A 72,089-nucleotide genomic window follows, 5' to 3' on the forward strand; every position below is an offset into this window, starting at 1 on the left:
TAGTTGTGCACCAAGAAAACTTGGAGAGAAAGCTAGTTTAAAATAAGTCTAGATACTTTCCATATGTATGTATTTGATTGTAATTCTAATTCCTTGTATGTATTATAAATAATGGTATGATAAACCCTTTGTAAGATCTTGTTTTCTTTTCGGGTTTGGACGCCGTCCAAATATTTGGGACGCTGTCCCAGCTTGAAGACCTGGACGCCGTCCAACATTTTGGGACGCCGTCCAGAATGGCTGGCAGGCATGTCTTTTTGCTTTTAAATATTTTAGATGGGTATTTTGGTAATTTCACTTCTTGGACGAATTTTAAAGCCCTAGATCAGTTTTGGGAGTCTCATTACTCCATTCACAACCACCAAACATCATCTACTTTAATTCTAGAGAGAGAGTGCTCTTAAGTGTGAGAAAGCTCAAATAGGAGAGGAAGAAGCTTGTTTCGGGTTCTAGCTCGAGCATTGAAGTTGTTCATCTCCTCGTAAGCTTCGTTTTGATTGTGGTGGTAAGCCCTAAAATTGATTCCTCTAGTAAATATGTTTAAGGGTTAGGGTTTGGGTTAATGTTGTACATAAAACCCATGTATGAGTGATTTGGGGGTTTTGGGTAAGTTTGGGTCATGAAGACCCAAATGGTGACTAACTTAGGGTTTTGAAATGTTGAAATGTGTAAATGGGTCTTAAAGGCCTAATAGATCACTAGTACACCTATAGTTAGTGTTAGTGGGAGTCATTTGGGTTGTGGGTGACCTAAATGGGTATGTTGACCTTGAAATGGGTCAAATGGGTCTTTGATGACCTAGGTTGTCTTGCATGTATGAAAACGAGTTAACTTTGTGGTTAAAAGTGTGTTAAGACCTTAATTGGCTAAAGTTAGAGTTTTTGGGGAAGTTAACCCATTATTAGGGTTAAAGGTGCAAAATGGGTCGGGATTGCACTTAGGGTCAAAAGACTCTAGATTGTTAAGTGAGTTGCTTGACCGACTTGAGTTGTGAATTGATTATATGCTAAAATGTAATAGGTACGTTACATTGACGTTGCAAGTTCGGTTATCTTACACGAAGACTTTGAGGTGAGTGGAATAATTATATGCGTAGGTATATAATGTATCTATTTGTTGTAGCGTGAAATGTGTAGTGTCGAGGTGTTAAGACACCATGTTTCACGTGAAGAGTGTAGCATCGAGGTGTTAAGATGCCACTCGGGTGTAGCATCGAGGTGTTAAGATGCCACCTAGGAGTGTAGTGTCGAGGTGTTAAGACACCACTCCGTAAAATAATGAGTGTTGCATCGAGGTGTTAAGATGCCACTCGGGGTGATGTGCCGAGGTGTTAAGGTGCCACCCTAGGGGTTATTGGTGCGAGGTGTTAAGTGCCCTAACGGATGTTACGAACACCGATGGCGTTTTCGCGAGCGCCGTTCCCTTGTACTATTGGTTAACCATGGTTATTTGTGTTGTAAGCATATTATATTATTCGAGTTATATTTATATGCGGATATTATGCTAGCTTGGGGGTATTGGTGAATTATAGCTTGTTATTGCGACGATAAGCTAATGTTGTTTGCTAGCATGTTTGCGGTTGTGTAAGTGTATGCAAGTAGGTATAATTATATATGTATTCGTATAATTATTGTATTCACTAAGCTTTGCTTATCCTCTCGTTGTTTACTTTTTTATAGGCTCGGGCGTTGACAAGGGTAAGAGCGTTCAATTGGATTAGTGATCTCCCACTTGTTTTGTTAGGGGATGCTTTTGGGTGTTAGCTTTTGGAGTTCGACCGAGATTGGGTAGTTTAACCCCAAACACCATGCTCTAATGTCGTTTGGAACTTAAACTTATATTTGGTGACTTTTATTTTTGAACGAAACTCGTAAAATGGGCGATGTGGGCCCGATGATGTAAAACTTGATTTGATGATGAAAATCTCTTAGTTTCACTTATATTGACTTGTGGTAAAAAGCTTTCGTTTGAAAGTGTCGGGAAGCGGGTTTTCCGCTCGTGTGAGTTGGACCCGTGATCAGTAGCTGGAAGACCATTGGGACGCCGTCCCAATTTCTTGGACGCCGTCCCAGTTGTTTGAGCTGGACGCCGTCCCAAACGTTGGACGCCGTCCCACCTTTCTGAGCTGGACGCCGTCCAGGATTCTGGACGCCGTCCAGATGCACTGCCCTAAAATATATTTTTTTGGTACGCGTTTTGAGTTTATGAAGTCGGGTTGTTACAAGTGGTATCAGAGCATGGTCTAAGGGATTTAGGTGACTTGAGATAGGCGCCTAGACTTAGACTTTTTGTGTGCGCGTTTATGCGGGACTTGTAGGACTTTGGGTCGGATCGGGATGGTTAGTGCATAGGTTTATGTGAACTAATCATGCACTATTTGTTGTGTTGTGTTTAGCAATCATCAAGCAAGATGGACGTTGTACTAGTGAGTTAACGCGACGTGCTCGCGTAGTAATGACTAGCTACCATCACTACGAGTTCAAATCGTGTCAAACAAGTAATGTACGACGATTGTTGAGCGAGATGGAGTAGTGTGGCGTATATGTATGTATATATGTAATCTGTCCTTCCGTTTTGTGGTTTAACCTAATTTTTTTTATAGAATGAAGACGAGAAACGGTCCTGAACATGATAATGGAAGTACAAGCGAGGACGCCGAGTTTTCGGCCAAGGTTGAGGCCGTCTTTAAGAAGTTAAAAGCAGATTTTCTTGCGGACGTTCGAAAGGTCTTTCAAGATTCGGTTGATGAGCAAATAACCGATCTAATTAATGAACGAATGAAGGCCACTATCGAAGAGGCCCTTGACGCTAGGAATATCTATCCTCGCGGTGAAGGAGGCGAAGGAAGGCAGGACTTCCACTACAAGAACTTCAAGGATGCTCAACCCCCGATGTTTAATGGGGTGCGGGATCCTTTAAAAAGTACATGTTGGATCTCCGATATTGAGGGAGCTTTCCGTACCGCGGAATGTCCTCCCGAAAAGAAGACGAGGTATGGTTCTAGCATGTTACGCGAAGAAGCTAAGTTGTGGTGGGATGATAAAATCAACTTGTATGGTGAAGAACAATGTATGGGCTTGACATGGGAGGAGTTCAAGAAAGAATTTTTCAGAGAATACCGAACTTCATCTGATCTCGATAGAATTCAGGACGAGTTGCACCATTTGCAACAAGGTTCCATGGATTTGGTTACCCTCAAGTCTACATTCTTGGCAAAGACTCGTTTTTGCCCAGAATATGTGGGTGATGATCATAAGCTCATGAAGGATTTCTACCGTACTTTGAATGATGAGTACAAGGGGAAGATTAGTCGGGGTATGGCTAAGTCTTTTGATGAATTGTTCGAGTTGGCTCGGGGTTTTGAGCCGGAGGTTCCAAGAAAGAGTGATTTCATGTTTTCCAAAAGAAAATTTGAAGGTTTTAGTTACTCTAACGCCTCAAGCAAGAAGAGCAAGAGCAAGAGGGGGGCCGAAAGTGTCAATAGTGCAAAGAAGGGCACTACCGGCGGGTTTTCTTATACGTGCTACAATTGTGGGCAACCGGGTCATATGGCTCGTGAGTGTCCGAAACCACGTTCCGGAAACAAAGTCACTTGTTTTAATTGCGGCAAAGAAAGGCATAAGAAGCCGGAGTGTCCCGACTTGCGAAACAACAATGTGAAACGGTTAGAGAAGGCGGTGGGTACGGCTAGGGGTCGCAACTATTTGATGACCAATGATGAAGCCAAACAATCGCACGAAGTTGTCTCAGGTACTTACATGGTTAATTCTAATCCGGCAAGGATTCTTTTCGATAGCGGTGCAAATTTGTCGTTTGTGTCTCCTAAATTTGTGCCTAAACTTAATAGACCGTTAGCTAAGTTAAGTCGTCCGATAGAAGTCGAAATAGCGGACGGCAAGACGGTGCTAGTGGTTGATGTGTGTTAAAATTGTGATGTTGTTTTTGGTGCCGAAACCTTTAAAATTGATCTTATTCCAATGACCTTGGGCGACTTTGATATTGTCATTGGTATGGATTGGCTCGATCGTTATAGAGCCGATATTGCATGCCATGATAAGTTTATTCGTGTGAAGACCCTAAGTGGGGGAGAGTTAATTATTCATGGTGATAAGCGAAGGAGACCGGTGCCGATATGCACTTTTGCACGGGCACGTCGTTTTGTTGTTACCGGTGGCATGGATTTCCTTGCTCATGTTGTTGATACTCGCAATGAGCCACCACCTATTCGTGAAATTCCGGTTGTTAGTGAATTCGAAGACATTTTTCCAGACGAATTACCGGGTGTTCCGGCGGAAAGACAAGTTGAATTTCGCATTGAGTTGGTTCCGGGGGCTACCCCCATTGCTAAAACTCCTTACCGTTTAGCACCAATGGAAATGCAAGAGTTGTTAAATCAAATTCAAGAATTGCTCGAGAAGGGTTTTATTCGACCGAGTGCTTCACCGTGGGGCGCTCCGGTGTTATTTGTGAAGAAGAAAGATGGTAGTATGCGTATGTGCATTGATTACCGTGAGTTGAATAAAGTGACGATCAAGAATCGTTATCCATTACCTAGGATTGACGATTTATTTGATCAACTTCAAGGTGCAACGTATTTCTCTAAGATCGACCTACGGTCCGGCTATCACCAAATGCGGGTCCGTGAGGAAGACATAGAGAAAACGGCTTTTCGAACGCGTTACGGGCATTATGAGTTTGTAGTTATGCCCTTTGGTCTTACGAATGCACCGGCGGCATTCATGGATCTTATGAACCGAGTGTGCCAACCTATGTTGGACAAGTCGGTAATAGTGTTCATTGACGACATACTAGTCTACTCGAAAAGTATGAACGAGCATGAACGTCATTTGCGTGAAGTATTGAAGACGCTACGAAAGGAGAAGTTGTATGCAAAGTTCTCCAAATGTGAATTTTGGCTAAGGGAAGTTCAATTCCTTGGTCATATTGTGAATGAAAACGGTATTCAAGTAGATCCGTGGAAGATCGAGACGGTGAAGAGTTGGGGACGACCGACTACGCCTACGGAAATCCGAAGTTTTCTCAGATTGGCCGGTTATTATCGTCGATTTATCCAAGACTTTTCTAAGATTGCTTCTCCATTGACGAAGTTGACGAGAAAGAATGCTAGGTTTAATTGGGAGAACGGGCAAGAGATTGCTTTTCAATTGTTAAAAGAGAAGTTGTGTCAAGCTCCGGTGTTAGTGTTGCCGGAAGGGGTAGAAGATATGGTGGTTTATTGTGATGCTTCCTTAAATGGTCTAGGGTGTGTTCTAATGCAAAGAGGTAAAGTCATCGCTTATGCCTCTCGACAATTAAAGGAACATGAAACGAGGTATCCGACTCATGATCTTGAGTTGGCGGCGGTAGTGCATGCATTGAAAATTTGGTGCCATTACTTGTATGGTGTCAAGTGTACGATTTATTCGGATCATAAGAGTTTGAAACATCTCTTTAATCAACGAGATTTGAATTATCGCCAACGTAGGTGGATGGATGTGGTGAAAGACTACGATTGTGAAATACTTTATCATCCGGGTAAGGCGAATGTGGTCGCGGATGCGTTGAGTCGAAAGAGTCAACATCCGGCGATAAAAGTGGGGTCGTTACGTTTGATTATTACCAACGATTTTCTTGAAAAGCTTGGTGAGATCCAAATAGAGGCTTATGTTCACAACAAGCATACGGAGCGAATCGTGGGCCAATCGGAGTTTATTACTATGGGTCCGCGTGGTTTGTTGTCTTTCCAAGGAAGGGTGTGGGTGCCTAAGATGGGTGATTACCGACGAGTGCTACTTGATGAAGCACATAAGTCAAAATACTCCATTCATCCGGGCGCGACGAAAATGTATCTTGACTTGAAGAAAATTATTGGTGGCCGGGCATGAAGCGTGATGTTGTGAAGTATGTTGAGCAATGTGTTACGTGTTTACAAGTAAAAGCCGAACACCAAAAGCCGTATGGTAAGTTGCAACCGTTAGAAATCTCGAAATGGAAATGGGAGCACATTACCATGGATTTCATTACAAAGTTACCTAAAACGGCGAGAACCCAATTCGATTCGATTTGGGTTATAGTTGACCGATTGACAAAAAGCGCTTTGTTTCTTCCCATTAAAGAAGCGATATCGTCGGAGACTTTGGCTAAGTTGTTTATCAAGGAAGTGGTCTCGCGACATGGGGTTCCTATATCTATTATTTCGGATCGAGATACCCGTTTTACATCTCGGTTTTGGAAAAAGTTTCATGAAGATATGGGCACGCAATTGAAGTTGAGCACGGCGTATCATCCTCAAACGGACGGTCAAACCGAACGTACGAATCAAACTTTGGAAGATATGTTACGGGCGTGCATCATTGACTTTGGTGGTAGTTGGGATGAGCATTTGCCTTTGGTGGAATTCTCGTACAATAATAGTTATCATACTAGTATCGGGATGCCACCTTACGAAATGCTTTATGGGCGTAGGTGTCGAACTCCCGTTTGTTGGGGAGAAGTGGGTCAAAGAGAGATCGGGAGTAACGATTTGGTTTTAGAGACTAATAGCAAGATCAATTTGATTCGGGAACATTTGAAGAAGGCTCAAGATAGACAAAAGTCGTATGCCGATAAACGTAGACGAACGATCGAATTTCAAGAAGGTGATATGGTGATGCTTAAGGTTTCGCCTTGGAAGGGTATTATTCGATTTCGAAAACGGGGAAAATTAGCTCCTCGGTTTATTGGGCCATTTAAAGTTTTAGCTCGTGTTGGCGAAGTTGCTTATCGTTTGGAATTACCCGAAGAACTTGCGGGGATCCATAATACATTTCATGTTTCCCATCTCCGTAAGTGTCTTGCGGATGATTCTTCGTGGGTGTCGTTAGACGAGATTGAGCTAAATAATAAGTTAGAGTATGTTGAGGAGCCGGTTGCTATACTTGATGAAAAGGTTAAGAAATTGAGAAATAAGGAGGTGAGGACTTTTAAAGTCCAATGGCGTCGAAGTATAGGCTCCGAGTTTACTTGGGAGCCCGAAGAGTTTGTTTAGGTTTATCTTCCTGCTTGTCATGCGGCGTGGATTGCGAGGTCGCAATCCGGTTCAAGTGGGGGAGAGTTGTAAGATCCTGTTTTCTTTTCGGGTTTGGACGCCGTCCAAATATTTGGGACGCCGTCCCAGCTTGAACGCCGTCCAACATTTTGGGACGCCGTCCAGAATGGCTGGCAGGCATGTCTTTTTGCTTTTAAATATTTTAGATGAGTATTTTGGTAATTTCACTTCTTGGACGAATTTTAAAGCCCTAGATCAGTTTTGGGAGTCTCATTACTCCATTCACAACCACCAAACATCATCTACTTTAATTCTAGAGAGAGAGTGCTCTTAAGTGTGAGAAAGCTCAAATAGGAGAGGAAGAAGCTTGTTTTGGGTTCTAGCTCGAGCATTGAAGTTGTTCATCTCCTCGTTAGCTTCGTTTTGATTGTGGTGGTAAGCCCTAAAATTGATTCCTCTAGTAAATATGTTTAAGGGTTAGGGTTTGGATTAATGTTGTACATAAAACCCATGTATGAGTGATTTGGGGGTTTTGGGTAAGTTTGGGTCATGAAGACCCAAATGGTGACTAACTTAGGGTTTTGAAATGTTGAAATGTGTAAATGGGTCTTAAAGGCCTAATAGATCACTAGTACACCTATAGTTAGTGTTAGTGGGAGTCATTTGGGTTGTGGGTGACCTAAATGGGTATGTTGACCTTGAAATGGGTCAAATGGGTCTTTGATGACCTAGGTTGTCTTGCATGTATGAAAACGAGTTAACTTTGTGGTTAAAAGTGTGTTAAGACCTTAATTGGCTAAAGTTAGGGTTTTTGGGGAAGTTAACCCATTATTAGGGTTAAAGGTGCAAAATGGGTCGGGATTGCACTTAGGGTCAAAAGACTCTAGATTGTTAAGTGAGTTGCTTGACCGACTTGAGTTGTGAATTGATTATATGCTAAAATGTAATAGGTACGTTACATTGACGTTGCAAGTTCGGTTATCTTACACGAAGACTTTGAGGTGAGTGGAATAATTATATGCGTAGGTATATAATGTATCTATTTGTTGTAGCGTGATATGTGTAGTGTCGAGGTGTTAAAACACCATGTTTCACGTGAAGAGTGTAGCATCGAGGTGTTAAGATGTCACTCGGGTGTAGCATCGAGGTGTTAAGATGCCACCTAGGAGTGTAGTGTCGAGGTGTTAAGACACCACTCCGTAAAATAATGAGTGTTGCATCGAGGTGTTAAGATGCCACTCGGGGTGATGTGCCGAGGTGTTAAGGTGCCACCCTAGGGGTTAGTGGTGCGAGGTGTTAAGTGCCCTAACGGATGTTACGAACACCGATGGCGTTTTCGCGAGCGCCGTTCCCTTGTATTATTGGTTAACCATGGTTATTTGTGTTGTAAGCATATTATATTATTCGAGTTATATTTATATGCGGATATTATGCTAGCTTGGGGGTATTGGTGAATTATAGCTTGTTATTGCGACGATAAGCTAATGTTGTTTGCTAGCATGTTTGCGGTTGTGTAAGTGTATGCAAGTAGGTATAATTATATATGTATTTGTATAATTATTGCATTCACTAAGCTTTGCTTACCCTCTCGTTGTTTACTTTTTTATAGGCTCGGGCGTTGACAAGGGTAAGAGCGTTCAATTGGATTAGTGATCTCCCGCTTGTTTTGTTAGGGGATGCTTTTGGGTGTTAGCTTTTGGAGTTCGACCGAGATTGGGTAGTTTAACCCCAAACACCATGCTCTAATGTCGTTTGGAACTTAAACTTATATTTGGTCGAAACTTTTATTTTCGAACGAAACTCGTAAAATGGGCGATGTGGGCCCGATGATGTAAAACTTGATTTGATGATGAAAATCTCTTAGTTTCACTTATATTGACTTGTGGTAAAAAGGTTTTCGTTTGAAAGTGTCGGGAAGCGGGTTTTCCGCTCGTGTGAGTTGGACCCGTGATCAGTAGCTGGAAGACCATTGGGACGCCATCCCAATTGCTTGGACGCCGTCCGAGTTGTTTGAGCTGGACGCCGTCCCAAACGTTGGACGCCGTCCCACCTTTCTGAGCTGGACGCCGTCCAGATGCACTGCCCTAAATTTTTTTTTTTTTGGTACGCGTTTTGAGTTTATGAAGTCGGGTTGTTACACCCTTGAAGGGTACAAATTTTATTAAATCCTCATTATATATATATATACATATTTACGCGCGTATACATAAATTATTATAAAACGCGCGTCAATAATTTTACGTATCAAATTTACAATTAAACTTAATTAAATTTGTCACGCGATCATTTTCTCAATTAAAATGAATTACATAATCTTACGTGTCATTTTATTAACATATTTACTATAATAATAAAAATAATCATTTTCAAATAATTTATTTTCATTAAATATGTATATAAGGAAATGTCAATTAAATAATTATAAATTATAATATCCCTTGCTTTTTTAGTGTGTATTTTGTAGTTTTGTAATAAAGAAATAGTCGGTGTATTACTTCATTACTGAAATTCTACATGTAACAGCGTAGTTGGATTTATAGAGGTTAATTTCCATATTTTATCTTATAATATATATATATATATATATATATATATATATATATATATATATATATATATATATATATATATATATATATATATATATATATATAGTGGTAGGATCAAGAGGGAAGTAACCATTCGGGGGGAAGCGGGGGGAAGCAAAAACTTTTTTTTTCTTTTCGTTTTCTGAAAAAACTTTGTTCACGAACATTATAGATAAGATGAAAATATGAACATTTAGTAGAGACAATTTGTGATAAATATTTTTATATTGGCGGAAAAACGCTCGAAGAAGTAATATATAACAATTATCATGTTTTTCGAGCGTAGTTTGAGTTTTTAGCTATTGGGGTTTAGATATTAGGGTTTAAATATTAGAGTTTATAGGGTTTAGATATTAGGGTTTATAAATTTAGGGTTTAGATTTAGGGTTTAGATTTAGGATTTAGATTGAGTTTTTAACACAAACGGTTTAGAGTTTAGGGTTTAGGGTTTAGGGTTTGGTGTTTTACTTCACAAAAACCCTAAACCCTAAACCCTAAACTCTAAATCGGGCTAAATTTTACTTCACAAAACATGAAGAAAAAAAACGTTCATATTCTTCACGAACAATATTATCTTGAATGTTATTTTTGTCGATCGTTTTCCCGCCTAAATAATAACATTCACCACGAAGTGTCTCTTCTAAATGTTCATATTTTCGTGTGATCTTAATGCCGGAAATTTTTTTTCAAAAAAAAAAACAAAAAATAAAATTTTTGCTTCCCCCCGCTTCCCCCCGATTGGTTACTTCCACATTGATCCTGTCCCTATATATATATATATATATATATATATATATATATATATATATATATATATATATATATATATATATATATATATATATATATATATATATATATATATATATATATATATATATATATATATATATATATATATATATATTGGTAGGATCAAGGGGGAAGTAACCAATCGGGGGGAGCGGAGGGAAGCAAAATTCTTTTTTTTTTCGTTTTTTTGAAAAAACTTTGTCCACGAATATTACATATTGGATGAGAATATGAACATTTAATAAAGACACTTTGTGATAAAGGTTTTTATTTTGGCGAGATAACGCTCGAAGGATTAATATATAACAATTATCGTGTTTTTTGAGCGTATTTTGAGGTTTTAGATATTAGGGTTTAGATATTAGGGTTTAGAAATTTAGGGTTTAGGGTTTAGATTTAGGATTTAGATTTAGCTTTTAACACTAACGGTTTAGAGTTTAGAGTTTAGGGTTTATGGTTTAGGGTTTGGGGTTTTGGGTTTACCGACTAAACCCAAAAAACTAAACCCTAAAACTAAACCCTAAACTCTAAATCGGGCTAAATTTTGATAAAAAGTACTTCACAAAACATAATAAAAAACGTTAACATTCATCAGGATCAATATTATCTTGAATGTTATTTTTGTCGATCGTTTTTCCCGCCTAAATAATAACATTCATCATGAAGTGTCTTTTTTAAATGTTCATATTTTCGTGTGATCTTGATGCTTGAAAAAAAAAATTTGCTTTCCCCCGCTTCTCCCCAATTGGTTACTTCCCCATTGATCACACACACACACACACACACACACACACACACACACACACACACACACACACACACACACACACACACACATATATATATATATATATATATATATATATATATATATATATATATATTTATGCTAGTTTTTTAACCCGTGTGATAAACGGTCATTATTTTTTTTTTTTAATATTACTTGTAATTAGTTTAAAACTAAGAAGAGTTGTTAAATTTTAAGGGTTTATGTACAAGCGCAGTGAATTTGAAAAATGATAAATACCTCGGAGCAATAAATCATCAAATTTTATTAATATAAGTAAATAAATATAAAAACTATAACTGTTGCTAGACTCATAAAAAACTTCACTATAGTTGTACTTAATTAATACCTTTCAATATCCATTAACGGATCATAGGTGAGTCATCGATATATTATACCCGATGCGGGTAAAATTCAAATTGTGAATCTACCCATTTGAGCAATTCGGTGGTGTACCTGTTAACCCGCGTACTTATATTTTATATTTTTATTACAATTTTTGTATATAAATATTATGTTTTATTTATCATAATTATAATCTCGTAATACATTTTTATATATTTCGCGTGTCGTTGGTATTTGCGGGTATGAGAATAAGCAAAACAATTAACCTGTTAGCAGGTAGACGTGACCAAGGTTCAATAAAAAGATAATATGTGTTGGTCATTGATATAAGGGATTCGTGTCACGTGTGTGCCATCCATGTACACACTTAATAACAACTTATACTTGATTCTTATAATTACATACTTATTTGACAATCTCTTCCAAAAACCATGAGCGTTTTATCTTGTTAATTAAAATTTAATTTATTTTACATGTCATTTTTTTATCATATTCAGTTACATGATTACATACCTTCTTTTAATTTAATTTTCATATATACTTTTATTCATGTACAAACTTTAAAAAATATATTCAATTTGTTAACTCGTGTTTAAGTTTCGTGAAATCAAAGGTTATAACCTAGTAATAATAAAAAAAACTATAATAAAAAATAATACTAATTAATTAAATATTTAATTAATCAATTAATAATATTAATAATAATATAAATAATCTATATCTATGTATATCTATATTTATATCTAAAAAGAAAACTATTAAGATGTAATTAATTATAAAAAATCCTTAGGTGGCAAAATTCCGTTCCTTATATGATTTTCTAACTTTTAATCTTAGCCCTTTATTGAGATGATTAGTTAATAATGATCGCTCTTTAAGAAAAAGTTACAATTTCACTTTTACCACATTAACATATAATTAATTTATTTTGTTATAATCTCAATCTTTAAAGGAATTGGGTATACAGAGTTGTATAATAATAATAATAATAATAATAATAATAATAATAATAATAATAATAATAAAATATACCTAATTTTACGTACGTCACTTTTCATTAAATATAACCAAAAAAATCTGACAATTTAAAATTTAAATTTAATTGCATGCTATACACTTGTAATTAATAACGATAATAAAGATAAATAAGATACATGTCGTTTGTTTCCTTATTAAATTTACATCATTCTTTAATCTTTAATCTTTAATTAATATTAATAATAAAAATAATAATAGTAATAATAATAATAATATACTAATAATAATAATAATAATAATAATAATAATAATAATAATAATAATAATACCAAAACTATAATTTATAGTTTCCTTAATTAGGTTTAATAATAATTTAATTTTCATATTAATATGGTGATGTCACGTAAGCAAAATTTATATGGTTATGACACGTAAGGAGAAAACAAATTGTTTTATATAATGTTGCCTACGCTCTATATCAATAAACAATTAAGATTGGAAATCTAAAAAGCAGGGTTAAAAAGATGAGATGACACGAAAACGCTCTCGAGGAGGACGAATGGAAAACAATCTAAAGGAAGAAAAAACAACAAGCGAACAAATTCAACAAGCAAAAGGAGTATGATATTGGGAGGATTATGCAAACAATCTTGCCAACTTTTTACTTCTCAAACTTCCCGGAGGATTGGGACTTGAACATGATATGGAAGTTATTCATTAAGTTTGGGCAGGTGATGGATGTTTTCGTTCCTCAAAAGAAAACAAAATCAGGAAGAAGATTTAGTTTCGTCCTTTTCAAAGGAGAAGAAGCATTGATAACTGGAAAACTCCAAAACATATTAGTTGATAATATGATATTCCAGATTAACAAAGCAAGATTTGAAATGAAAAACACAAGGGTCCAGAAGTTCAAAGAAAGTTCAAGGAATATATACCGATGGAGCAAAATTTTCCTCCACTAACCAGGGGGTACAACACTCAAAATAACAAAGGTTGGAATAATAATAAATGGCATGGAGATAGTTGTGACTACGTGGATGCAGTTTCAGGAAAAGCAAAGTTGGAACCACAATTAGTCATTGACGCTAGTAACATCGACCAAGAGTATATAAACAGATATATGACTGAGGATGTTTTAAACATTGAGGTGTTGAGAAATTTTAAATCAATTTGTTTAGTTGAGGGATTGGCAATTGCCAAATTAATTACCTCGGAGGGATGTCAATCTTATTACAATGGGAATAAAAAGCAGAAACCGTGAATGCATGCTCAACAAGATCGTCGTAGATGCTTAATTGGATGGATGAAATATATGCATGGAATGAGAAGTTAGGTTCTTTTGGGAGACTAACATGGATAAACCTAGACGGTATTTCTATTCCATTGAAGGTTGTCACTTCAATAAATAAGCTGATAAGTAAATGGGGCAAGATCCTAGATTCAGATTACTCGTCATTAGCCAGATACAGGTTTCTCATTCATACTTGTGAAATAAGCAAGATAAAAAAAACCATCCCAATGGTGATCGATGAAAATAGATGGGAAATCATGATTATAGAAGAACAACTAAATCCATCAAACCTTTGGGCTCAAGAAGAGGAAGACATCAGTCTGGCTAGTGAGGATTTCGATTCCGGCAACCAGTGGCCGAAAAAATTCGCCGGAGTTGATAATGAAGATGATTTGAATTCTAATCCTTTCTCGGAATTCGGAAAACTTGACTCAACTGACACAGAGATTGAAGCATCCGTTGCCGTCGTTGATGATACTTGGGAGGATACGCAAAATGTTTCGTTATCCCCAGAAAAGATATGGTTTGGGCTATGGAAAATATCGATTACAATAATGACGTTTTAATTGGGGATCGTGTTGTTTCAGAAGGGCCTAATATAGCCGAAGAAAATAGTATTGAACATCCCATTTTAAATGATGGTAAGGGGGAGTCAAAAAGACAAATGTGGATCCTGGGGATAATCAATCGGATGGTGAATCATTTATGGGGCCTGGAACATGGAATTCAAGCCCAAATAAGTTACAAAAAATAGACCCAACGAAAAAGGCTTGCAGCCCACCAAAACCTAAACAGGTGAGATCCAAAAAAACAAACTCTATGTATGGTGCACAAGAACCTAAAAACTCCAGGCAATCTAATGAAAAAACACCTGTGAAGAAACACAATGATGGGGGAAATCTAATGGTTGGGGCTAAAATAAGTTTTCACAAATTGAAAAAATCGGCGAAAATAGAAGGTCGAAAAAGGGCAAGATACCATATGCGAGCAGCCAGAATTCGAAAAGGAATGGGCCAAAATAATTGAAGTCTGAAGAGTCGAGGTCAAAGAAAATCAAAGAAATTGGTGAAGAGATTGGTTTCAAGTTCCGCAATCATGAAAATGGTAATTCCAAAAGGAGTAAGCGTAGTCCTTAATTAGGATTGACCGGAAGATTGGTGTTGAATATTTTAATGATAATATTGTCAGTAAATTCCAACGGGATGAATTCGACGGAGAAAAGAGAGTGGATACGTGGTCTAAGATTATCTAATTCAATTGATATGGTGGGAATTCAAGAATTGAAAATGGAATAGGTGAATCAAAGTATAATTTATAACACTTGGAGTTGCTCGGAATTCGAATTTATTTACAAAACTGGCTATTGGACAATCTGGTGGGATTATAACTATATGGAACCCCGCTACGTTAAAAGTTGAAGGTAACGTTTATGGCTCACATTTTATTATGGTTGTCATGTGGAAAGAGTGTCCGGAAAAGGTCTACATATTAAATTTATACGCCCCTCAAAATACTCCCCAAAAAAGGCAATTGTGAAAGGAAATTTTGAACCTAAAACAACAGTTCGATGGGCATTGGGTGTGTTTGGGGGATTTTTATTCAGCTCGTTGTAAAGAAGAAATGAAGGGGTCCAGATTTTGTGCAACAGATGCGGCCAATTTTAACTTTTTCATTAGTGTCTCATCGTTGATGGATCTCCCATTGGGTGGATGACGTTTTTACTTGGATGACCAAAGACGATCGAAAACTTAGTAAGCTCGACCGAATTTTTATATTGTCACGACCCCCGCCTCGATTTTTCGAGACGTGTTGTGATCATAGCGTCCCAGTTTATAGTTAAAGACGGCAGCGGAAAATACATATTTATATTTACATCACGGTCTCTGTTTTAGTTTTTGGTACATCGCGCTTATGAAAATTCAACAGAAGTACAATATAGATACATCAAACAAACATTAACTAGCATAATAACACTAGTTAAAAGCAAAAGACTTCTAGACTCCACGATGTCCGACCTGATATGCTCCTGAATGCTTAAGTACCTGAGAAATAAACTTAAAAACGTCAATAAAAATATTGGTGAGTTTATAGGTTTAGTTATAACAATAATGTTAATGGACCTCAAGATTTCAGTACAAAACAATTAAAATATATTCTAGTTCATGAGCTTTCGATATCGAACATTAACGAAACAAGTACCCAAAAATAAGTGTCACTTAAGGTCTAAGTGCAAGAATTGAAGGTTATGCATTCGATAGCCTAGAAGACCTATCCTGATGTGAGGAGTCACCTCAAATAGATCTATTCATATTATTCGCGTTCACCAAACCGGTAATTAACGATATCAAAATCGGACTTTCTAAATTGACCTTTGTTACTCTAACATAGAATATGGTTAATGTACTTGAGTCCAATATGTAAAATAGTAAACAAGTAATTTCTCATCCCAAAGTATAGAAAATTTAGTTAGAACGGGACTATAAACTCACTAGTGATGATGTAAGCTCTGAACGTGCGGTTTAAGCGGTTTGCGGTGACCCGGGATCTGGACCTAGATAATAAGTCATGGTCAGAGGCCATACTATACTAAATATAGTACGAAGTATTTCATTAAGTTTATAAACTAGTTTTATGAGTTTTAAGTATTCGTTTCGGTTTCTTGATTTCTTAGTTTACTTAAACCTTATAGTTTTCATTTTTAAATATTCTGATTTGAAATACCAACTTCCCACGAACATAAATCATTGACTTTTTACTTAAATCAGTGTATTCCACTTCTCAAAGTCAATTTTATGAGTTCTCTAAACAACCTTATAAGTTTGGTACCTTAACTCTAAGTAAAAGTTAGTTAAAATGACCATTTTTCATGAATGTGCAAAACAGTCTTGTTTTATACTATAAACTCTTAGCCAAGTTTAAAATTAGTAAAACTCATTTATATTCTTTAATATTTTTATAGACTACTCTTATAATATTAATGAACACACATGCAAAAGGAATTACTTCCAGGTTGCTTGAAAAATACGTTTTAATGATGATCTTTTTGACTCAAATCTGATTACAACAAAATCTTGTGTCAACTTGTTGGGACTATTTCTCAATGATTACTTAATGGTTTTCGGTGATTTAACTTGCCATGTTTTCCTTATTATGTCTAGTTTTCAATAATAAGCCTATATTTCCAGATCTTTCTTCTAATTTGATTTATGCATGATCTTTTAAATCTTGGTCAGATTGCTTCAAATCTGGACCTTGAGTCACAAAATAAAAATGAAAAATGACTTTTTCTGTTAGATAATTCATGAAAACTTTACTGGAAGTCATGGACATATATATGAACATCATACTAAAAGATGTGTTCTTGAGACAAAGCATAACTTGGTTTTTAAGTCATGAACTTCAAGTAGAAATTTTGAACAGATTTAAGGAAAAGTGTGTTCTTGAGTTTTAACCATTTTCTCTTGATTTTATGTGTATAGATCTATAAGTTATGATGTTTATGAGTCTCATTATATATTAATCTTCATGTTTTAAGAGTCTCATCTTGCTAAGATCAATACTAAGTCTTATGAACAATCATCGTGTTTTACAACACTATGTTCTTTCATTAAGATCTAGTTGATAAGATTCCTTGTTATAACTTAATGGAATAACAAAAACAAAACTTGTAAATGATAGATCTCAGCCCTTTTTATGGCTGGATAATGAAAAAGCTTTAGAACAATCCTTGTGAGTTAGTAACACACTATGTTCTTATCATTACATCCTTACTTTAACATAGACAGGACTAGAAATCATGATGTAAACTATGTGTAATTGAAGTAGTTCTTGCTATTTTTGAAGATTGTTCTTGTTGAAAGAGATGAAGAAGATGAAGATTATATGAATATCAATGAAGGTGTAATGAAGAAGTATTAGAGAGAAGTTAGAAATAAAAAAAATATGTGAGTATATGGTGTGTGATATAGGGGACGGCCAAGGGGGGAAAAGGGAGGGACAAAAAGTCCATTTCTCATGCAAACATTAAATGGTGATTGGATGGAAATGCATGCAATTATTTGTAGTTTAATTAAGGGTTAATCACATGCAAAGTTGGTTAATGGGTTAGTGGTGCTAGTCATCTTGTACTTAATGGTTAGGTGTGGTGTTTATGGATAAATGTGTGTGTACTAGTTTTTGATTAAGGTTAATGAGTGTATGTATTTAGTTACTTGCAATTTAATAAATAAAGTCTAGTATTTTTACTTAACAAGATGTTGTAAAGGTTTATTTATATAGTTTTACATATATAGAAATTTTATAGACAAGTTTTGATTATTTTATCATAGTCACGGTATGGATTCGAGTTTAAGTGAAAGTTAATATTCATGAATACCTATGAATATCTAAAAGTCTTATTAAAATTAAAAGGCTCAATGAAAACATGTTAATTATCATATAGAGATTGAAATCCCTTCATATTAGGTTATGAAAACCTAGTCGAAAAAGTCAGGGTCGTGACGTTACCTACCCGTTAAGAAAACTTCGTCCCGAAATTTAAGAGATACTTGGCTTATGCGTTGTGATGTCAGTGAACAAATGAGGGTATTTCTGCTTCATGTGATCCTATCATTCCCAAGTAAATTCTGGACCTCTACGCGCATTCTAGCAGATTTTAACAATTGGTATTCTACTATGCTTCAGTCTCTTTTCCTCACGATCCGTAATCTCTACTGGTTCCTCAATAAAATGTAACTTATCGTCGATGATGTTCTTCTAGAGGAATTATTAAATTCTCAAAAGATAAACACTTCTTTAAATTAGAGACGTGAAAAGCGTTGTGAATGCCGCTGAGCTCTTGTGGTAATCTCAATCTATAGGCAACTAGACTAATTCTTTCAATAACCTTAAAAGTTCCTACATATCTTGGGCTTAGCTTTCCTCGCTTCCCAATTCTAATCACACCCTTCCATGGAGATACTTTGAGCATGAGTCTGTGACCCACTTAAAATTCTAAAGGCTTTCTCTGAATATCAGCATAGCTTTTCTGCCTACTTCTTGCAGTCTTCAATCTTTCCAGGATCTGGAAGATCATTTTGGTTGTTTCATGGATAATCTCTGGGCCTGTTAATTGTGTATCACCAGTCTCACTCCAACATAATGGAGATCTACACTTTCTTCCATACAGGGCCTCAAATGGTGCAGCCTTAATACTCGCATGATAGCTGATGTTATACGACAATTCTGCCAATGGTGAATACTTATCCCAACCATTACCAAAATCAATTACACATGCTCGGAGCATGTCTTTCAGAGTCTAAATAGTTCTCTCACTTTGCCCATCATTTTGCAGATGATAGGCCATACTCATGTTTAATCGAGTACCTAAAGCTTGTTGCAAAGATTGCCAAAACCTAGACGTGAATCTGCTATCTCTGCCAGAGATAATAGAAACTGGAACTCCATGTCTAGAGACAATTTCCTTGATGTACAATCTTTCCAACTTCTCCATTTTATCGGTTTCTATCATTGGTAAGAAATGCGCAGATTTCGTAACACGATCAAATACGACCCAAATAGTGTCATAACCATTTGCAGTCTTTGGTAGTTTTGTGATAAAGTCCGTGGTAATCTTCTCCTACTTCCATTCGGGAATCTCAGGTTGCTGCAATAATCCCGAGGGTTTCTGATTCTCAGCCTTGACTTTCGAACACGTCAGGCATTTTCCCACATAGGTAGCTATTTCAGTCTTCATGTTTGGCCACCAATAAAATTCATTTAGGTCATGATACATCTTCCCTGACCGTAGATGAATTGAATACCTCGTCTTGTGTGCTTCATCCAACACAAGCTCTCTTAGTCCACCAAACTTTGGTACCCAAATTCTTTCATCGAAGTATCGAGTAGCATTACTCTTTAATTCAAACCTTTTGTCTTTCTCACTGACTCCTTCCTGTTTCACATTCCCTTCCTTCATAGCCTCTACTTGTGCATCTAGAATATGTGATACAAGGTTTGTTCGGACAATCATATTTAATGACCTGACTCTAAGAGGCTTAACTCTTTCTTTGCAACTTAACGCATCAGCTACAACGTTTGCTTTCCCTGGATGATATCTGATCTCGCAGTCATAGTCATTTAGAAGTTTTAACCAACGTCTCTGTCTCATGTTTAACTGCTTCTGATCAAAATTATGCTGAAGACTCTTGTGTTCCGTATATATTGTGCACTTAGTTCCGTACAAATAATATCTCCACATCTTTAGTGCAAATACTACAGCTCCAATCTCCAAATCATGAGTTGTAAAATTCTGCTCATGATTCTTTAGTTAACGAGAGGCGTAAGCAATGACCTTCTGTCGTTACATTAATACACAACCCATTCCTTATCGTGACGCATTGCAATAAACCATAAAATCACCATTTCCTTCCGGAAGTGATAATATTGGTGCAGTGGTAACTTCTGTTTTAACAATTGGAATGCTGACTCCTGATCTGTAGACCATTCAAACTTCTTTCCCTTGTACGTTAAAACAGTCAATGGTGGTGCTATCCTAGAGAAATCTTGAATAAATCTTCTATAATATCCAACAAGACCTAGAAATTGACGGATCTGAGTTGGGTTCTTTGGTACTTCCCAACCTTTAATGGACTCAATCTTTGTAGGATCAACATGGATACCTTCTCTATTAACCACATGACCCAAAAATTGTACCGAATCAAGCCAGAAACCAAACTTCGAAAATTTAGCATATAACTGCTCTTTTTCTAGTAGTTGCAGAATTAATCTCAAATGCTGTTCGTGCTCATCCCTGCTCTTAGAGTAAATCAAAATATCATCAATGAACACAATAACAAACTTGTCCAAATATGGTTTGCACAACCGATTCATCAGATCCATGAATACTACTGGTGCATTGGTTAAACGAAATGGCATTACTAAGAACTCATAATGACCATATCGTGTTCTGAATGCAGTCTTGGGTACATCATTTTCCTTAACCCTCAACTGATGATACCCTGATCTCAGATCAATCTTTGAATATATGCTTGATCCTTGCAAATGATAAAATAAATCGTCGATCCTTGGTAACGGGTATCGGTTCTTGATTGTAAGCTTGTTCAGTTCTCGGTAGTCAATAAACAGTCTTAGAGATCCATCCTTCTTCTTGACAAATAATATTGGAGCACCCCATGGCGAAACACTAAGTCCAATGAATCCTTTATACAGTAGTTCTTGCAGTTGGTTCTATAATTCTTGCAATTCTGAAGGGGCTAATCGATAAGGTGACTTGGCAACTGGCTCCGCTCCCGGAATCAAGTCGATCTGGAACTCTATCTGTCTATGCGGATGTAGACCTGGCAAATCACTTGGAAATACTTGTAGAAAATCTCGGACAACGGGAACATCTTCTAATCGAATTTCTTCGATTTTAAGTTCTTTCACATGTGCGAGAATAGCTGGATATCCCTTCATTATATATTTTCGGGCTTTCATGCAAAAAAATAATATTGAGGTTTGTCTTGCTTTTATCTCCTTGGACCACCAACATCTCATCGTTCTCGAGAGGTATACGAACAGGTTTCTCAGTGCAAGCGATATCTGCTCGGTTCTTAGATAACCAATCCATGCCAATAATGACATCGAAACTTCCTAACTCAACCGGCATTAGGTCGACTTCAAGCAGATTATTAGCTAAGTTCAAGATACAACCACGTATGATCTTATCTACCTTAAGTAAATTACCGTTAGCTAATTCTATGGCATATCTAGTGTCTAAGGCGGTTAATGGCTTATTAATCATATCACAAAAATTCATAGATATAAAACTCTTATCTGCCCCGGTATCAAGCAAAATAGACGCTAAATGATTATCGAGGAGAAAAGTACTTGTAACTAATTCCGGGTCCTCTCAGGCTTCCTTTGTTGAAATCTGAAAAGCTTGTCCCTTTGATGTCTCACCCTTCCTGGCCTTAGGACAGTCCTTCTTGAAATGTCCTGCCTGTCCGCATCCAAACAAATATTCTGATTATTTTTATTAACTGCTGGTAATTGACCTCTGCAATCTTTAGAAAGATGTCCTTGTTTCTTGCACCGCTCATAAACCATGGTACAAGCACCAAAATGATGTTTCGTGCACCTGCTACAGTAGGGTTTGTTTCCTGCATACCAACTATTCGAAATCTCAACCTTGGTTGTTCCTTGCTTCTTGGAATTACCTTCCTAGTTTCCATTCCATTTTCATTTCTCGGTTGTAATATTCACATCCATTTTCACATTAATCGGTTGGCAACGTACAACTTGAGCCATCAGGTCATGTGCCATGCTCATAGCACTGGATTGTCTTAGGTTGTGCTGATAAAACATTTCTTTAAATGTCCTCAGAGAGACCCCAGATATATTTCTCAATTCGCTTATACTTTGGAGTGACCATGTTCGGACACATCAAAGCTAACTCAAGAAAACGATTAGTGTACTTCGTAATATCAGTTCCTTCTAACTTTAAGTTCCACAATTTAGTTTCAAGTCTTTAAATTTCACTCCTTGGGCAATATTCGTCTATCATCATCTTCTTGAATTCTTCCCAGGGAGTAGCGAATGCAACATCAATACCTACTGATTTAGCAAAGGAATTCCACCATGTCAAAGCTCCGTCCTGGAGAGTACATGGGGCAAACTTCACTTGATCTCTATCAGCACAGCCACAAATTCGAAATACGACTTGCAATTTTTTAAACCATCGCATTATTCCTACCGGTCCTTCAGTTCCAGAAAAAGTTTGAGGTTTGCAGCCCATGAATGTTTTATAATTACATCCCTAATGAGCGTTTTCTACATTGGATTCTTCAGCATTCCTAGCATTAGTTGCTATTCTATTAGCCTCAGCATTTACAAATGCTTCTGCATGTCTTCGGGTAATCATCTCTTCTACTTGAGTATTGTCGATATTCGCATTTCTCTTTAGAGACATTTTCTGTCTAGCAAAACACAAGAAAGACAATTCAAACACTTGAGATAATATTAGTATAAGTAATAAATGCACATTATTCACATTATGAAAATGAACTAGATAATCATAATACATAATATATCACTTTTAAATATTACAAAATTGGGGTATTTACCTACCCGTTAGTTCAATACATACATAATGTTCCTAACGATTTACACATCCTAATACTTTTCCTACTAATATCCGAAAAGTGAATTATCTTAAGAGTGTAAATTGGAAAATAACACTCCTATTAGCTAGCGGTCGATCAAAGGCTTAATGTTACTAAGCATTGAAAGAACGTAGGACATCTGGAGCTCAAGATATGTCACTTGAATCGTAAGCTCGCGGTTCATGGTGGACAAATCATCAACACGGTACTGAAGTAACTCAATCTCCTCCTGTTGAGTAGCCCGCTCTCCCTCAATCCTATTGAATCGCGAATAATTCGTATCCTAGTTCTCTATTATAAACAAATGGTTAACGGACTCTTGAAGTTGCTCCATTCGGCACTCGTGCCTAAAAAGTCTAGCGAATAAAGTAAAGATCGTCTCCTGCTGAGTTTGACCAATCAAACCATCCCTACCGTTAATGGTCGGTGGTACATGAGTCTTAATATACGAGGTACCCTCCTGATCGTTCCATCGGTCCAAAAGTTCACGAACCCAAATCCAACGTCTCCAAAAAGGCTGATATGCCTCGAACTCGTCCGCGCTAGGGTCAGAACTGGAACTGTCGGTAATAATGATCATGGGTACAGGAACGGAGTTCGATCCTACTGAATCAAATGATGCCATCTGTAAGACATACATGCAACACACAAGTTAGTACTTAGAATTTCCGACAAGTAGAAATAATAAGTATAACTCGAAAAATAGAAACCGGAAAAATGACTCGGTTAGACGCCAGACTCACTAATGCATCCTACTAATCGAGTCAGATACACTAATGCTATCGTGGTTCCCTATAACCTGGGCACCACTCTGATACCAAGTCTGTCACCACCCCCGCCTCGATTTCTCGAGATGTGTCGTGATCATAACGTCCCAGTTTATAGTTAACGACGACAGCGGAAAATACATATTTATTTTTACATCACGGTCTATGTTTTAGTTTTTGGTACATCGTGAAAGGACCTGTTCATATACATTATAAACGATTCACATTTGTTGATTACATTGCGAGGTATTTGACCTCTATATGATACATTTTACAAACATTGCATTCGTTTTTAAAAGACAATCTTTCTATACATCGAAAATTGACAGGCATGCATACCATTTCATAATATCCACTATCTAACTATAAATTGATTTAATAATAATCTTTGATGAACTCAATGACTCGAATGCAACGTTCTTCGAAATATGCTATGAAAGACTCCAAGTAATATCTTTAAAATGAGCAAATGCACAGCGGAAGATTTCTTTAACACCTGAGAATAAACATGCTTTAAAGTGTCAACCAAAAGGTTGGTGAGTTCATTAGTTTATCATAATCATTTATTTCCATCATTTTAATAGACCACAAGAATTTCATTTCCAGTTCTCATAAATATACGTCCCATGCACAGAGACAAAAATAATCATTCATATGGTGAACACCTGGTAACCGACATTAACTAGATACATATAAGAATATCCCCTATCATTCCGGGATCCTCCTTCGGACATGATATAAATTTCGAAGTACTAAAGCATCTGGTACTTTGGATGGGGTTTGTTAGGCCCAATAGATCTATCTTTAGGATTCGCGTCAATTAGGGTGTCTATTCCCTAATTCTTAGATTACCAGACTTTAATAAAAAAGGGGCATATTCGATTTCGATAATTCAACCATAGAATGTAGTTTCAATTACTTGTGTCTATTTCGTCAAATATTTATAAAAGTGCATGTATTCTCAGTCCCAAAAATATAAAGGGTAAAAAGGCAAATGAGACTCACCATACTGTATTTCGTAGTAAAAATACATATAACGTCATTGAACAAGTGCAAGGTTGGCCTCGGATTCACGAACCTAAATTAATTATATATATTTATATGTTGGTCAATATTTGTCTAACAAATTAAGTCAAGTCATAGTGTACCACAATCCTAATGCTCGAGTCTAATATGTAGAAGTCAACAAAAGTCAATTTAACTCAACATGATTTCCAAAAATTGTACATGATTATTATATAATTTAAATATCATCGTTTTATATTTAAATATTTTTAAAAGCTTTATTAGAATAATTCATTTATTAATAAGTAAAATTTTATATTAACATTTATATAATAAAATATACTTTCATATATATTAAGTAATAAAATTTATAAAGTTTATTTAATATCATAAAGATAATATGATGGGTGTAATTTTATTACACGTAGTAAAATATGTTTGTATCACATATTTATTTGATAAAATAATATCTATAATAATAGTAAGTAAAAGTTGTATTATTTTGTAATAATAATTATTATTATTCTATTAAAAAAAATATCAATATTTATATTTATTAAAAATGATATTATGATAAAATGATAATTCTAGTTATGATAACTTTAATATTTAAGATACTTTAAAATAACCATTTTATTTAAAATGATAATAATAATAATATTTTATAGTAACGATGACATTTTTATTAAAATGATAATTTTTGTTAAAATAATAGTTTTAATACTAACGATACTTTTAATAATAATAATAATAATGATAAAAAATAACAAGAACGATAATTTTATCTAAGTCAATATCTTATAATATTTTAATTTTATAATGATACTCATATTCATTATTTCCTAATCAATTTATTAATAGTTTTTAAATCGTCTTTTATATCGCGTTCATTTTAATGATAATAATAGTAATCATAATAGTTGAGTGTTATTAATATAATATTAATGATAATAAATATTATGATAATGGTAATACTAATAACTATTTTAATGATAATAATAATAATAATACTAATTATAATTTTAACGATAATAACGATGGTAATAATAATAAAAATAACAATTTTTAATGATAATACCTTTATTGATAATGATAATAATAATAATAGTAATAATAATGATAATAATAATAATAATAATAATAATAATAATAATAATAATAACAATAATAATAATAATAATAATTAGATAAAAACTAGAACGACGATCATAACGACGATAATAATAATAATCATTTTTAATAATAATACAAAATTCGATTGACAATAACTTCTAATCCGTTCAGCGAATCCATTCGATATCTAAATGAAAAGTTTATAGTTTTTCGTTAGCTTTCCAAGGACATGCATATCTTATATCTTATCTCAACCGCAGGTGTAACTAATTCAAGATTCAACATAACCTATCTAAGAGCAATATCAAAAGTACAAGCATGCACAATCCTATTTTCTCGAGCACTAGTCAGGGATACACTATTAATAAATAAAAGTTAAGTTATGAGTGCTCACGTATTAATATTGAGATTCAATATTGCAGGAAAGGTACGTAGATGCAGCAGAGATAATAAACACTAGATTGACCTCAGGAACATACCCATGAACATTTCCCATCACCTCCATAGCTATAACCCATAATTTCCTTAGCCCTATCCCGCTCTCAAAACGTGTTCTGAATTAATTCGCGTATACCCTTGTCGTAGTATTTTATGTAATATACTACTAATACTATTTTTAATACTACTAATAATAATATTTTAGATTAATAATAATAATCTTTATTAATATTAATAATAATAATAAATAAAATAAATAATTACATACGGAGTAATATAGGTAATATAGAGAAAGATGAAGAAATTTAAGTGTGCACAGAGTGAACGAGTTCGTTTGCTTTATATATATGTGGCCACCAACTACACCCCATGCAAGTGCATGGGGTTTGTGTGTTAAAACCATGCAAGTGCATGGATAACTTTTTTAGCTCATATGCAAATTATTAAGGCTGCCGACACTCCTTTCCTTATGATACATATATTACGTAGTATAGATTTATTTATATATTAATTAATATATAATATATATTTAATCTTTAGAATTAATTAAATATTATATTATATTTACGTGCGTAGTAAAAATATAATTTTTACAAAAATGACTCGTACATTGTCACTCGACTCATGTACCACTTTCGGTTTTTCGAGCGCACTTTCATGTGTTGAGAAAACTAGCCTTTTACATTTTGTGACCCGTACCTTTATTAATAATTAGACTTAAATTAATGCAAAACTAACCCACTCAATGTGTAACTTAATCTTTTGAATGTTTTGGTCATTTACTTTTATAACTCATACTCCCGTTAGTTATCAAAGTATATTTAATAACATTAACTTAAATCAAAACGTCTTTTGACTAAATTAAAATATATTTATATACATAATATATAGGTTTGAAATATTTAACTAATAATAAAATATTTAGCTTTTCAAAACTAATTATATTTCAAAGTTTAAATCGTTTAAGTAACAAATATCATTATATCGCCTAACGTTTACGATCGAGAACCTTAATCTGATATAATTCTTATATGCGTCAACGTTTAGTTTACTTTCCTTAAACCTTCTAAATAAAATATCTTAATATCGATCGATTCAAACAACAAGTGTTACTATCGTTTACATAACTAATTTGTAATCATATATATATTTAATATTCATAACACGTTGTAAATACACGTTGCAAGTTATTTATATATCTACAACCAATATTCTAGCTTACGTTATTTAAACAAAGACATTTTAATATACAAGTTATATTATATTGAAAAACGTTTTCGCACGTTTGAAAAATAGATCAATCAAGTATTATGAAATTCAATTCTTCACTAACTTTTGTCTAACTTTCGATAAGCGACACTCTTGTTTTTATTTATAAATCATTTTACAAATTATTTCGAATAACGTTAAAAGTAAAGGTTTCCTAATTCAAAGTGGACCTCATAACAGAGACTTGTAATCATAATTCAATGTATCTGATAATTCAATCATTTGATATTATCTTTTAATTCCGTCAATAACTATATTGAACAAATATCGAAACCAACACGTTTATGTAAAGTATTATATATATTTAATACTTTGTTAACGTTTTCCAAGTCATATAATAATTTCATACTTTATTTTCATATCAACCATCTGTTAATTGTTTTACTAATATCACTCAATTTAATATTCGCACATATGTATATAATCGTATATATCTATTTACACATAGTTGTTCGTGAATCTTTAGGCATGGTCAAAAGGTAATTGATTACATGAATATAGTTTTCAAAATTTTCGAGACTCAACATTACAGAATTTGCTTATCGTGTCGGGAACATATAAAGATTACAGTTTAAATTTGATCGGAAATTCCCGGGTCATCACACATCGCGCCTATGAAAATACAACAGAAGTACAGTATAGATACATCAAACAAACATTAACTAGCATAACAACACTAGTTAAAAGCAAAAGGCTTCTAGACTCCGCGATGTCCGACCTGATATGATCCTAAATGCTTAAGTACCTGAGAAATATACTTAAAACATCAATATAAATATTGGTGACTTTATAGGTTTAGTTATATCAATAATGTTAATGGACCTCAAGATTTCAGTACAAAACAGTTAAAATATATTCTAGTTCATGAGCTTTCTATATCGAACATTAACGAAACAAGTACCCGAAAATAAGCGTCACTTAAGTTCTAAGTACAGGAATCGAAGGTTATGCATCCGATAGACTAGAAGGCCTATCCTGATGTGAGGAGTCACCCTCAAATAGATCTATTCACATTATTCGCGTTCACCAAACTGGTAATTAACGATATCAAAATCGAGCTTTCTAAATTGACATTTGTTACTCTAACATAGAATATGGTAAATGTACTTGAGTCCAATATGTAAAATAGTAAACAAGTAATTTCTCATCCTAAAGTATAGAAATTTTAGTTAAAACGAGAATATAAACTCACTAGTGATGATGTAAGCTCGGAACGTGCGATTTAAACGGTTTGCGGTGATCCGGGCTCGGGACCTAGATAATAAGTCATGGTCAGAGGCCATACTATACTAAATATAGTATTTCATTATGTTTATAAACTAAGTTTATTAGTTATAAGTATTCATTTCAGTTTCTTGATTTCTTAGTTTACTTAAACCTTATAGTTTTTATTTTTAAATATTCTGATTTGAAATACCAACTTCCCACAAGCATAAATCATTGAGTTTTTAGTTAAATCAGTTGATTCCACTTCTCAAAGTCATTTTTATAGTTCTCTAAACAACCTTATAAGTTTGGTAGCTTATCTCTAAGTAAAAGTTAGTTAAAATGACCATTTTTCATGAATGTGCAAAACAATCATGTTTTACACTATAAATTCTTAGCCAAGTTTAAAATTAGCAATACTCATTTATATTCTTTAATATTTTTACAGAGGGCTCTTATAATATTAATAAATACACATACAAAAGGAATTACTTCTAGGTTGCTTGAAAAATATGTTTTAATGATGATCTTTTTGAATCAAATCTGATTACAACAAAATCTTGTGTCAACTTGTTGGGATTATTTCTCAATGATAACTTAATAGTTTTTGGTGATTAAACATGCCACGTTTTCTTTATTATTTCTAGTTTTCAAATTATAAGTCTATATATCCAGATCTATCTTGTAATTTGATTTATGTATCAATCTATAAGTTATGATGTTTATGAGTCTTGTTATATATTAACTTTATGTTTTAAGAGTCTCATCTTGCTAAGATCAATACTAAGTCTTATGAACAATCATGGTGTTTTACAACACTATGTCCATTCATTAAGATCTAGTTGATGAGATCCCTTGTTATAACTTAATGGAATTACAAAAACAAAACTTATAAATGATAGATCTCAGCCCTTTTTATGGTTGGATGATGAAAAAGCTTTTGAACAATCCTTATGAGTTACTAACACACTATGTTCTTATCATTACATCCTTGCTTTAATATAAACAGGACTAGAAATCATGATGCAAACTATGTGTAATTGAAGTAGTTCTTACTATTTTTGAAGATTGTTCTTGTTGAAAGAGATGAAGATGATATGAATATGGATAAAGGTGTAATGAAGAAGTATTAGAGAGAAGTTAGAAATAAATAAAATATTGTGAGTGTATGTGAGTGTGATATAGGAGACGGCCAAGGAGAAAAAGGGAGGGACAAAAAGTTCATTTCTCATGAAAACATTAAATGGTGACGGGATGGAAATGCATGCATTTAGTTGTAGTTTAATTAAGCGTTAATCACATGCATAGTTGGTTAATGGGTTAATGGTGCTAGTCATCATGTACTTAATGGTTAGGTGTGGTGTTTATGGATAAATGTGTGTGTACTAGTTTTTGATTAAGGTTAATGAGTGCATGTATTTAGTTACTTGCAATTTAACAAATAAAGTCTAGTATTTTTACTTAACAAGATGTTTATAAAGGTTTATTTATATAGTTTTACATATATATAAATTTTATAGACAAGTTTTGATTATTTTATCGTAGTCACGGTATGGATTCGAGTTTAAGTGAAAGTAAATATTCATGAATACCTATGAATATCTAAAAGTCTTATTAAAATTAAAAGACTTAACGAAAACAAGTTAATTATCATATAGAGATTGAAATCCCTTCATATTAGGTTATGAAAACTGTAGCGACCCGACAAAATCGTCATTGACGGCGCCGTCTACTTAGGTCCCGTTACGTGGTCATAAGTCTTTAAAATAACGTTTGACCAAAATATGTCGCATTCATTTCAAATGTAAAGATTGTTTCAAAGTTTACAAGAATAGTTCAACCATTAGTTACGTTACAAAGTTATAAGTACAAATGAAACCTATGCGATACAGTTTAAAATAAAGTCAAAAGACGCTCCATGTATGCATATATACTCGACATCCAATGCAAGTATCAAAATAATGAGCGGAAGCATGTATCACATATCGTTCAAAGACCTGAGAAAAACATAGAAATCTGTCAACGAAAACGTTTGTGAAATCACAGGTTTAAGTAAGTAAGTAAGTAAGTAAGTACAAATGAACCACAAGATTTATAACGTTGAAATAATAGTAAACCATTCTAAAATTTTGTTATCACGAGCACCCAATTATCAAGGCTTAACTTTCCATCCATAGAACCCCATCACAATAGTGTTAGAACATACACTGTTTCTCGAAAATATATTTCATCCAATAACGGTAGCGAACCGTCCGAATGAGGGTTTGTCAAACCCGTATGGCCATACAACATAAGTTCTCGCTTACACCCGGCAAGTGTAACTAATGATAATTGAATTGAGGATTTTGTTCTAATTCGTATGTAGAATGTTTGTTTTCGTACTTGTGTTCACTTTGTAAAATGAAACATTTATGTTTTCTCATCCCAAATGTAAGTTTAAAAGAGTCAAGGTGGGACTATGATCTCACCTTGAGTGCACGAGTAATAAAGTACTTCACAAGTAAACGTGTGCAAGGACAATTGCTAGTCTTGACCTAAACAAGTAGGTTGTATCAATAACGGTAAACACGATGGGTCAAAGTTGTTCAATTAGTCCTATGACTCGTTATGACTCGATTACATATAGCATGTGAATCACGTTGTGAAGTTTCATGCATGATTCAAATGTAAAAGCATGTTAGGATGTTTGCATAAGTATTTGGTTAAGTTTAAACAAAAGTCAACTTTGGTCAAGTCAAAGTCAACGAAAAAGCCAACACGTTTGGGTCGGGTCCCGAACTATTTTTCTGAGGTTTTTTAATCATATATAAGTATGTTAGAACAAGTTACATATTAATCGGAGGTGCGTAGCATAGTTAGAATTAAACGAAAAATGACCAAACGAAACAGTCCTTGGTAGTTCATTTGGACGGCGTCCAGATTGGCTGGACGGCGTCCAGATGTTTGGACGGCGTCCCAACTAGTACCCAGGTCCTGTTTGTTGGAATTACACAAGTGCACGAACCAAACTTCAAACAATCACAATTTATGATCCGCAAACAATCAAAACATGTATCTTATATCATCGAAAAGGTATTTTGATGAGGAACGCAACTAAGCACATTTCATCAATCAATTCAACATTTATAACAACCAAAATCGCATTAAATGTTCACCATTTATTTGCATCCAAGTTCATAAATGCATATTGATGATTCGGGAATTGAATGCTCACATATAATACGCCGTTTCGTAGTACAATACAACTAAACACTTACAAACAATATTTTCAAGCATTTAATGCATCAAAAGTTCATAATTAAGTCTACCAAACCCTAACCAAAATCACAAAATCAATAATCATGTTAGTGAAGCTTTCTTGATCAACCTACACATCAAAGTGAAGCTAGTGATGCTAGTAACACATTTAATACATGTACTTTTAACATCTAACAACATTTAAGCAACTAAATCTCAAGATCAAACACACACTCTTCAAGTTCATGCTAGTTAGACTAAAACAAAGAGATCGAGCATACAAATCATATATTCATGTTAGACTCGAACCATAGACACTAACTAACACTCTTATAAGTAAAAAAAAAACATCAAGAACACAAAATCTAGTGTTTTTAGAAAGTTACCCAACTTCAATAAAGTTGGTATGGATTTGAAGAGGAAGATGCAAGGATTCCAAATATGTAGTTTATTTTAGTTGATGCTTGCTAGATTCCAAATGGATGATGATTTAGTGAAATGGGTGTTTGAGAGTAAAAATGGAAGTAGTAGAGAAAGATGGGAGGTGACGAATGAAATGAATGGTGGTGGTGGATGTTGACTAGTCCAACTAGTCACATCTTTGATCAAATGATGAAATTAGTCCCTCGAGTTCGGATGCGGGTGCGTGAGTTAACCAAACGAATTATTTTGAAATACACGAGAGTAAACGGGAGATGTTATAATCCAATAACGAAAAATATTAAGAACGTTAACCAACGGAGGATACGAATCTAGATACGAAAGATATCAACAAAATAAAAAGACGGGCGTTAAAATAATTTAACGGAAAAATGCGGAATGTTACATTACCCACTCCTTAAAAGAAATTTCCACCCAAAATTTAGTTGGAAGTAATAGTCGATGTCTCTTCCTCGAGACCTTGCGTTGTCAATTCTACGAATAAGTGAAAATACGTCCTTGGGCATTCCCACGAATTTTGACAGTCGGGATATTACGTTGTCTTAAGGTTTGGTTTTATGATCCGTAATTTCAACCAGTTCTCTTATGAAGTGGAGTTTGTCATCAATAGTAAGTTCATCGAGAGGGATGACGAGTTCGGGTTCGGCTAAACACTTCTTCAAATTTGATACATGGAAAGTAGGATAAACGGAGCTCAGTTGAGGCGGAAGATCTAAATGGTATGTAGCGGGTCCAATACTCCCCAAGATTTCAAAAGGATCAATATTGCTGATTTAACTTCCTTCGTTTTCCCAAAACGGATTACACCTTTCCAAGGTGCGACTTTTAGCATTTCGTGGTTACCCACTTGAGATTCGAGAGGCTTACGTCTAACATCGGTACAGCTCTTTTGGCGACTGCGGGCCGTCTTGAGCCCTTCTCGGACTTGAACGATCTTAACGGTTATTTCTTGAATGAGTTCGGATCCGGTGATTTGCTTATCACATACTTCGGTCTAACGAATTGGAGAACGACAATTTCAGCCATATAAAGTTTCGAAGAGGTGCAGCGTTAATACGCGTGTGATAACTATCGTTGTAAGAGAATTCGGTTAAAGGCATGGACTTTTCCAAAGTAATTTGTAGTTGATAATATAAACTTGCATTATGGTTTCCAAGGTTCGAATCGTACATTTGCTTTGTTCGTCGGTTTGTGGGGGATACGCGGCACCCATGTTTAAACGTGGTCTCGAGGCTTTTTGTAAGTCTAGAAGTGAAACGAGCATTGTGATCCGAGATAGTCGACAATGGTACACCGTGTTGGAATAGAATTCTTTAAGATATGTTTGAACAAGTTAGTTAGGGCTCGAAAACGTTTGTTGGAACAAGTTTCTTATCGGCTACGGAAGATGTTCGTCAGGGCTACTCACCCGCGTGGCGAATACTAGTAATACGTGAAGAGTCTCTCTCTCCATTGAGAATTTTGATAAAAGATTTCCTTATACGGAAGTACGAGCAAAAAAGATGGGAGTGAAATAAGAATTTAGAATAGGATGAGTTTTCACCTTGATGTACTCATATCACACAGCTTGTGGCCAAATGTTGAGACTTGGGGGGAACGAGATAGTACAAGTAGTTGTATAGTTCGGAATTGAGTAGTAGTTGGCCGTATATCAGAAGCATAAGGACGATAAGTCAAAGAAGAAAGGGGTATCCTTGGGTTGTGTTTTATTTTGGGTTCCAGTAATATCAGACGGTAATAGTGAAATAACAGAGTTATGTAGCGTGGTACGTGGTGGTATGAAGGTTGATGGGATCCATAGTTAAGTACTTCAATTCGTCAAGCAAAATAACGAATTTCAGTTTCCTTGAATTTCGAGTCTGGAGAGGATGCCTTTCAGGCGTTCACGTAGAAATATTTTCATATTTGAATTCCATTCTGCTACTCGAATTTGGATAGTAAGGTTGGTGTAAATAATCACGTTCAAGGTTCGGACATGGAGAGGTTTAAATTTTCCCTTAGTGAGTTAACGAGGTTAAAGGTCGAGTAATACGGGGAAAGTTGGGAACGAATCTTCGGTAATAATCGGCGAGATCTAAAACTTTACGAATACAAGTCAGAATCGTGAGTGTTTTCCGATTAAGCGTGACTTTGATTTTTGCGATATCTACTTTAATACCTTGACCACAAACAACATGGTTTAGAATTTGGACTTCGTTTAACCAAAATTCTCACTTGGAGAATTCGGCATAGAGTTGCTCTTTTCTCAAGAGTTTGAGCGTAGGACGGAGACGTTGTTCGTTTTCTTCTTCGCTTGAATTGAATAGGTTAAGTCTTCACCTTTGAATAAGATGACGGATTTGTCTAGATAAGTTTACATACGCGATTCATAAGATCCATGAATACGGACAGAGCCTTAGCTATTGAACGACACTAAAGAAATTCATATCTATCGCAACGAGTTCAGAAAGCGGTTTTGGAGACATCTTCTCCCTTAACCCTTAATTGATGATAACTGGAGTGGAGGTCGATTTGGAATACACACAAGATCCTTGTAATGGGTCAAGAGGTCATTGATACGGGGGAAAAGATATCAGTTCTCAACCAAAAATTATTTAGTTCACGATAATCAATAAATATTTATGGGGAAACATTTTCTTTCTAACAAATAGGTTTTGAGCTCCCTAGTTCTATAGGTATCAAGTCAATTTCAAACTCTTTACCCAAAAAAGTTTAACGTACACCCTTCGATAAAATTTGTCGGCACGCAATAGTTTTCCGTTGATCACTTAAATGGCATAAGTAGTATCTAGGGGTGGGGGAGTGGTGGAGGGTAAAAAGCATGAGTTAAAGTCTTGGTTATAAAATATTTATCAGCACCCGAATCGAATAAACAAGAAACATGAGAGTTATTGAGAAGAAACGTACCCGTGACTAGTTCATTGTCATCTCAGGCATCCTAAGTGTTAAGGTTGAAAGCTCATTCATATACATTGGGGTTTGCTTTCTTCTTTGGACATGCATTCTTAAAATGACCCAGTTGGCCACATTCGAAACAAGCACCCCTTCTGCGTGCACTGGGCACCTTTTTAGCGAAGGGGGCGACACTTTTACAAACATGGGCCACATGGCCACTTCTATGACACTTGATGCAAAATGGCTTGCCACATTCACCATAATGATGTTTGTGGCACTTGTTACAAAAAGGTAGGTTTCCGGCATACCCTTTCTTACTGGCAGGTGTGAAAGGCTCCTTGGTGAAGTTGTTGTTGTTGTGGTTGCATGATTGAGAAGCTTCCCATTTTCTTTTGTTGCCACCCGATTGATTCTCGACCGTTGGTGCCGGTGCTTCAATTTCATCCACCATTTCTATAAATTGGCGGGCCATCGTTAAAGCCTCTTGTAGGTTAGCAGGTTTGGATGACATTACCCTGTGCCGAATGCTCTTAGAGAGGCCATCCATGTAAAGTTTAACTCTTAGGGACTCGGGAGTCATGAGGTTTGGACACATTAAGGCTAGTTCGGTAAAACGTTGATTGTAAGCTTCGAGGTCATTCCAGACCGTTTTTAAGTTTCTTAGTCCCTGTTCGAGCCTTCGAGTCTCTTCGCGTGGGAAGTATTCGGTGATCATTCTTTCTCTTAATTCGGTCCAAGAGAGTGTGTGGGCCTCATCGGTACCCACAGATTGTACATACATTGTCCACCATCGGGTGAGAGCAACTGGTCCCCCGGTTCCATCGAAAGTGGGAGGTTTGCACCCCATGAAGTTCTTGTAGGAGCACCCCTCATTTGAATTACCGGCTCCATGATTGTTGTTGTTGTTGGAGGAGTTCCCGGCCATGGCCGCATCCACGGCGATGGCTATCATTCGTTGAAGAGCTTGTTCGAGAGTCTCAGGAAGTGTATTGTGTTGACCTCGGTGTGCCATTGTTCCTTGAAAACGCAAGAATATCGTTGATTAGTATTCTCAATAATACTAAATGTGATGTGGAATAAGGATAAAGAGAAAAATTTTCCTTGACTCGCCCTAAATTCTTTATGTCATTATGTCGGAATGTTCATATGAGTCACCGTAATATAATCCCGGCAATTATATTACCCTAATTCATATGTGCATTCGACATTATTTCACAAAGTCAAGGTAGCGTGTCAATCAAATTAAACAACGTGAGATCAAGATGGAATAAGAGTTAGATATGAATGAACGAGTTCGAGTATAAATGCACAAGTAGTCAAGTAAGTCCTACTTCAAGTCTATATGCCGGTTGTATTCTAGACTCACTAATGTACCCTATGACTCGGGGTTGACACCAATAAACTCTAAATCCCTACAACCAACGCTCTGATACCATCTGTAGTGACCCGACAAAATTGTCATTGACGGCGCCGTCTACTTAGGTCCCGTTACGTGGTCATAAGTCTTTAAAATAATGTTTGACCAAAATATGTCGCATTCATTTCAAATGTAAAGATTGTTTCAAAGTTTACAAGAATTGTTCAACCATTAGTTACGTTACAAAGTTATAAGTACAAATGAAACATATGCGACACATTTTAAAATAAAGTCAAAAGACGCTCCATGTATGCATATATACTCGACATCCAATGCAAGTATCAAAATAATGAGCGGAAGCATGTATCACATATCGTTCAAAGACCTGAGAAAAACATAGAAATCTGTTAACGAAAACGTTGGTGAAATCACAGGTTTAAGTAAGTAAGTAAGTAAGTAAGTACAAATGAACCACAAGATTTATAACATTGAAATAATAGTAAACCATTCTAAAATTTATTATCACGAGCACCCAATTATCAAGGCTTAACTTTCCATCTATAGAACTCCATCACAATAGTGTTAGAACATACACTGTTTCTCGAAAATATATTTCATCCAATAACGGTAGCGAACCGTCCGAATGAGGGTTTGTCAAACCCGTATGGCCATACAACATAAGTTCTCGCTTACACCCGGCAAGTGTAACTAATGATAATCGAATTGAGGATTTTGTTCTAACTCGTATGTAGAATGTTTGTTTTCATACTTGTGTTCACTTTTTAATATGAAACATTTATGTTTTCTCATCCCAAATGTAAGTTTAAAAGAGTAAAGGTGGGACTATGATCTCACCTTGAGTGCACGAGTAATAAAGTATTTCACAAGTAAACGTGTGCAAGGACAATTGCTAGTCTTGACCTAAACAAGTAGGTTGTATCAATAACGGTAAACACGATGGGTCAAAGTTGTTCAATTAGTCCTATGGCTCATTACGACTCGATTACATATAGCATGTGAATCACGTTGCCAAGTTTCATGCATGATTCAAATGTAAAAGCATGTTAGGATGATTGCATAAGTATTTGGTTAAGTTTAAACAAAAGTCAACTTTGGTCAAGTCAAAGTCAATGAAAAAGTCAACACATTCGGGTCGGGTCCCGAACTATTTTTCTGAGGTTTTTAATCATATATAAGCATGTTAGAACAAGTTACATGTTAATCGAAAAATGACCAAACGAAACAGTCCTTGGTAGTTCATCTGGACGGCGTCCAGATTGGCTGGATGGCATCCAGATGTGAAGAGCTGGACGGCGTCCAGATGTTTGGACGGCGTCCCAACTAGTACCCAGGTCCTGTTTGCTGGAATTACACAAGTGCACGAACCAAACATCAAACAATCACAATTTATGATCCGCAAACAATCAAAACATGTATCTTATATCATCGGAAAGGTATTTTGACGAGGAACACAACACATTTCATCAATCAATTCAACATTTATAACAACCAAAAATGCATTAAATGTTCACCATTTATTTGCATCCAAGTTCATAAATGCACATTGATGATTCAGGAATTGAATGCTCACATATAATACGCTGTTTCGTAGGTAATTACGCATACAATACAACTAAACACTTACAAACAACATTGTCAAGCATTTAATGCATCAAAAGTTCATAATTAAGTCTACCAAACCCTAACCAAAATCACAAAATCAATAATCATGTTAGTGAAGCTTTCTTGATCAACCTACACATCAAAGTGAAGCTAGTGATGCTAGTAACACATTTAATACATGCACTTTTAACATCTAACAACATTTAAGCAACTAAATCTCAAGATCAAACACACACTCTTCAAGTTCATGCTAGTTAGACTAAAACAAAGAGATCGAGCATACAAATCATATATTCATGTTAGACTCGAACCATAGACACTAACTAACACTCTTATAAGTAAAAAAAAAACATCAAGAACACAAAATCTAGTGTTTTTAGAAAGTTACCCAACTGCAATAAAGTTGGTATGGATTTGAAGAGGAAGATGCAAGGATTCCAAATATGTAGTTTATTTTAGTTGATGCTTGCTAGATTCCAAATGGATGATGATTTAGTGAAATGGGTGTTTGAGAGTAAAAATGGAAGTAGTAGAGAAAGATGGGAGGTGACGAATGAAATGAATGGTGGTGGTGGATGTTGACTAGTCCAACTAGTCACATCTTTGATCAAATGATGAAATTAGTCCCTCGAGTTCGGATGCGGGTGCGTGAGTTAACCAAACGAATTATTTTGAAATACACGAGAGTAAACGGGAGATGTTATAATCCAATAACGAAAAATATTAAGAACGTTAACCAACGGAGGATACGAATCTAGATACGAAAGATATCAACAAAATAAAAAGACAGGCGTTAAAATAATTTAACGGAAAAATGCGAGATGTTACAAAAACCTAGTCGAAAAAGTCAGGGTTGTGACATATATCTCAGTCTTCAATTGATTATTAGCCGAATATAACAATTACTGTCCTCCCTAGGGGCTTCGGATCACTGTCCTCTTGTTTTGAGCTCGAGATCTAATGCCGTTTCAAACTTCGGGCCAAGGCCTTTTCGATTCCTTAACACTTGGTTGGATGGGCTTCATCTAGTGATGCGGATAGGGCAGATATTTTTTTTAAAGATAAACTAAAAAGGTTGAAAGCGGAAATAAAAAGATAGGCGAAGGAGGTTTTCGAAGATATTGACAATAAGATAATAAATTTGAAGAAAGTCATAGATGATTAGGAAGTAGTAGCTAAATCATCCACACCTTCTACTATATCGATCCATGATCATGAAAAATTAGTTGTGGAGCTGCAACAACTCGAACATGCAAAATGTCAATGCTTAAATAGAAGTGCAAATCAAGGTGGGCGGTGGATGGAGACAAAAATTTGAGATATTGTATGCTTTGCTGAAGTATAGAGACAAATTTAATAGGTTAAATGGAATAAAAATTGGAGACAAATGGATTAACAATCCAATAGAAATCAAAAAGGCAGGTTTCGAATTTTTTGCAAAGAAATTCCAAGACTCTGATTCGTGCTGCCCCTGCTTTTCCAGTAATTGATTTCTATGTCTTGAGGAGTTAGACAAACAGATGCTTAAAGAAAATATTTTAGAGGATGAAATTAAGGCAGCAGTATGGTCATGTGCCGGATCAAAGTCCCCCGGACCAGATGGTTTTAATTTTTTGTTTATCAAGCGATTTTAGGATGTGATCAAGTTTGATATTGTCAAATGTGTGGTTGAATTCGAAACTCATGGGAGCTTCTCAAAGGGATGCAATAACTCCTTTATTTCTTTAATTCCAAAAACAAATGATTCAAGTAGCTTCAAAGACTTTCGCCCCATAAGTCTAATCGGTTGCTTATATAAAATCATTGCCAATGTGTTAGTGAATAGGTTGCGACTGGTCATCCCGAATATAATTAGCTCCACTCATACAACATTTATTCGTGGAAGGCAGTTGTTGGATGGGGTCCTAGTTGTGAATGAGCTTCTACATTTGGTAAAAAAGGATAGAAGCAAAGCTTTTCTATTTAAAGTTGATTTCGAGAAGGCATTTGATTGTGTAAGATGGAGTTTTCTTGATGATATTATACGTCAATGAATTTTGGACAGCTTTGGAGAAAGAGGATTATGGGATGCTTATCTTCATGCAGTATGTTGGTACTTATAAACGGTTGCCCAATATCCGAATTCTCTCTTGAGAAGGGTCTCTGTCAAGGGAATCCCCTCTCCCCGTTCCTATTCATAAAAGTAATGAAGGCGTTGAACATTACTATAAATGAGGCGGCTATATGTAATAAATTCAAAGGTATATCCATGGGTCATGAAGAATTGAAGACAACGCACCTCCAATATGTTGATGATGCTTTGTTTTTTGGAGATTGGTCCATCATTAATGCATCAAATTTAATTGATATTCTTCACCGATTCGAGAAAGCCTCGGGATTACAAATCAACATATCAAAAAGCAAATTGATTGGTGTTAATGTCACAACAAGAGAATTTGATGACATTGCAGAGATTTTGAATTGCTTACCAGGTGAACTTCCATTTACATATTTGGGCTTACCAGTCGGTAATCGAATGTCTTTATCTAGCGCTTGGATTCCTGTAACAGGTCGGTTACTCTCAAGGCTAAACGGTTGGAAGGCAAAATTGCTTTCAATTGGGGGAAGGCTTACATTAACTAAAGCATTTCTGGGAAGTCTACCAAATTTCTATCTGTCGTTATTTCGGGCACCAATAAAACTATACAAGAATAGGAGTCGATTAGGAGGAGATTTTTATGGAATAATTTTAATAAAAAAGCAATCGCATGGGTTAGATGGAATAAATGTTTATCTGAAAAAAAACATGGGGGTTTGGGTATCGGGAGTTTAAAAGCTATGAACACAAGCCTTTTATGCAAGTGATGGTGGATGTATAAGGTGGAAAAAGATGCACTTTGGAAAAGGGTGATTCATGCTAAATATGGTGATGATGGAACTTTGTCAGCAACAAATAATGAAAGTATTCTTTCTCCTCTATGGAAAGGGATAAGAGTATGTGGCTTGACATGTGAAAAAATTGGCATTCCATTCCTTGGTTCCTTCGAAACAAAGTTAGGGAATGGAGATTCGATCCAGTTTTGGCATAAAAATTGGTGGTCGGAGGAAAACACAAGTCTATGTTCCAAGATTCCTAGGTTGTATGCGTTGGGAAAAAAATAAAAATTGTTTGATTCAAGATCGAGTGGTGAATGGCCAAGATGGTCTAGTTGGAAAATGGGATTGGTCGAATCAATTAAGGGGCAGAACATTAACTGAATTAAAAAACCTGGAGGAACCTTTCGTTGGGTTGCAACCATTGTCGAATACATCAGACTCTTGGAAGTGGTCATTAGACACAAATGGGCGATTCATGTTGGTGATTTTAGTGTTATCAACAATCATTTTAGTTAATTGGGATTTACTAGAAAGCAAATGCTTATCGCATTAAGCTCAATGACGAGTTTGGAGAGTGCGGAGTGCACGCTCGTTCGGGTTAATTCGATAAAGTCTTGGAAATTACATCATTTGATGAAAAGGTAACCATGAATGGTTACATCATTTCATGAAAAGTGATGTTATTTTCTAAAAGGTGTCAATAAAGAGTTGCACACTTTCATTGAAAGGTTGTGTCCTTTCATTGCACCTTTCCATTTTCTATATATATGGGACTTTGCTTTCATTATACGAATATACAGAAATATTCACATTCTCACTAATACTATAATTTGATCTCTTATTGCCTAGAGACAAATTGCGTTCTTGTCTTATCCTAATTAAGATTTTGTGTAACCCGAGGCAAGTAGGGTCGAAATACTTAATTAGGAAAGTGTTTCACGATTCAAGAATCAATCCGGGATTATCATTTACAACCCTAATTATCCAACAAACTAATTAAGTATTTTCGTGATAATTGTGGATGATGAATCTGTGAGGAAGAACGTGATACGAAAGCGATAAAGTATTTACTTTGTGATAAACCTTTGATGGAATAAGGTTGACAAATTATTCCGTGTATGTGTTTGATCCATATGACATGAAGAATGGAAGTACGACATATGCATTCATGAATTTAGTTTCTGTAATGAAGCGAATTGACCATGGAGTCACTTGTATGAATATTACTCCCGTATATAACATGAATGCATGGATTGATAAAAGATAACATAGAACATATATGGATCTACATATTCGATAGGGATTAAAATTCAGGAGATCTTGCCTGGAAGCATATGGTTCAAGAATAAATACTAATTAAGGTGGAATTATGATGGATCATCCTACATACCGAGTACGCAATTTCTATCCATCTTGTCTTTATTTTATGGCATGCTTGATATAAATAATGCAAACATGAAACTTACGTGAACACTTGATGATAAATTTGTGTTTCAAATTTATATAGTTTATATGATATTATGTAGATTCAAATATTAAACATTTGTTTGAATATTATATGAAAATGCAATGATGTGTCGATTCACGAAGTGTTTGGGATGTGCCGGTACATGTAACCGTGTGCTTGAATGCAAGACGTGAATCAATTCAATATATATGTGCTTTGACTTTTTTACATGAAATTCATGCCGTACATGATATGTTGCATGTTTGTTGCATGCGGAAAACAGTTGTTATGTTGTTAACGGTTGCTTACTTTCATTGGATTGTTCACAAAAATTGTGGTGGTTTATTGTCACAATGGTTCAATTGTAATTGATATGTTATTGGCAGTTAATGGGTATTGAAAAGTCACAACGATTGCATGTACTATGTTGATATGTATCCATGTAACGTAATTCCAGTATTGGATTTAAACGTCATGCTATCAAATTGATTTTTTAGTTATCATTTGCTACAAAGCGGTTAAAGATTTGCCCGCCAAATTAAATTGGTGGTTAACGGAAAATAAGAGTATTAGAATTAGAATACTATATATATAAATCTAAATTGATTATAGATTTATAGTTGGTGACTTAACAATACTGTCAATACATGAAATAAAATGTTTATAGAACTGTTGTTGCAAGTTACGAGTAATTGGTACATCATCATGTGACTTTCTTTCAACTCATTTACAAAATGATGATCTTACAACGTGAAATAAATTGATCTGAATCATATATAATGGTGAAATAATTTATTCATGCTTCAGTAATTGCGATACAAAGTTCATGTATGCAATAAATTGAGTATGATAATTAGATGATTATCTTTCCAATATAATTGATTAAATATAGAATATTTGAAGGATGGATTTGTGCTTCGAATATTCAAGGGTTAATTAGTAATCAATTATGTTTGGAATGAGAGAAAAGGAAAAGGTGTTTATGGTCATAACAAACAAGTGCTAGGTTTTATGTTTGCTTAATTGTTTACTAATACCGCTATGGTGTTGATCCAAAAATATGCTTTGGAATTGGAAGGATGGTCTATATTATGACACCAATGACCAAAATAGCATGTGTGATGGATAGATTCAGTGGCGGAACTTAACTAGGAGGGCCAAACACAAAATTGAACATTCAAAATTTTCTAGTAAAATGCTTTACATAACAAGCGTAATCATATACTCCGTATAAACGAAGATTTAAGTACTTGTAGAATGCCTAAATCAAATTTGAATACTACACTGAATGTACATTTGTTAACGGATGCTAAGTTGAATTTTAGTTTTGGTTTTATAATACAAGCACCACAAAAAGTAAAGAGAGAAAAATGGATGAAAAATATATAAATTTTCTTTTTTGTTATGAGAGTATATCAAGTACAAAACATAAGAGACATACGTACATACCTGTAATTTAAATATGAATGAAATAGGTTTGGATGTTGATAGGACATGCTTTTGAGAAGAAAAATGTATTCTAATACACTATATCCGATTCAATTACCTCCTTAACACTGTAAAAGTTATAGACATATAGTACTATCCCAAAAGTTTAGGAGGGCCATAGCCCTCTCTTGTCTACACAAAGCTCCGCCATTGGATAGATTAAGCATATGTTATAATTTTAAAGGCATGTCTTGTATTGTTGTGACGAAGTCTAAGTATTTAATACTTGTAAAAGTTTCGATTATAGTTTAAATCACAATGAGAATTCTTAATTATATTAAGGATGCATTGATTAAACTATTGATCAAAAAGATGATACATCTATAAGTTGTTGAATTTTACATTTGGTATAAATGAGGTATCTTGGATCAAGATATTAATGTTGAGATTATTGACACTATAAACTTGTTATCATTTCTTCTTGGTCTTAGAAGAGGTTTGACTAAGGTAAGATTATAATTATAGTCTCACCATCCAATGTAATGGTAATAATTGTGTGCATAAGGATAATGAGAATACATTATCAAGGGTGCACAAATGTCACACCCCCCAAAATGGACCAGGGGTAATTGTGATCAATCATATCATAACACAGATGTATAAACGAGAACGACTCTATATGAGACTTTTTAAATAAAACCTTTGTTAATAAAACAGCGAAAGCAGTAATACATGTTTACATTATTATTAAAACGTAAAATAAATGTTTATGAACTAAAATATAATATGCGATGTGGAATCCATGCAAGCATCAAATCTATCATCACAAAGTTGCAAACAGCTAGCTCAATCATCACCTGAGACAAAACATGCTTAAAGTGTCAACCAAAAAGGTTGAGTGAAATTCACAGGTTTATAAATAATATACAAAGTTTTAGACCACAAGATTTAGTTTAAAGTTGATTGATATAGAAATATCAATCTAAAAGTGTTGCTGCATTTTGTAATATCGCTACTAAACAAGTTTACCCTATGACACCTTGTACTGTCAGTGTCGTGGAATCATTATTATGTAACCAAAGACCAACGGTCGAATGGTTAGAGACGTTACTCTCAATAGGCCTACTCACAATAATTAAGTTTGCATTTAAACGTAGCAATTAACGATATTACGGTAGGAATTTAGCATGAATCAAAGCATGACATCATAGTTAACAATTTAGTACTTGTGTCTAAGCGTAAAACATTTATAAAGCAAGCATGTGTCTCACCCCAAAAGTTATAAAACAGTTATGAAACAGTAAAAAGTGGGGCTATGAAGTTCACCTTAGCAGCACAAAAGAGTATTTCACGAAAGAATTGAACGGAAGGACGTGACCGAGATCTCAACCTAGAGATAGAACGTATGATCAGACATTACCTAACAGACAATAGTATATAGTACTATATTGATAGTAATGGTTCACTAAAGAATTTCCATTTTCGGAAGGTTACTATTTATGGAAAGTTTCCACTTATAGTAATTTTCCAATTTTAGAAAGTTCGGGTTAATCTTTAGCAAAACGTTGTATAACTTTACTCAAACTTCGTTGCTATCAAATAAGTCAGGAATGACCAGATGTAACCGGGGGCCCAGGACTCTTGACCAGAATCTAAGTCATGGCATTCGAGATCCACAAGCTTACCCATAAATGGCAACCTAGACATCATTCACTTACGACCGTGAGTAGCGATGAAGTTCACATGAATTGTACATTATCTTTGATTAACCTTCACTTTAGGTTTATATGTTATATTATATTTATTAATGTATTAACAATTTGATTATCTTATATTATATACTATAAGTTATTATTATTAAATTAGTATAGTTATAAAATAAGTGTTTATTAATAATGTATTGTTATTAATGATAAGGCTAAAAAGGAACATATATTTCATAGCAATATCCCTCCTAAATAATAGGTTTTCATTTGTAATTGTATTATATTTTCATTGTAATTGTTTAAATAAATAAGTGCGAAGACAAAAGGCGAAAACGAAGATTTGAAGACACAAACGTCCAAAAAGCTCAATTGTACAAGATACAATCCAAGTGGTTCAATTTATTGATAAGAAACGTCTAAAAATGACAAAAGTACAAGTTGCGGAACGCAAAGTACAAGATATTAAATTGTACGCAAGGACGTTCGAAAATCCGGAACCGGGACATGAGTCTACTCTCAACGCGCGACGCAACGGTGCAAAAATTACAAGTCAACTATGCACATAAATAAAATATAATATATAAATAATTCTTAAAAATTATATATATATTATATTATTATTTAATAACGTCGACAAGCTAGGAGCCAAAAGTTTGTGAGCTGGATTTTCAAACTCCACGACTCGCGGAGTTTGAAGGCCAAAAACTCCACGACTCGCGGAGCTGTCAGAAATCAAAACGCCTATAAAAGGCCATGCATTCTGCCGAGTTTTATATATAAAAATATAAATAATAATAATAATAATAATACTCCGTAGTATAATATAAATATATATATATATATAATATATATATATATATATATATATATATATATATATATATATATATATATATATATATATATATATATATATATATATATATATATATATAATATAGATTAGTGTTATATTAGATTAGTTCGGGTTATGTAAAGGTTATTTTGCGGGTTTTAAAGTCGGAGCTCTGTCCGTGTAACACTACGCGATAAATAATCAATGTAAGCTATGTTCTCCTTTTTAAATTAATGTCTCGTACTTAAGTTATTATTATGCTTATTTGAGCCAAAGTAATCATGATGTTGGACTAAATATTAAAGACGAGGTAATTGGGCTTTGTACCATAATTGGGGTTTGGACAAAAGAACGACACTTGTGGAAATTAGACTATGGGCTATTAATGGGCTTTATATTTGTTTAACTAAATGATAGTTTGTTAATTTTAATATAAAGATTTACAATTGGATGTACCTATAAATAACCACATACGCTCGATCGGACACGATGGGCGGGATATTTATATGTACGAATAATCGTTCATTTAACCGGACACGGGAATGGATTAATAGTCTATTCTATGGAATTATTAAAACAGGGGTGAAATTATGTACAATGACACTTGGAATAATTGATAACAAAGTATTAAAACCTTGGGTTACACGCAGTCGATAACCTGGTGTAATTATTAAACAAAGTATTAAAACTTTGTTACAGTTTAAGTCCCCAATTAGTTGGAATATTTGACTTCGGGTATAAGGATAATTTGACGAGGACACTCGCACTTTAAATTTATGACCGATGGACTGTTATGAACAAAAACCAGACGGGCATATTAAATAATCCAGGACAAAGGACAATTAACCCATGGGCATAAAACTAAAATCAACACGTCAAACATCATGATTACGGAAGTTTAAATAAGCATAATTCCTTTATTTTCATATTTAATTGCACTTCTAATTATCGCACCATAATATATTTTATTTCATATTTCCTCGTACTTTTATTTATTGTCATTTTAATTATTGTTATTTATTTTATATTGTTAGTTAAATATCGTCATTTACTTTACGCTTCGCTTAAAATATAAAATCGACAAACCGGTCATTAAACGGTAAAACCCCCTTTTATATATTATTAATATAATATATTTTGTACGAATATAATTGTTTAAAATATAGTGTGAAATAAGCCAGCTCCTTGTGGAACGAACCGGACTTACTAAAAACTACACTACTCTACGATTAGGTACACTGCCTATAGTGTTGTAGCAAGGTGTAGGTATATCCCATTTGTAAATAAATAATTAAAACTTGTGTAATTTGTATCGCTTTTCCTAGTAAAAATAATAATACTATTTCGTACCCTCATGCTACATCATCAATTAACTTACATTATAAGCATTATACTTTATTATATAGTATACTTAGTTATTAACCGTAAGTTATAATAATAATATTAATTTAGTATATGTAATATACTTATGTTAATCGAAAATCATACTAATATATGTTAATTCGAATATTAATTCATTAAATATTATATTTATAATTTTTATAAACTTAGTTAATTATACAATTCAGTAGGATATTTTATAAAAATAATTTTATCAAGTTTTTGTATTTATTTCCCACTTTTCTTTATATATATATACTCGATTTATATTAATCAAATTTAATTAGGTAATAAATATTAAATTGACCTAAATAAATAATTTTATATTTTTTACAGGTTCTATATTATGTAAAAATGTTATAAAAATTATTAAATCAAATTTTATATCAAAATATTATTTATTTAATGTTTTCCAATTATTTAACCATTGTAATCGGCCTATAATTAAATAAATAAGAAAAATAATTTAAAATTAATTTTTATATTTTTTTAAAGTATCTAGTGATGCTACTAATCATATAAAAATTTTAATACACGTTTGTATTTATTTTGTATTTTCTTTCTTATTTCTCTCGGTTTAGAATAATGCAAAAGTAAATTATTTTTAAATACTAATCGTCACATTTATTTAATTTTTATAATTTTTGCTTGTTTATAAAAGCATAATAATCTCAAAAAAAAATTATAATTATTTTTATTACTGTTTAATTTTTTATTACGAATTTTATATTGTTTTTATGTTTAAATACTACATAATTCGTATTTAATTATAAATAATATTCCATAAATTATAAAAATTATTTTTATACATCATAATACTTATAATACTAATTATAACATGTAAAAATAATTTATATATATTAAATTCGAATTTTTAATGAATATACAAAAAATAAAAGCAATTCGATAAAAAATATAGAAAATACCTCAAGTACTTTCCCAAGTTTGTGAGAGAGTTTTTCCAAAGATTTGATACAAGTTTTTATAAAATGGAAGTGGGTATTTATAGGAAAAAAATAGTTGGTGAAAAGAAAAAATATAAATAAAATAAAGGTGCCAATTTTGACAAAAAATAAAAACATGTTAAAAATGTTTTTAATAAGTTTTTGTTTTTAAAAATATTTAGTCAAAATTCATGGGCTCATTATTTAATTTATAAAAAAAATCTCTTTTTTTATAAGCTAAAAATATATATATAATGATTAAAATAACTTGTCATTTAATTAATAATTATGTTTCATATAGTTTTAAATATAATACGCATTAATATTAATATTAACTAAAGTTATTTTATATAATTAGTGTAAACTTTAGTTAACAAAAAGTGTCGACTAAAAATAAATATTTGATCAATGTCAAATTTAATTATATATTACGTATGGATAACAACCCTATAGTCAAATTAGTCAATTCAGGTATGGAAATATGAGGGTTGTTATAACAACTTATAGGTTTGCATTGGTGAGTCATAGAAAAATGGACATACACAATGACTAATCAATCAATTAATGAATACTCGCGAGTGTCTTATGGTTGAATAAGAATTTAGTAAGTCCTTTCATAGAAGGATTATAAAAGGAAAGTTGATTGAAGTCGGAAGAGATGAGAGTAATGTCCATTTAGATCCATAATTATGGGATGTTTTGTGACTAAGGCATGTAGTTAAATGTACAAGGAAAAGTCTAGACACTTATGCCTTAGACAAATTGTGTTCGTGAGTTGATCACGAATGAAGTGATATCTATAGATTTTGTTGAGTTCAAACAAAATTTGAATGGATCACTTGACGAAGGAATTAGCTCGAGACTTAAGTGCGCACAAGTTGGCTAATGATGTGGGATTGAAGTCCACCGAAATCTTCCAAAGTGAGACACCCAATTCCCTTCTAGTAAAACGCTAGAAGCTGAATTTCAATGTGGAAAGCTTACTTTCTGAAGATTGAAACACATAAATATTCTGATCCCAAAGTATGTGTTTAGACCCGTAAGTTGAGGTAGGTTGAAGTTTAACTTCTTAATAGTTCTTTTGAAAAATTGCAAATGCGGGTGCAAGATGTAAAAGAACTACCTATGTGAGCATGAAGTTTTGCCGCTTCAAAGGAGCTTTGGACTTAGCTGCCGATATGTTCACTGAAGGATTGGGACACATGGCTTATAATAGTGTCAAGTTAGTATTAGACGAATGTAAGAAACTGGTGTGTGTATTACTCTCTCGTTTTCATATGGGTTGAAGGGTTTGATTTCTGAAACACCCCGATTCTCGAATTCTGGATGATGTAATATACTAAGATGAAAATTTAATTTCTGAAACATTTTCATTTATGCATTGGTTTGTTTTGTTTGTTTAAGTTTTAGTAAATTAAGGATTACACTAAAATGGGGGGGGGGGGGGGGAATTGTTGGTGATTTTAGTGTTATCAACAATCATTTTAGTTAATTGGGATTTACTAGAAAGCAAATGCTTATCGCATTAAGCTCAATGACGAGTTTGGAGAGTGCGGAGTGCACGCTCGTTCGGGTTAATTCGATAAAGTCTTGGAAATTACATCATTTGATGAAAAGGTAACCATGAATGGTTACATCATTTCATGAAAAGTGATGTTATTTTCTAAAAGGTGTCAATAAAGAGTTGCACACTTTCATTGAAAGGTTGTGTCCTTTCATTGCACCTTTCCATTTTCTATATATATGGGACTTTGCTTTCATTATACGAATATATAGAAATATTCACATTCTCACTAATACTATAATTTGATCTCTTATTGCTAGAGACAAATTGCGTTCTTGTCTTATCCCAATTAAGATTTCGTGTAACCCGAGGCAAGTAGGGTCGAAATACTTAATTAGGAAAGTGTTTCACGATTCAAGAATCAATCCGGGATTATCATTTACAACCCTAATTATCCAACAATTCATGGTTAAAAAACTGAGATCGCTGGTTCATAGTCATTCTTTGGGAGCAGAAACTGATGTGTCAAAAATCATGCGGTGCAAGCTTATCCCCAAAAAAATCAACGTGTGTATTTGGAGATTAAATATGAATCGGTTACCAACAAGGGCAAATCTAAATTCAAGGGGTGTTTTGATAGAAACTGATAGCTGTCCTTTTTTCAAAGAACAAGTTGAAGATGCTGACCATTTGTTTACTAGATGCAGGTTCATAATACCATTGTGGAAAGAATTCATAAGCTGGTGGAACATCGGGTGTAATCCCCCTATCGAGATTGGTAACGCCATTAGTGCAGCCAACCTAGTTGCAGGATTGGGGGAACTGAATAAAGTTTGTTTAGCCACTAGATATCTTTTTTTTTATGGATAATATGAAAATGGAGAAATAGTTTCGTTCATGCAACATTGAACCAGAGAAAATCAATCTTAAATGAAGACATTATGAGTAAACTCCGGGTCACGACTCATCTGTGGATTACAAGTAGATGGCCCAGATTGAAGATTAATTTTGAGGAATGGAAAAAAAATCTAAGGAGTGTTATTAAACAAGAACAGGAATGAAGCAGAATAAATGGATTGAAGGGGTCAGTGTTGTTTTGGGCATGGTCTAACCATAAACCATTCTACTTTGGCTTGGTGGTGACTTGAAATCACTAATGTAAATATGCAATTTAAAGTGGTGTCCATGTAAAGTTTATCAATTGATCAATAACTAGTTGTGGAGCCCTCGCTTCGCGCCGGGGGCTCCGTTTTGAATGCGAGTTAAAAAAAAAGTCTTGATCTATTTTGTAAAAAAAAAAAATTTTCGACATCTAACATTGAAGGGTTGTTCCTTTTGTGAAAGTTGCTTCTTTTAGCGTTCGGGTTTTATTTTTTAAAAAAAAAAGTTAGCAAAGTGGGGGTTCGATTTGTATTTTAATAAAAGTTAGGGGGTTAAGTTTGTGAAATTTGAAAAAAATTTACGTATAAAGTGGGAGTTCGATTTGAATTTTAATAAAACTTAGGGGGTTAAGTTTGTGAAAATTGAATATTAGTAAAAAAAAAAAAGTTAGTAAAGTGAGTGTTCCATTTGTATTTTAATAAAAGTTAGGGGGTTAAGTTTGTGAACTTTGAAAAAAATATACGTATAAAGTGAGGGTTTCATTTGTATTTTAATAAAAGTTAGGGAGGTAAATTTGCAAAAATAGAAAAAAGAATAGTACTATTCATTTCGCCTATACCTTTTAGATATAGGTATATAATATTTGAACTCTTCCAAAAAAAAAAAAAAAAAAAAAAAGGTTATTGAAAGTATTTAAAATTTATACGAGTAATATATTAACCGATTACATTCAATGTTCAGTTATAATTTTTTTAAAAATTATTTATATTAGATATTATCTTATTATTATTTATATTTATATTTATATTTATATATAATGTATAATGTATAATATATAAATATAATCATAATTATAAATTAAATTTACATTCATATATGTATTTAACTAATTACGACAAGTCACTATATTACCATTCATATATGTATACTTTCTCCGCTCATTAAAAATCGTGAAACGCACGTGGTCAAATCTCGATTTATAAATTGCGAAAGATTTTTATATGTTTGTTTTTTCCTTTCCAACTCAATAACATTAAATTTTAAACAGAAATAATTCAATATTTTTTTTTTTTGAAAGGCAAGTTGTTGGCATCGAATACTCTCATTTGCCACGCACGCACACACTTTTGGGCAGAAAACCCGAACCGCATTACAGAGATTCGAACCTTATATCATCCCAAGGGGCAGGCGGTCGAACATAGGTCCTGAATACGGGTCGGTAAAACCTTTTCCGGGGCAATTCGGCTTTAAAGAAATAAATCCCACGAATATTTTTAAGGGGAGGGACTCGAACTTGAGACCTCCCCACTCTCATTCCAATGCACAAGTGCAAATGGGTGAATCACTGGACTACAAGGGTGGGTTCATTCAATATCTTATTTATGTTTTTCTCTTTATTTCTTTCTCTAAAAAGTCAAAAAAAACACAGTGTAAAATTCAGTGTTAGCTCAAGTGTTTAAAAAGAGATGACGTAATATCAATGTAGCATAACAAGTCATAGATTGTGAAAAACAGTAAGTATTGACCTATTAACATTCGTACATAACAATTTGAATAAAATTAAAAGAAAAATGCCTTACCTTTCGGCAGAACTACTTTTTAAAAAGAAAAATTATTTTCAAAAAGTGATTTATCCAACACAAATAACAACCAATTACTAGCACCCATTCGGATAATGTTTCACGTGGAATTGTCGATTAATTTTGATAAGTTTAATCATTGATTTGGTATTAATTTTTAGTTTGAGGTAGAACCTAATATTTTATCGGATTTTGTACAAACTTGATTGTTTTCTCAGAAAGTAATTGGTGGAGGAAACAACACGGTTTAGTGTATTAGTGGTGACATGATCTCCCATAAGAAAGATCAGAGGTCCGACTCTAATGAGATGCAAAAATTATTTCTTTGTGATTATCCGATCATTTCATGGGTCTCGGAGGTCTTGGATTTTTATGCATTCGAGCCTCTCCCGAAAGGAGTATTACTACACCCGATGCCCGTATGGATTTATCGCAGGTTAAATTTTGAGGGGTGGTAGAACTGTAATGGTTCGTCGACGGAAATGATCGGGTGAGTGAGTTTTGATATCGCGTTTTGACCCCATGAGTGACTCATAACCGCCGTTAAAAGAAATATATTTGATGGAGGTATTTTACAAGTGCCTGATTCTTATGGAGTGGAATCGATGAGTTTCATAGAAAACGTTGGGCTTGAATATCCTTGCCGATCTACAACACTTGATATAGTTGAGGATGATAGTATTGAAGTTTAGACTTTAGATGATTCTCTCGGACGTTTTGTATACTGACTACAACTTTAATAACTTATCTAACACTTTCACCTATCCACCTAGCCTAATGAACTTTGTTTATTAAGGTTGTTACAATACTTTAGGCAATTTTGCTATATAATTTGTTATTTTTATTAAGACTTTTATTTAATTATGTGTATACACTTCTCACATAAAACTGGTATATGCATAATGTTTTCCAGGTCATTTTTTATAAAGCAGATGTTAAATAAACGTGTTTAAACCTTTTTCTTTTTCAAAAATCCAATTGCAATCGTTTTACTCATCTAAATGATGATGGATGGTATCGTATTGTTTGTAAACCTTCTAAAGATGTAACGAAGAAAGTTTTTTATGATGACAAGAATCAAGAGGAAGAAGTTACTTTGATTTATGTTCATAAGATACCATATAAAGGGGACGCAAAAGGCTTATGGATTCTTTGTAAACTGTTTGGTTATATTGTGGATTCATTCATCCCTTTCAAGAAAGCCAAATATGGTAATCGTTGTGGCTTTAAATTTTAACAAAAGGTGACTAAATTTCATTCTAATCCGGTGAATATCGATCAAATCACTTTAGAAGAGGACGATCTTCATCAAATGGAAAGTCCTCTGTATGTGGTTTGGGTTAAAATAAAATTTGCTTCAATGAAATCTATCCATTGTGTTTTTATGGAAGAATGATTTATATACATGTCAATTAGTCATATTGGTGGTCGATGGTCAGTGGCGATTCCAGAATTATAAGTCAATGAGGTCCCGAATTTTTTTTTTCGGTGCCACTTATATTTGAATGTTATTTTAGTGATAGTTTACTTTAAAAAAAAAAACTACAAATTCGAAAAATATATGGGGTCCGAGTAGTTAAATTTAATGGTGTTCAATACAATTTAAAAGAAAACTTATAAATATGAAAAATATATGGGGTCATACACTTAAGTTTAGTGGTGTCTTATACAATTTAAAGAATATTTTTTACTGAAAAATTTGGAACTAGTGGTGTCCAGTAACCCCACAGACATACTATTAGAGTCGCCTCTATCCATGGTTATGATTACGATTCTGTAATGAAGATTCATGAAGAATAACTAATCCTTAACTTCTTTATTCTCGATTATAAAGCAATATGTGGATGAAAGGATGGCCTGGATTGAAGTATCCGATTTATTGCTAATTGCTTGGAACTCATCATCATATAACACTTGCTACAAGAATAGCTTCGGTTATTGATTAGGTGATTTGTAATGAGCAATCTACTTTTATATCCAATTTTCTAATTTTGGAGGACCCTTGATTCATACTGAAGTTATGAATTAGTATAATGCTAAGTCGAAGAAACTGATGTTCCTAAAATTTGATTTAAAAAAAGCTTACGACTCAGTCAGCTGAAAATATCTTGATAATATATTGACTAAGTTGGGATTTGGTGTTGTTTAGAGGAAGTGGATATCAATGGTAACACAAATAATTACACCATAGAAGTGGACTAACTGAGTCGTAAGCTTTTTCGAAATCTAATTGGGGTTGTAGCTGGAATAGAGATAACATTGGTAGAGGGATGAAGAAAGTTTATTGAATTTCCAATGGTTTGTTACAGTGCGTAAATCTCACAAAATTGAATGATTTTTTCAGTTGGCACAAATCATTACAACATAAGCAACACAAGACACATTAATCAACATTTATTACCTATAAGTAATAAAAAAACAAGACGGGTCAATGGGTTACCAACGAAGATAGACATATTTCTTTGGAGAGTTGCTCGTGATCGTCTCCCAACTCAAACTAATCTTGTTGACCGAGGCGTTGTTAGAATGTAGCATGTCTTGTATGTTATTGTGGTGATGATTCGAGTGATCACCTATATTTAGTTGCGATCTTGCTAATCATTGTTGGCAGAAGATTATGGTTTGTTGCGATTTGGGGATTCCTGATTTCACGAGTTGGAACGGTTGGGCTGAATAGTTTGACAATTGGGTTGGGCCCAATGATTTAAAAATCCAGGCTAATTCCATTGTTTTTGCTTATTTATGGTTCCTATGACCTTTCTTACCAGAGTCGTTTTTACCGATGCTGTTTTAAGAAATAAAGTTTTATTTAATTTGATTTTCTACTTCTTTTCTTTGGGTCTTTCACAGAAGAAGAGATATGGTTAACTGGAATTAATTGGCTTATAAGGCAATTGTAATTTACTTTCTTTGTTTGGTTGCCCTCTAGTGTCTTACTAGAGGTTTAATAAAATTACTTTTGATGTACAAGAAAAGAAATCAGGATATCCCTTAAATGTTTTTGACCATCTTTCTCAATCATTCCAAATATATAGTTACCATGAACCTGTCTAAAATACTTAAAATATATTATACTCATTACTCCGTCCGTCTTAAAATAAGTATTCACCTTTTTACATACCTTCCAAAATATTTTTTTTTGGCGAAAATATATATATATATATATATATATATACACACACATATATATACATACAAGGTTAAAAAAGACGCGAGACGGGGCCGAAACGGTAGCGACCTCAAAACGTCGCAACGGAAAAAACGTGGCCGAGACGAGGTCGAAACGGATGTTGACTAATGTTGACTTTTATATATATAAATATATATTTACACATATTTTAGAGCTAAAAAACATTTTTTTGACAAGTTTGTACCTATAATTGCTATTAGCGTTAATATAATACAAAATGGAATACTAAACTAAGCCAATTTTGATTGATTTGACCGACTTATAACCGATTATAACAGAATTTCTGACTTTTGACCGGCGTTGACCCAATTTTCCCTGCATTTGACCTGACTTTTGATCGTTGACCATCTTATAAGAAAACTGGACGGGGTCGAAACGGTTTAGTCACCAAAACGCCGCAACGAACGCCGTTTACAACAGTGTGTGTGTATATTTTATATATATATATATATATATATATATATATATATATATATATATATATATATATATATATATATATATATATATATATATATATATATATATATATATATATATATATATATATATAGAGAGAGAGAGATCAAATGATCTGGTGGTTACACATTGAGCAGATCCTACCGATCTGTTGAAAAGTACTTGATCACCACCGATCAAAACTCATTGACGCTCGCTCTACATGACCTACTTAAACGGACAACAACATTGAAATTACAAAGCGAGCACTATTGAAAGCTAATGAAATTGCTAGCAAATAACAAAACCACCATACATAAAACCTAAAAACATACAAAATAACCCGATCCCTTATTCAAACGCTGCATCCGACACTCCTCAAAAGCCACACATAAATAACGTTCACCGGGCAACCCAAGAACACCTAACCCGAGGCCTGCAAACCAATGAAATCTGTCGTATCCGATAAACCCAAAGACCTCTCCAAGTAACCAACCCAGAGAAACATTGAGCCCATCGACTAAGTACCAATCACCGTTCGGGCGGACAAAAAGACCCCGAGAGATCACCCCAACATACATTAATTTTCTGAAGCTGACTAAGTCAACAATGTCGGCAACAACATCGAGCCCACCCGAATAGACAAGACGACGGGCTAAATGGAATGAAAAAGACCACATGCGGCTATCACAAACTAAACTCAGAATCGAACCGTAAAGAAACCCAGCCATCTTCACCAAATTTTTATATTTTTTTTTACTTATTAATAACAAACCTGCAGACCCCATCGGCCAACTTTTCGACGAAATCCACCAGTAACAACCGACAGCGTCACCAGCAACCACCAGCAGCACCATCGAAGGCCACCAACAAGCACTAGTGGCCACCAACAACATCTCAGCAACAAGTAGTCACCATCAGCCGTCGGCAGCCGCTAGTGACCACCAATAACCGCCAATAGCAGCCACCTACAGCCACCAGTGCCCGCCAACGTCTGCTAGCAATCACCACTGGCCGCCAGCAGCCGCCAGCTGCCACCAGTTGCCGCGACAGCCGCCAACCTCCAGAATCTATAGATTTCAGAAATAAAAGCAAACACATTCAACCACCATCCCAAAAATACGAACCATACCTCCAAAAATACCGGAACCAGATCAAGATGGGTGTAGAGTTCCACCGGAACTCGTCGCGTACAACCACCAAGAAGAAAATAGACGGCAGTAAGGTACGGACTTCAAAACGCAGTGGGGCTAAAAACCTTCGAGTGGGACGGAAATACCAACACAACCCCAAACACAACCGGTTCGCAGATTCCATGAAAACCCCATGAAATTGTCTCATGATCGCCAAAAATAGATCGGAGAAGATGATCGGCAAGCCGCCGCCTGGAAGAATAAAATTTGGTTGAAGCTTATTGAAACAAGACAGTAGATCCGGAGCACCAGCGAGATGCCGGTGGTCGGAAAGGAGAGATGCAGAGAACTACAAACCGGCAAAAGAAGGAAGCAATTTGAAGATGGTGGCGGATGTAGAAATTAGGGCAAAACCAGATCTGTTGTTTTTGAAGATCTACGGAGAAGTTTTTTATGAGAGAGAAACGGAATTTTTTTTTGGTTTTTTATGGTCGTTTTACCTTCCAAAATAATTATCTAGGTGCAAAATATGACTACTAAATAACAATAAGATTCTAAGTCTACCCACATAAATTACTCTAAATCACCTTTATTTCAAATAAATTCACTCAAAGTAACTTTAAATAAAAGGACAAAACTAACAGTTTTCATACATATCTTAAACTTCACAAAAATTCATACACGACACTTTTTTAAAATAGAGGGAGTATATAATCTTATTTTCAAGTAATTACGTTCCTTAATTTTAAGTCCGATTGTATTGTTGACTTAATAATTCTTCTCCAATGCTCGGTAAACCTTACTCAATTGTTTTTTAGAACGGTAGAAGGATTTAATTTAAAAACAAGCAATACTTTAGAAAATATGCAAATTACAAAGAATCCACTAGGTTTTGCAAACCCTACTCATTTTTTACTAGTAACACATAATATTAATCTTTTACTTAATTAATTTTTATTGAATGGTATTTTTATAGTATATATCAGTAACGTGGTAATCAGTAAAATATTGTTTTTCTTGAGTAAAGTGTTTTATATTGATCATCTATCTATATTGTTGTTATTACGTTATCATAAAAAGAAAAATTAAAAAATAATACTATACACTAGTTACTTGAATAGGCCCAATTTGTTAGACAAGCCCAACATGAGTACTTAACTTTGTAGTACAATGTTTGTACTGTTATAATTCAGTAGGCTTATAACTACCTTTAGTGGTTTGATTCTTGATGTTATAATTCAGTAGGCTTATAACTACCTTTAGTGGTTTGATTCTTGATGTTATAATTCAGTAGGCTTATAACTACCTTTAGTGATTTGATTCTTGATTTAGAATACTAATAATGAATTGTAAGAACAAAGATGATAATGGAGAGAAAGAAAGAAACACTTTGTAAGTGTGAGAAATGGTGCAAGTTTAATGCTTGCATTCATGAGTATTTATAGCCTAAAATCTCAATATAAAAATACATACTTTGTGTACCAAAATTGACTATATGTATACACCAAAATTGACTATCCATATCTATATTATTATTATTATTATAACACTCCCCCTTGGATAGCAATTTTATTTTGTTGAAGATCAACTATAAATTACTGCCTCGTTAAAAACCTTGCTAAAGAAAACCCAGTGGGAAAAAACTTTAGCTAAGGGAAAAAGAGTGCAGCATGGAGTTGACTCCCCCTCAAGTAGACATCGCTTCAGCTGTTACATCTTTTGAACATGTCTCATGCCAATGTTATGAACGTGTGTTCTGAAAATAGCAGTTGGAAGTGCTTTCGTGAAAAGATCAGCAGAGTTTTTGCTAGATTGCACATATCTCATTTCAATCTGGTTGTCCTTAATGAGATTTTGAGTGTATGAGAAGAATCTAGGTGGTATGTGTTTTGTTCGGTCACTTTTGATATACCCTTCTTTCATCTGTGCTATGCAAGCTGCATTATCTTCATAGATAGTTGTTGGACTTTTATCGCGTTCTAGTCCACAAGAATCAGTAATGAGTTGTGTCATTGATCTCAACCAAAAACATTCTCGAGTAGCTTCATGTAATGCAATCACTTCGGCATGATTTGACGATGTAGCAACAAGTGTTTGTTTTTGAGAACGCCATGATATTGCAGTACCTCCATTTAGGAATACATATCCAGTTTGAGATTTAGCTTTATGTGGATCAGATAAATAACCTGCATCTGCATAACCAACCAAATCTTGTTTTGATTCGTTAGAATAAAATAATCCTAAATCAGTAGTTCCTCGAAGGTATCGAAATATGTGTTTGATCCCATTCCAGTGTCTTTTGGTAGGAGCAGAGCTGAACCTTGCCAACAAATTAACTGCAAAAGAAATGTCAGGTCTTGTACAATTTGTAAGATACATAAGAGCTCCAATTGCACTAAGATATGGTACTTCTGGTCCAAGAATGTCTTCTTGATCTTCACATGGACGAAATGGATCAGCTTCAACATTGAGTGATCTAACAACCATAGGAGTACTTAATGGTTTTGCCTTGTCCATATTGAAACGTTTCAAAATCTTTTCAGTATATGTTGTTTGATGTACAAGTAAACCATTAGGCATATGCTCAATTTGTAAACCAAGGCAATACTTGGTTTTTCCGAGATCTTTCATTTCAAATTCTTTCTTTAGAAGTTGAATGGCTTCATGGATCTCTTTATTTGTACCTATGATGTTAAGATCATCAACATAAACAGCTATGATCACATATCCGGATGTTGTTTTCTTAATGAAAACACAAGGGCAAGTAAGATTATTTGTATACCCTTTGCTTATCAAGTAATCACTTAATCGGTTATACCACATACGTCCCGATTGTTTTAACCCATATAAAGATCTTTGTAATTTAATCGAATACATTTCTTTGGGTTTTGCATTTGATGCTTCTGGTACCTTAAATCCTTCAGGTATCTTCATATATATATCACTATCAAGTGATCCATATAGATAAGCAGTCACAACATCCATGAGATGCATTTCTAAATTTTTAGAAACTGCCAGACTGATTAAGTACCTAAAAGTAATTGCATCCATAACAGGAGAATAAGTTTCTTCATAATCAATTCCCGGTCTTTGAGAAAAACCTTGAGCTACAAGTCTAGCTTTATACCTTGTAACTTCATTTTTCTCATTTCTTTTTCGGACAAAAATCCATCTGTATCCTACAGGTTTCACATCTTTAGGAGTGAGAATGATGGATCCGAAAACTTTTCTTTTATTGAGTGATTCTAATTCAGCTCGTATTGCTTCTTTCCATTGAGCCCAATCATGTCTATTTTGACATTCAACCATAGATGTTGGTTCTGGATCATCATCATTATTCATGATGTCATATGCAACATTAAATGAAAATTTCTCATCAAGATTTTTCATTTCATTTCGGTTCCATAATATTTTTGAATATGCATAATTGATTGCAATTTCTGTATTGACATCATCAATCTCCTCTGCAGTAGGAGTACTGATTTGTGGTTCTTCTTGAACACTTTCTTTTACTTCATTATCAGCTGATTTTCTTTTTCGAGGATTTTTATCCTTTGAACCGATTGGTCTTCCACGTTTCTGACGTGGCAAAGATTCATGAGTGACGTTATTGCCAGCTTTTGGAATTTCAATTCGAGCTGGAGTATTTACTGCTGGTATATATGATTTTGTCACCGTTTTTGTATCTGTAAATGCATCAGGCAATTGATTTGCAAGTTCTTGTATATGCATTCTTTTGAACTTCTGTCTCGCATTCTTTTGTGCGAGGATCAAGATACTTTAATTGAGGTTCACACCATGAAACATCATTTTCTTTATTTTTCATTTCTCCCCCTAATCTAGGGAACAATGTTTCATTAAAATGACAATCAGCAAAACGTGCTGTAAAAACGTCACCTGTCATAGGTTCAATATACCTTAATATTGAAGATGTTTCATATCCAACATATATTCCCAACCTCCTTTGAGGACCCATTTTTGTACGTTGTGGTGTCGCAATTGGAACATACACTGCACAACCAAATGTTCTAAGATGGGAAATATTTGGCTCTTGACCAAAAGCAAGTTGTAGGGGGGAATATTTATGACTTGCACTTGGTCTGATGCGAATCAATGCAGCAGCATGTAAAATTGCATGACCCCATATAGATACAGGGAGTTTTGTTCTCATTATCAATGGTCTAGCGATTAACTGTAAACGTTTAATCAATGACTCGGCTAAACCATTTTGTGTATGCACATGAGCAACAGAATGTTCAACAACAATTCCTATAGACATGCAATAGTCATTAAATGCTTGAGATGTAAATTCACCAGCATTATCAAGTCTCACCCTTTTAATGGTGTAATCAGGAAAATGAGCTCTCAATTTAATAATTTGGGCAAGAAATTTTGCAAATGCCACATTACGGCTTGATAACAGACAAACATGAGACCATCTGCTAGATGCGTCTATTAGAACCATGAAATATCTAAATGGTCCACATGGTGGATGAATTGGTCCACATATATCACCTTGAATTCTTTCAAGAAACATTGGTGATTCTTTCTCAACCTTAAGTGGTGAGGGTCTAGTTATCAATTTTCCAAGAGAGCAAGATGTACATGGAACCATTGTATCATGATGGATTTTTCTATCCTTTAGTGGATGTCCATGAGTACATTCAATAATCCTTTTCATCATTGTTGATCCTGGATGGCCTAATCTGTTATGCCATAAACTGAATACACCAGGATCAATATATTTTTCGTTAACTACCATATGTATTTCTGGTACATTTATATGTGTATAATGTAACCCAGAACTAAGTCTTGGCAGTTTTTCAACCACATGACTCTTGTCAGTGATACTTAAATATTTCTCATTTTCTGTTGTCACTGACTGATAATCATACCCGTTAAGGTATATGTCGGAGAAACTCAATAAATTTCTGCTTGACTTGGGAGAAAATAAGGCATCATTTATTAAAAATTTTGTACCATTTGGTAGTATGAAATTTGCCTTTCCTATCCCTTTTATCAAGTTAGCAGGTCCTGATATTGTATGTATAGTTCCTTCCGTTGGTTTTAGATCAATAAAATATTTCTCGGATTTAAGTATAGTGTGTGTAGTTCCACTGTCTGCTATACAGAGATCTCCACCACTTGATTGATGTTGTATTCCAGCAAAATTCATATTGAACTTCATATATAAGAAATAAATAGTGAGTACATTAATATTACACAATATTTTAAACGCAAATAGATAGTACTGAAACATTTAGCAAACATAATGACAAAGACAGACGATATTAAATCGTTTATTTTTCAAAAGACACACAACTTAAACATTCAAGAAATCTTCATATAAATCAGATGGTTTCTCAGTGACTGTTGGATCAATATTATCCACAAAATTTACTTCCTTTTCTTTACCTTTCAGCGAATCCTGATACATCTTAACAAGATGTTTAGATGTTCGGCAAGTATTAGCCCAGTGGCCCATTCTACCACATCTGTAGCAAGATTCTTCAGAATTTTTAGAAGAATTTTCTTCAACATCTTGTTTAATGGGCTTGTTTTGTGGTTGATATTTATATTTTCGTGGATTACTATTTCTTTGACCACCACGGCCACGACCACGACCACGTCCACGCCCATTACCATTACCATAAGGATGGTTTCTACCATAGTTATGGCTTTTGGCATGATGATGGTGATGGTTATTATAACCACGACCTTGCCCGCGTCCTTGTCCCTGTTTATAATTATTTGCAGTATTTGCTTCAGGGATTGCAAGTGTACCAGTAGGACGGGATTGCTGATTTTTCATTAATAGCTCATCATTTTGCTCTGCAACTAAGAGATATGAATTAAGTTCAGGATATGTTTTGAACTTTAGCATTCTCAAATTTCTTTGCACTGTGATGTTTGCAGCATTCATTGTGGAGAAAGTTTTCTCCATCATGTCTGCATCACTAATTTCATGTCCACAGAATTTAAGTTGTGAACATGTATTATACAGAGCTGAGCTGTATTCATTTACTTTCTTAAAGTCTTGGAACCTTAATGTTCTCCATTGTTCCATTGCAGCTGGAAGTAAAATTTCTCTTTGATTATTGAATCTGCTTTTGAGACCTTCCCATAAAACATGGGGATCTTCTACAGTCACATAATTATTTTGTAAGCATTCATCAATATGTTGATGAATAAAGCAACATGCCGTAGCTTGTTCTTTTTCAGAACAAGTGTTGTTTTCATTTATGGTTTCAAGAATGCCCATTGATTTAAGATGCATTTTTACTTTTATAACCCATGGCATGTAGTTGTTTCCAGTTGATTCTAAAGGAGTAAATTTAAGCTTTTCCAGATTCGACATTTTCTATTATCAAAAATTAAAACAAACATCATGATAAATTAGAGTCAATTTATATTCATAAGTATATAAACATTAAACATAAATTTAATATAACATAAATGATAAGTAGGTGACAGTGTCGACCATGTGTAAGCAATCATAAATAAATGTTATATAACAAAAATATAAATATTAGTAAACATAAATGAAAATTTGGCGACAGTGTCGACCATATATTTTTTCAGGTGGTATAACCGACCTATATCATTCTGGTGGTATAACCGACCATATATCATTTTGGTGGTATAACCGACCATATATCATTTTGGTGGTATAACCGACCATATATCATTTTGGTGGCAGAGCCAACCATATTTAGTATTAAGATTATCGTGCTGATAACGTGTTATAATTCAGTAGGCTTATAACTACCTTTAGTGGTTTGATTCTTGATGTTATAATTCAGTAGGCTTATAACTACCTTTAGTGGTTTGATTCTTGATGTTATAATTCAGTAGGCTTATAACTACCTTTAGTGATTTGATTCTTGATTTAGAATACTAATAATGAATTGTAAGAACAAAGATGATAATGGAGAGAAAGAAAGAAACACTTTGTAAGTGTGAGAAATGGTGCAAGTTTAATGCTTGCATTCATGAGTATTTATAGCCTAAAATCTCAATATAAAAATACATACTTTGTGTACCAAAATTGACTATATGTATACACCAAAATTGACTATCCATATCTATATTATTATTATTATTATAACATGTACCATACTTGTGCCATACTATATGCATAAATACTATAGGCTTATATAGCCGTCCGACGTAAAATTCCTTATAGGGTAAGTGTCGACATGCACGAAAGGTATGACGATTTAAACACCGATGATGTACCTTTTATACTGGGCCTCTATATTTCTTTGACTGTGGGCCACTTTTAATGAGCTATGCTTAATAGACTATAACTAATGGGCTTAGTCTACCTACCCTTAATGATGTAGACACGGACAAAAGACACGGAAACAACACACATAGGCTCTCTAAAACAACCTTCTCTCTTATTCTCCCCAAAACCATCTTCATATATGAGTCCTAGAATCACCTATATACCAACCTCGATGAGAACTATCACGATGAGTTTACACGGTTATTCGAGTATATAGAAGTGAACCCCCTAGTTGCACTCAATATAAGTCATATTCGATTCATTGTGATTGCTAGCCAGACATGTGATCTATTGATTGGTCTCTACATTTCATTGGTTTACATAAAAAATGGTAGGTGATTATTAATATTATATGAAAAATAAAAATAAAAATACATAATGTGCAAAAAAGGGTATTGTAGACATACAAGTCTATTCAACTTTGTTCTATAAAAATCATAGTGGAAAAGTACCTTTAAGTGTTCCTTTCTGCAGATAATTCCAGATGAGTAAAGTTAAGTTGTTGGGATGACTAATTGGACAATTTCGAAAATTAGTTAGGATTAAAATAATGATAGGAACCTAAACCCAGCTTAGCCTAAAAGGCATGTTTAATGGTTATAAGAACCCCTTAGGTTTAAGTACCCTCATGTAGTTTCCTACATGACCAATGTGGGATTGTATCAAATAATTGTCTCGCTTTGTATGTTTACGGTATAATGACTAAAGAAAAATTAATTGTTAAGTATAATCAAACTATACAAATACTTTCCAGTTACATTCTTTATCAAGATTAGATCTAGTTCTAGCATCCAATAATAAGGAAAAGTATAGCTAGAGTTTGCACCCCCATATCCAACTATATTTATCATCTTAACTAACGTAACTTATCCCAAATTTTATTCGGCCCACTAATATGTACGCTACGCATGGCGGCCCGCTAAAATAGTTTGGTAAGTTATTTTCACATTCTTTTTGTAACGAGTACATCTAATCTATTAATGCTTAAACTCACTAAACTTTAGAGTTTAGACATATATATAGCTAAGTTAAAATCAAATCATATATCTTATCATATGTTAATAACAAGAAAAATTATAACCGTCGCAACACCAGGTTGCCGTGTTTATTGGCGAAACGACATGGTCGTTAGGCCAAATACAGCTTGAGGTCACACTTGGAAGCGTAGAACTTCGGCGTTCGCATCCCATAACATTTGTAGTCGTAAGAAGCGCGTCAAGGTATAACATGATTCTTGGACGAATAACTTTGAAGGAGTTCGGCGCGATTACGTCAACAGTTCATGGAATGTTAAATTTTCCGACTCCTAATGGCGTGGCTACCGTTCTGTCTGATCCTATACCAGAGTGCGTTCAGGTCAGCTCCATGCCAATTGAGAGACCGATGGTTGCGCCGGATAATACGCTAGTGCTCAACTATTCCCGCCGATTTTGACTTGATCATACTCCATGGTTTACTCATTGTAATTACAATGAGAAGTAACTATGTTGTGATTACAATGAGAAGTGTCTGTGGTAGTGTATTAGGTGCAAATAATTGTTGTACATCATGAATTAAACCTTGTACGGAAACACTATTCATAATCTATTTTGCTTTTAGATATTTGGGTGTAATGTAATTACAATGATAAGTATCTATGTTAGTGTATTATGGGCAAATAATTGTGGTACAACATGAATTAAATCTTGTACAAAAACAATATTCATAATCTCTTTGTCTTTTAAATAAAGGGAGAATATAATAAATAATAAATATAAATATATACCGTAGGAAGCGAGTTTATATATATATTATTAAATTTCAGAAATAATAAACCATCACTTATTATATAATTCATTTATTTATATATTACTCCGTAATATTTCACAAATATAATACTATATATATTATTTTATTTTATATGCTTTGTTGGTTATATATTTTTATTTTTATTTTTTGTTATTTGAGTTTATGAGGAATATTTATTTGAGTCCATAAATTAAGTTGAGATCCAAGGGACTAATGAGAGCGCGACATGTGTCGCGAAAATCACATGTGATTGGAAAAAAAATTCAAAATTTTTTTTTCGAAAATATTTGTTTTTTATTTTTTTTTCCGAAATTTTTTTTAAAATTTTTTTTTTACAATCACATGTGATTTACCTGCACAATCACATGTGATTGAATTGTACAATCACATGTGATTGGATTTGCCATGCATAATCACATGTGATTGGGTTTATAATTACATGTGATTGACATGCATAATCACATATGATTTTAAAAAAAAAAATCGAAAAAAAAAATTTTTGAAAAAAAAAAATTCGAAAAAAAAATTTCGAATTTTTTTTTTTTACAATCACATGTGATTTTCGCGCCACATGTCGCGTTCTCATTGGTCCCTTTGTTTTCAAGCAAATTTATGAATGCATTCATTACAACTCTTGAGTTTATAGCTTCGGCAGTTACTAATAGTATATACATATATAGAGTTACTTTATAGAAATGTGTTTTATCTTTTAAAAGAATTGAAAAGTGAATCACGTACGAGTGAAAGCTAAGATGTGAAGAAGCATACACTATTAATGAAAGATGATAAATAGATGGCAAGAAAGTCATGATCGAATTATTTTAAGATGCCCAAAAGAGATAAAGGAAAAGTAGGAATAGCATTAACCATAACAAGCATCCATCTTTTACGGATCATGGATCATGTCAATTATGCCACTATCATATAGTCTATACAATTCTCATTATGTCACTCGATCGATCTCATTATTCTTGGATGAGGGGATCGAACTGAACCCAAACTTATCATGATACAAACTTATAAATCAATTATCTATACGTCCTTCTTAAGAGATTAAATATAGACGAAATCGTGGAAGCAGACATTTTATTTCCTTTGTCCACGCATGAATTCGTCGTTCGATTAAAGAGCCTCCGCCCGTTTGATCAGTTGCGAGCTGGAAAGCGTACCGGCAATATGAGTTGCGAAAGGATCGCTTGCTTAACTTCATTTTTCTATAGATCATTACATATTTACATATTACTCCATATTTCTTCAAGAGATATACTACAAATAGAAAGTATCTCGGTTTAAATTTAAGTATATTTATTTATATAATTGTTAATTAATGGTATGAAATGAGGATTCAATGGTGGCACATGCCATCCCTAATACACGGGTGACTTCTTCTTCGTCATATTAAGGGCGGAGCTAGAATTCTCACTAAATTTCATATCTACATTAACGTGTATAAAAAATCATTAACATGCCATAAAGAGTACTTGTGACTCATATGTAAGTTCATTACTATGAAATTAACTTAAAAATATAATAATAACTTCAACAGAATGTCAGATGTTAGATGGTAACACATAAGAATTCAAGAGCTTAATTCACAGTCTAAAATACATAAACCCTAAATTCAAACAAATCACGCACACATCTTAACATCATTGCATACAATTAATTGTACATACATACATAATTACACGAATTTATTGAACAATTAATTCACTATATCTCGAAAACCTAAATTAATTCAACAACATCTTAAACACGAAATATGCAATTATACAATAACTAAGAATTAATAAAAGATTTTAGGCTGCTCAATAATATATTATTTTTTTCAATGTAGGCTATACATTAAAAAATATTAATGTAGGTCACATACTTTCAACAAGCTAGTGTATCGATGTGAACAAAGGTAACTTGTTATTGGCTAAACAGGTTACCTTTTGTTTACATCAATAAACTTTTTAAAAGTATGTGACTTACATTAATATTTTTAGGGTATATAGCCTACATTAGAACAAAAAATATACAAAATCGATCAAGGATGATTATCTCAACAAATTGACTTCAGATTAGTGAATCATAACATCAAACGAAGTTTTGTACATAATCAGAACTGATAATCAACAATAAATTCATAGAGTTTGATCTCGAGTTCATCCTTTACCGAAACTGTGCCCGATTTGAGCTCCGAACTACCTTATTTATCATGTCAACAAGTTAAGTTAGTTTACATTTGATGGATTTCAATACATAAACAAAGTCACAAACCCATTTTTGTTACATATAAATTTGTGTGTATATGTATATATAAAGCGGAAGCAATTTCAAGTTTATGCATGTAAAGTTTAACCCTTTAAATTTGAAATCCATTAAAGATCTAGTCTTGAAAATACACTTAAATGTAAATAGAGCTAGTTAGATGTTTATACCTACTCCAAAATGGAGGTGAAGAACTAGGATGAAGAAGATGATGTAGATGAAGAAAACTTCTAACTTGAAGCCTCAAATCTTTGATACCCACAAGCAATAATCAACACCCAAGACTTGGTTAGGATTTTAGACACTTAATTACTTGCAAAAATCAACCAAGAGGAGAGGAAATTGCAAGTATTATTTTCAAAATGCTAGAGTCAAAAAGTGTGTTAAAAGTTGCACCAATGCATGTGTATTAGTCATAATTATATGGAGTAATCAAGGAAGGGTGGTTGGCACCTAGGAGCCTTCAAAAAAAATGGCCCCCCACCCCTTCCATTTATTTTATATTTTATTACATATTTATAAAACATACATGCATTTAGTTGTAAGTATTTTATTTTATAAGCCTTTTATAAAATAAAATGCAACACACATATGTTACATACACTTTATATTATTTATAACCTATATAAATAATATACAACATGTAGTAACTTATAATTATCCAAATAATTATATCTAGCATTTATTTTAGAAAACCAATTTCTAAAATTCAAGTGTCGTGTATTTGCTTTAATGATCCGATTGTCAAAACAAATACATAAAGTGTTGATAGCTTGTTATTGGGTATGACCCGACTTGGATCACAACATGTAAGCCACATTAATTTATTATGTCTCTCGGGCACAAGAAAATCCTTCAATCTCCCACTTGCACGAGAAACATAAGGAATTAATGCAAGTGACAGATACCACCTAACGACCGTCCATCACCCCCAACATGTTATGACTTAGTGCCATTCAATAACATCATCCCTTTCGAGTTTCCATTTCGAATATGATTTAGGTGAATCTTTCAATATATCCTTTCATCCTAGATGTCATGTCAAATCCAGGAGATACAGAGTGATCACTCTCTTATAGATTTAACTTTTCAGGCCTTAGACATCTGACTCTCAACGAATAAGAGGGACAAATTCCATCTTGACTACATACGTCCTAGATATACACTTTGTAATATACCTGAGTTCTTCCTTATGTACTACCATGTTTCAGAATAGCGAAGGAAAGAATCAAGGCAGAGTACTTGGTGAATATCTGAACCCAATATGTATCTCAGGTCAGAGGATACAATGATATTCGCCTTTACTCAAGATCACATGTGATCAACCACAAAAGTTCTATACAGTAATTCTTGAGAGCGGGTCTTCCAATATTTGTTTCCCACAAATATCTATGAACCTTGGTTGCAACCTTGCCCCACATTCAACTTATGAATGTATACCAATCCGAGTTCATAATAGTCTAAACCTCACACTTGTTCCCACAAATGTGATCAACTACGGAATTTAGAATAATAGTTTATTCATGGATGAAATATGCTAAATTGGAACATGACTCATAATTAAATTAATACCATAATTATATTAATGAGTTTGAACTAATTCGTTCCGTTACAATACATAAAGTAGATCAATTCCAATCACTAGAATATCGAAGCCCTAACGCACAAACATGTCCCTCATGTTTTGGCCCATGTAAAAGCTTCGTGAGTGGATCCGCAACATTATGATCTGTGTGAACTTTGTGAATACATATCTTTCCCTTTTCAACCTCATCCCTGATGTAGTTGAATCTCCGCTCAATGTGACGAGTCTTTTGATGAGCACGAGGTTCCTTGATTTGAGCAATCGCACCCTCGTTGTCACAAAAGATCTCAAGAGGGTCCTGAATGGAAGGGACCACTCCTAAGTCGTCGATGAATTTCTTCATCCATGCAGCTTCCTGAGCTGCCAGTGAGGCGGCAATGTACTCCGACTCTGTAGTGGATAACGCAACAACCTCCTGTTTCGCACTCTTCCAAGAGACCGCACCACCATTTAACATGAATACATAACCGGATTGTGATCGGGAGTCATCTCGATCAGTTTGGAAACTCGCGTCCACGTAACCTTTTACAACGAGTTCCTCCTCACCAGACCCGTATATTAGAAACATATCCTTAGTTCTCCTAAGGTATTTCAATATACTTTTAATAGCAATCCAATGACTGTTTCCTGGGTTGTTCTGGTATCTACTTGTCAAGCTTAGAGCGCATGACACATCCGGTCTAGTACATATCATTGCATACATGATAGACCCAATAGCGGATGCGTATGGGACTTTCTTCATTTTCTCTTGTTCATCTTTCGTGGTAGGACACTGAGATGAACTGAGAACAGTTCCCTTTTGAATAGGTACCAAACCTTTCTTAGAGTTTTCCATCTTGAACCTTTTCAAGACTTTATCAATGTATGTACTTTGACTTAAACCTATCAATCTCTTGGATCTATTTCTATAGATTCCAATCCCCAATATGTATTGTGCTTCTCCAAGATCCTTAATGGAGAAGCAACCTTTTAACCAAGTTTTGACCTCTTGCATTGTGGTTATATCATTTCCAAATAATAATATATCATCCACATATAGCACAAGGAACATCATGGAGCTCCCACTAGCCTTCTTGTATACACAAGCTTCATCACCATTTTTAATGAAGTCAAATTTCTTTGCCTCTTCATTAAAACGATGATTCCACATTCTCGATGCTTGCTTCAATCCGTAGATTGATTTCTTTAACTTGCATACCTTTTTAGGATTTTTCGGATCGACAAAACCTTCGGGCTGTACCATATAGACATCTTCCTCAAGATATCCATTTAGGAAAGCGGTTTTGACATCCATTTGCCAAATTTCGTAATCATAATGAGCAGCG

The 72,089-nt window shown here is 34.1% G+C and overlaps 3 protein-coding genes across 3 annotated transcripts; 1 reads left to right on the forward strand and 2 right to left on the reverse strand.

The window, feature by feature from the left end:
* Window positions 1-20,153: 20,153 nt before the first annotated feature.
* LOC139864409 (uncharacterized mitochondrial protein AtMg00860-like) lies at window positions 20,154-20,723 on the reverse strand. Its single transcript, XM_071852988.1, has one exon. It carries the CDS (start codon window positions 20,721-20,723, stop codon window positions 20,154-20,156), a length of 570 nt encoding a protein of 189 aa, XP_071709089.1.
* Window positions 20,724-21,035: 312 nt separating this feature from the next.
* LOC139864410 (uncharacterized) lies at window positions 21,036-21,896 on the reverse strand. The gene is made up of 3 exons (XM_071852990.1): window positions 21,750-21,896; window positions 21,367-21,579; window positions 21,036-21,257 (listed from the first exon to the last, which is right to left on the reverse strand). Exons 1-3 carry the CDS (start codon window positions 21,894-21,896, stop codon window positions 21,036-21,038), a joined length of 582 nt encoding a protein of 193 aa, XP_071709091.1.
* Window positions 21,897-40,331: 18,435 nt separating this feature from the next.
* LOC139864411 (uncharacterized) lies at window positions 40,332-41,114 on the forward strand. The gene has a single exon (XM_071852991.1). The coding sequence runs from the start codon at window positions 40,332-40,334 to the stop codon at window positions 41,112-41,114; it is 783 nt and encodes a 260-aa protein (XP_071709092.1).
* The last annotated feature ends 30,975 nt before the right edge of the window (window positions 41,115-72,089 follow it).

Source organism: Rutidosis leptorrhynchoides, chromosome 8, assembly GCF_046630445.1.
Source record: "Rutidosis leptorrhynchoides isolate AG116_Rl617_1_P2 chromosome 8, CSIRO_AGI_Rlap_v1, whole genome shotgun sequence".
In the NCBI taxonomy this organism is placed as follows: domain Eukaryota; kingdom Viridiplantae; phylum Streptophyta; class Magnoliopsida; order Asterales; family Asteraceae; genus Rutidosis; species Rutidosis leptorrhynchoides.

Bases quoted from the DNA above. Each gene is read 5' to 3' on its own strand.
- LOC139864410 (XM_071852990.1), bottom strand. From the start codon at position 21,896: ATGGTTTATGAGCGGTGCAAGAAACAAGGACATCTTTCTAAAGATTGC. The intron at 21,580-21,749 runs GTGAGACATCAA...ATGATTAATAAG, and splicing joins CTGTCCTAAGGCCAGGAAGG to CCATTAACCGCCTTAGACAC. The intron at 21,258-21,366 runs GTTCGTATACCT...TATATAATGAAG, and splicing joins TCGCTTGCACTGAGAAACCT to GGATATCCAGCTATTCTCGC.
- LOC139864411 (XM_071852991.1), top strand. From the start codon at position 40,332: ATGAATTTTGGACAGCTTTGGAGAAAGAGGATTATGGGATGCTTATCT.
- LOC139864409 (XM_071852988.1), bottom strand. From the start codon at position 20,723: ATGCCATTTCGTTTAACCAATGCACCAGTAGTATTCATGGATCTGATG.